The following is a 68,473-nucleotide window of genomic DNA, read 5'->3' as shown; positions in this document are numbered from 1 at the left end:
TTGGGTGCGGATGTGTGAACTGGGAGGCTCTGAAGCAGCCTTTTGGTAGGAACTGCGGGTGGCTGGGGAGGGGAAGGCAGGAGGAGCAAGCTATATTCAAGTTATTTCTTTACAGACTGTAATTAGGGAGTGAATCAAGAGCTGTGAAGGAAAACAAAAGAACCTAAACCAACTGGGAAAAAAAGTAAAAGGGGCAAAAAAAACCCAACTAAAAAGATGGTAATGGTTAAGGCAATAGAAAACTAACCTGCTCAGCTGTTTCCAGTCTGCCTGCTGTTGATAGATAGATTTTGTTGGGCTTGGAAGGCTAAAGTCAGACACACACAAAACTGGTGATGCATAAGCAATGTCAGTCTGCAGGAGAGTGTGAAGAGCCAGTGGCTGTTTAGGGAGTAAATTACTCAGGTGCTGTTGCCACCCAGGAAAACTAAAGCTTCTTTGGCTAAGAGGTGAAGATGTTTCCTGTGCATACATGCTGGTACCAATCTTTCCCTATTCTAAAATCCTGGTTTCCTTGGTTATTCAGCTTATTTCATGGCCCTGAAGAGTTGCAGTGGCTATTTGCAAATACCTGACTGGGGGGGGGGTGGGGGTGGGGGTGTGAGTGTTTGAGGTTTGTTTTTGGTTTTGGGGTTGACTTTTGTTGCGTTGAGGAAGAAAATGAGAGTGAGGTCAACAGCACAGCTATCCTTGACCTTTGACAACCTGGTTCTCCCTTACAGTTTTGTGGGGCACTTAGGAAGATCACTGTCTGTTCCCTCAAGATACATGGCATTCAGAAGCAAATCAGTCCAGTCAGGATGAAAGCAGGGAAGAGATTGCTGTTGCATTAGGGTTTCACTTGTTTCAGACTTATTTTTGCCAGTGGCAATAAGTTCTGGGGTCTACTGCTTGGGTTTTCCTTTTCTTGTTTGGCTTCTTGCTGCAGATCCATGCAGGGAGCATCTGCCCAGTTCACTGCTCACTAGCAGCCAGCTGCTGTGTCCAGCAGTGGGTCCAGAGCCCATCCACATCCCAATAACCCCCTTTCAGCAGCAACAGAGATCCTCAGTGAAATAAACTGTATTTGGCCTTGCTGTGCTGGGAAGAGGAACACTCTGTCAGTCCTGCTGCCTTCTGCAGCTAACCCACTGCTCTCTAAACCATAGGAGGTTTGGTTTTTTACCCCTGGAATATACTCCATTACATATTTCTGTGTCAAGAAATGGTACTGCCTGACCAGTTAAGTGCTCCTCTCTCATTCTCCATAGGGGTCTACCCAGACATTGATCTGCCAGGTACTGAAGGTGTGGTGTTTAGATATTACCATGGTAGGGCACTTCAATATCTAGAAAGATCCCTGATAAATGACACACTCTGCAGATAAACCTCTGCCAAATTCTATTCAAATGGCAAAGAGATAATGTGAATGTGACTCTAATGAAGGAAGGCTAGAGTTGCCATAATGCATGCAGGTGCAATTGCTCCAAATCTCTCTTAAAATCCATTTTCCTGCCAGTGCTCATTCTTCCTTTAAACAGAAGTTAATACTCTGCTGACATTACCGAACTTCATCACGCTCATTATCTCAGGCTAGCATTTAGATCAGGTTTTTGGAGGTGAAAGACCAGTTCATTAACTCTATTGTGTCACTCAATGACTTCCTGTAGAGAGATCATAAGTCAGATGGTGGGTGTCACTGCTGGAAGATAAAAGACAGCTATAAAGTAGGAAGACAACTGGTGTAATTCACAAAAATGAGGGGGGGAAAAATTTTACTCTATAGCCCTTAATTTCTATTCAGAGATCAGGCTTTAAGTATGTTATTTAGACAACAGTGCATATGAGGGTTTGGGTTTTTTATGAGTTTCAGCTATGGAATGGAAGAGGTTATTGGTTGCTTATTTCTTTGGGATTTAAAGAGAAACAATAATATAGGTAACAAATAACACAGCACTTGCTGTCAAAATGATTTTAAAATGCGTGTTTTAAACCCAGATGTGTTAAAATGCCCACAAAGACTAATTTGTCTCCATTTATGGAGGGGGGGGGGAAGTGTTTTGGCAAAGTAATCATTTTCCAAATCATAATGTTATGAAACTTTGAATTTTAGTTAAGGGGGGGGGGGGTGGAATTAATAGAACCAAGCCAAGAAAGACCCCAAAGAGCAAACAGCTGCTAGGACTTAAAGCCCACCAATTTGATACAAACAAAATCCCCACACTGTTCCCTCAGAGCAGAGAGCATGCTTATTTTTGGAATACTTTCTGGGATGAAAGAGTTTGGAGACTTTTTAATGGAAAGTAGGTTCCTACTGCTACTGATTATCCACGGAACGTGAAGCTTCTCGGTCTGCACATGGGAAATAAATGCACAACCCCCACTTCTCCTGCTTGCAATTGAGTTTTTCCTGAAAAGAAAAATAAAATCAAATATGAGCCTTTGCAAGTGTAGTTAACAACTACTTAACTGAAAGAAGCAGTGTCAAACTGAGATAACCCTTGCCAGAAAGCTCCACCGCTTCTGCTCAGCTTCTTTCTCCCTATTATTCCACAAAACCATGGGAGGGAGTTTGCCTGACTTTTTCCTCCTTAAGCTGCAAAACTCACCGTGGGAGGGGGGGAACCTTCTTGTAACATCAAATATTTGCAGGGGTTCTCTGTGCTTCAAAGCACAAACAACAAGTTTCCATGTTTTAGGAGAGGCTAGGCAGCAGCTTTGCAGGAGAGTCATGGGCTTCCTGGAGGACTCAGTGGGAGTGTGGGCACCAGCAGCAGCCACCTCTCACCAGTGGCTGCTCCACCTGGTTGTTACTGGGTGGTACTGGATGAGACTCTTGCTAAAGATTAAGAAAAGAATCCTTGTTGGACAATGTCAATTGTAAAACAACTAAACACAGTATGATATCTTTTCACTGCTTAGTACCTTTCAGCAAACTCCCTTCTTTAGCTGACAGCACAGAGACTTCCAGCCGGCGCCACTGTCCCACAGCTGTGAGCAGACCTGAAAGCAGCAGCTGCTTATCAGTCACAGCATGAAAAGCAACTGCACCACTCTTTAATACTTGCAAGGTCTCAAACTGCCCCTGGAACTGGAACTGGAAGTTCAGGCTGGAGGTCAGGAGGAAGTTTTACACAGAGAGAGTGATTGCCCATTGGAATGGGCTGCCTGGGGAGGTGGTGGAATCGCCATCACTAGAGGTGTTCAGGGGGAGACTTGACAGGGTGCTTGGTTGCATGGGTTAGTTGATTAGGTGGTGTTGGATGATAGGTTGGACATGATGATCTTGAAGGTCTCTTCCAACCTGGTTTATTCTATTCTATTCTATTCTATTCTATTCTATTCTATTCTATTCTAAAAAATCATGACTTGGGAAGCTTAAGATCTTGTTCAGTTTCAGATCTATTCAAACACCCTTAGCCCAATAAACCCTGGGTTTCCCTCTTGATTCCTTGATATTCATTAATGATGAAAAGCAGTGCAGTTTCCAAGCTACAGATGAAAGAAGAAACAAGTTTTTCTCTCTCCTAACTAGTCTGGAAACAGCTACCTTCCCTTCCTCACCCTGCCTCCACTTCAGCTAACTCTCTTTAATGCTACCTTAAGTGAGAAGACCCTTCTCAGCTCATTTAAAGATGAAAGGCACAACTGAAAGGAGACCAAGAAGAAAGGAGTGCTACAATGGTACCAATTTCTCTATTTATTGGCAAATTTGGTTACTCTTATTGTGTTATCTGGCAGCATCCTTTGCTCTGTTGTTTCACCTGAACTGAGGCACCCTTCACATCACCCATTTTAATTCTCCTGTCCCCATTCCCTGCACCCTGCAATCATAGGCTGGGCTCACTTGCAACATTTTCTGCTGTTAACAGACTGGTTGAATATTTTTTTTTGCATCAAGCAGCAGCTTTGTAATTGGAGCCCTCAGAGTCACTTAATATAAAGATCACTGCGAATCATAAACCATTTTGTTCTTGACCTTTCCTACCAAAACATTAGCTTCTGAGTCAGCCTTTGAAGCTACAGAAGCCCTACATATTGTCTTGTTGATTTCTGACTTCAAGCAATTCTTCTCTTCCATTTCCTCCTATTTTTAGCATCTGAAAGCTGAAATTTTACAATGTGCTATTGCTCTTTTGCTGTGGTGTTTTTTTTTTTTTCCCTTCTTTTCCAGGAACAAATGTCAGCACATCAAGAGCTCACTGCTTTTAGTGTGTGTCACTTGAGATCACTGGAGGCAAAAAAAAAACCCAACACTTGGTAAGTCTCCATATTGAATCATAAACCGTGGGTGCTACTATGAATACTTCTCACAAAAGTTCAGGGCTCAATCACTTGAGCATCACTTTGCCAATGAGCAAAAATCCATATAAACTCTCAGCACTGAAGAAAGAGTGGGGCTAAAAACATTGTGCCAAAGGGGAAGGGGGATGCAATTGTAATATTGCTCTTGCATGCAGCTTTTAGCATGTCTTTACCTGAAGGGAGGTTGTGGCCAGGTGGGGGTTGGTCTCTTCTCCCAAGCAACCAACAACAGCATGAGAGGACACAGTCTCAAGCTGCACCAGGGGAGGCTTAGGCTGGATGTTAGGAAGAAATTCTTCCCAGAAAGAGAGATTGGCCATTGGGATGTGTTGCCCAGGGAGGTGGTGGAGTCACCATCACTGGAGGCATTTAGGAAGAGACTGGATGAGGCACTTAGTGCCATGGTTTAGTTGATCAGATGGTGTTGGGTGATAGGTTGGACTTGATGATTTCAAAGGTCTTTTCCAACCTGGTTAATTCTATTCTATTCTATTCTATTCTATTCTATTCTATTCTATTCTATTCTATTCTATTCTATTCTATTCTATTCTGTTCTGTATGTAGCTTTTAGCATGCAGACTCATGACCATATAGCTATGGATGTGGGCAGGGTCAGTCTCCTCACAGAATAGACAGCTTCAGCTCTTAAATAGCCTTCAACATCAGGCAGATATTAAAGAGTTAGAAGGACTCTTTATCTTTCCATTATAAGCAATGATTTGCAGTCCTGCCACCTAGACAGAAGCATTCAGAGGCACTCATTGAATGTAACGAGCATCTAGGAGAGGTAAGAAAAAAAATCATTCACTGTGTTTGGCAGGCACAGCCAGTAAAGATTTTCCAGAAGTTTGTGCAGTTTGCCATTCATTGAGTTTGTGCCTAATGCAATCAAGACATGGAATATATGAAGCGTTTAAAACAAGGCTGCTAAATTGCCACCTAGTGGTCTTGTAACGAAGAAAACGTCCCTGGCATTATCTGGGTAGGAAAATACCAGTCTGCTTTTTGTATTTCTGTCAGGATCTTGGTACCAGTGGTGACTGACCCCTTGACCACAACGTGGTCAGAGGGGAGAGGCAGTAGAGCACCATTCCCAAGCCCGTGCAGGACAGGACGTTGAGAATGCTGATGCGCAGGGGAGTGTGTGCAGGACTGAGACATCAAAAGGGAATCTCTAAGTCAATCAGCCAGCCTGTGCACAGGGTTCACTGTGCTGCCAGGTGGGAACCTTAATCTATTTTCTCTAACACTTGTTTATTTTTCCTTTTTAGCAAAAGAAAAAAGTCAATCTTTTTATATAAAAGGAAAGAAAAGGTTTTCCAGACTGTTGTGGCTGTTTACTTCTGAGTAAAAAGTTAGGCTCAACCAGCTCCAGTGTAGGAAGCACTTTGCTTTGATGGGGTATTCTCCCACCTCCCAGTCCCACCCCACCTGAGCCATATGCTCATCAGCATGAGCTGGTTACACAGAGCCAAGCAGATGGAAAACAACAAAAGGACACAAGTGGAACGATAAGTTTTGCTGTTCTGCTTTTGTGATTAGTCACACAGGTCTGACCAGAAGCTACCACAAGGGGATAAAAATAATTCTCAGTATGACAAGCAAAGCCTTTAGGGATTAATGCATCCTCAATTATCTTACCAATAACCATCTTGGGGTGCACTGGACTGTGTTTTAACAAACCTGATGCTCACAGGAGGTGGAGGCAGAAGAGGACTCATATTGGGAAGCAGTCCTGGAGCGGGGGCTGAGGGCTACGTCTCTGGGAGGATGCATCAGTTGTTTCAGGGATAAGTCAGTCTGTGGCAGCAAAATCCAAATGATTCATCTTCCTCCTCCATCCTGTCACCTGCTGAGATCTAGTGCAGAGTAGCTAAAGAAGACACATCAGCCCTGGGAGATAGACTGAGAACCCACATCACACCTTCACTGAGGTTCTGGGTAGTTTAAGGTGTCACATGAGTATGGCATTGGTCTAAGGATGATGCATAACCTAAAAGCTTAATCCTGGCCAAAACACATCCCCCTGCAGATCCTTGACACTTCTCATTGTCCCCTACCCTCTTGTGATACACTGAAAATTCTGTGAGCAAAGATCATCACTTCCCAAAGAATATGAAGTGAGACAGGCAGGAAAACTATTGACAAGGAGAAACCAAACAGCAGTGGGGTAAGGGATAGAGCTTGGGCAGCAATATAGACACTAAATTGGTGACAAGAATATTGTCTTCCTACACTTCAGGTTTTGTGACAAGGTTTCACGCTGTACTTTGTTCTTTTTCAGGATTGATTCAGTTAAATCTGCACCTTCTTTCTTCTTGCTTTATATACTTGGTTCCCTGGAGGTGTTCAAGAGGAGATTGGACGTAGGACTTGGTGCCATGGTCTAGAAGTCATGAGGCCTTGGGTGACAGGTTGGACTTGATGATCCTTGAGGTCTTTTCCAGCCTTGTTGATTCTATGATTCTATGGTTTGCACATTGCTTTGCTTTAAACAAATACTTGTTTCACTAGTGCTTGCCCTCACTCCATTAACTCAACCATGTTTTATCTCACTGCAGAATGAATAACTCTCTCTAAACTGATTTACTTCATTTTATTTTTTCTGCAAGACCACAGCTTCCCTATTTTTCAGACTGTATGAAAGCACACCAATAGAGAAAGCTGTAACCACAGACCACAAACTGATGTGCCACTAATCCCAAGTACCTAGTGCTAGATAAAGGCATGCAATGGAAAGTCAGTTTACTCCTTAATGTGCTCGAGCAGATTTGATCTTAAGGGCTATGCAATAAAGGGTGAAAGGTAATCAATACTATACTGTCTGAAAACCTGTGGCTTTAACTGCACAGCTCTGTCAATAAAATTATCCAGAGACAGAATATCCTATAAATGCAACCAGCCTTTTCAAAAATTAAATGACCTATTCCAAACCCCAGAAGCTGGTAAGCCACAAAATAGCATCTAGATGGTGATTACTCATTTGAGCTGTGATGTGTGGCATGAGTTTCCATTTCCCCTAGCCTTTCCTGAGCTGCTCTCCTCAGGGTTTATTAGGATTGGCTTTGACTAAGGGATTTACCATAAAGTCAGTCTGTCAGTGTTCTGCTATCCCAGCACCCTCCTGGTTTTTTTCAGATTGCCATGCCAAATAGCATCCATATAACTCTGGAAGACATGCCTCCTATTTCTGGGGCCTGCAGTAAATACTGAATGCCTCAAATACACATCTGCTGACAACTTCTGCTGCTGTTTCCAGCAGCAAGTCCTAGAACCTGCTGTCTTCATCCCCACAAGCAGCCAGAGTTAATGGCTTGATAACATGTTAGATAATGGATCATTAAGTACTTTTACTTGTTGCTTATACATACTTTTACAAAGCCAGCAAATGCTTCCAGTAGAAAGCAAGCACAGCCCAGTGTTCCTGTCCTAGCCTCCAACAAGAGAAAGAACTATTCAGTTATCACATGTAGAGAATATGTGGCAGCTTGAGAGTGCTGAGAACATAATTGCATTGGCTCTGAAATGGTATAAAGCTATACTGGGTCAGCCTGGTCTTCATCTTATAGGGCTATGAAGTTTTTACTCAGAGCAGTCAGAATGAACTTGTGCCCCTCAAAATAGCAAACTGGGTGTCATGCCTGAAGATGTGCTGCATAGGGTAAGTTATCCACACTAGCTGTTCTGGCAGACAGCTGCTTTAGGACTTTGAAAACTGAAGCAGAGTCAGCCAATTCAGAATGGACCACAGCTTTCTTGTCCAGTTAGCACATCTCAGGTTAACTGTCCAAGCAGGGCTTTCAGGGGAATTTGTCTGAGATCTTTAAGACATGAACAAGGTACTCACAATAACAGGACAGCTGTGAGCTAAAACAAGATTAGGTTTTGAATGTTTTTCAGCCAAAGGGGGGCAGAAGTTGAAGCCAATGGAGCTTGGGGTTAATTCTCAATTAAAATGGTGTGGATGAAACATGCTTGACCCTTTACAGGCAAGAGCTACTTTTATTTCTTCATTTATTTTCACTTTGTCTGCATGACCTGCAGGAATAAAAACAGCTGCAGATACTGAAGTCAATTCCCTTCTGCCTTCCTTTATATGGAGCTGGTATTTACAATGAGCCTCCAGTCAGCTCTGTCATGTTAAAATGAACTTTCTGAATTATTGTTGTTCGCCTGATTTCACAATCAGCCCTCTGCAACCCACAACACTGTCACTAACAATCCAACCAAGGGCAAACATTTCTTTAATGTCTAGAGCAGTTTGTGTTGGAGAATATCAACACCTCTCAGCAGCAGCAGTATTTAAATACAGCTGGAATGGAACAGAACAAAACAGAACGTCTGAATTTTGTATGCATTCATCTCTCTCCTGCTGGAGTCCTGTGAGTTATAAATGTTGTGGCTTTTTTACCTTTTCTATGTCTTGCTAACACTGTGTTTCCTGTCTTGGCTGTAAAGGTTAACAAGTTTTAAGAGTGATGGTCTTTGACACAGGAAAATGACTTCTGTTAGAAAGCTAGTAGACTTACAAAGCTATAGATAAACATTGATTATAAACTTAGATATATTGATAATCTTTCTTGACCTATTAGGTGTATCTCTGTTGTCCTTTTGATGTGGATAGAGCATATAAGCCATTGTCTTTTGGAACATCATGGGAATGAAAAGGCCAGAGGCAGCACCTTTACTTGCAGCTTGGAAGTCCATTCCCAGTTACCTCTTTACTTTTACTTACTGTTTTTCAGAGAAAAATAGCATCAGGTAAATGGGATTGAAGGGCAGGAAAGGTTGCCTGTGCCATTTTTACATTCATCATCTTTTCACCCCCTCTCCCACAGAAGCTCAAATGCTTCACACAAAAAAATCCAACAACCCACTAGCTAGCTAATGCTTCTTCCATAAATATATCCTTTGGGGTAAAATATTTCCACTGTCTGTTTCCAATATGGGGGGGGTGGGGTGGGTGGTAAGATTCACAGCATTTCTTTAAGAATTAGGTATGCAAAGCATTAATAAGGTTTAAGAAATAATGACCAAAATATTTTATCTCTGGCAGCAATAGAAGTGTTCAGCTGCTGAGCTCAGTTCAGGTTGAGATGAGCTGTGAAGAATGGGTTAGAGAAAGGTTTTGCTCTGTTACTGTGTTTATCTAACATGCTTATCTAGCCCTCTTTGTGCAGCAATGACACACAGGTATAAATTCTGAACAGGACTAGAAAGAAGTTGCATGTCTTCTAGTAGTTCAGCTCAGACTAAAATCTGACTTTAGCATTGCTTCAGCACTGGCAGGAGTCTGTTACCTGTTCCAAGGGCTGGGCTTTGTACCTCTGAAGCAGGCACGGCAAAACAGCTCTGTCACTGATCTGTAAATCAGAGGGGAAGGAAGGAATCACTCTTTCCCAATTGCTACTGGTACCTTAACTTGACATACAAGACGTGCACCAGCAGAGGGCATTACGTGCCCCAGTAAAATGCAGATTGACATTTTGAGAGGAAGGGGAAATTCTTCCAGCCTTAGGCTGTTGGACATTTTCTATATCTAATGAAAAGCTTAAATGCAAACTGAAATATCCCAGGTACAGGGTCTATCAGATAACTGTGAACTGCTCATTCAGTCCAGTAGCTCCTTTACCAAGAAACCCAGGAAATTAGTTCTTACTTGTAAGTGAAAGGGAAAACTATGCAATTAGAACTGAAAACCTATTTTTTCCTTCTAAAGAGAGTGTGTTTATTTTTAACTTATTCATTGCACAGTTTGCTTTAATTTCTCTACTCTTTAGCTAACACACTGCAGCTTTTCTCTACTTAGGGAGTTTGTGGATTTTGCCTTTTTTAGCATCAAGAAATGCTGAATTCCATCAGTTGAGGAGCCAGCCTTTAGGATATCATTAGTTACAGCACTATGGCATAACTGGAGGTGCATTTGTCATTTTAAAGTTATATTAGAAAAATAAACCTTTACTGCTTTCAATTCACAAGTCTTCAAGCTTGTATAAGGAACATGAACTGCCTCACCCCCCTCCCCCCCTTCCATTTCAAAGACCTTAACACATGGACAGCCCCTAAATTTATATCTATAAATCAAGCAAAATTAATGCAGTCACTGGAAGACAATGACTGTGAAAAACACAAAGCAAACAGCATTTGTCATAGTTCTGGGCAGCTTTTCATCACAGTTGGTTTAATGTTTGCATTGAATTGTTTCAGCCTGCAGGTTTAGCTGTACTTGTAACGACCCCTTGGTTTCACATGTGAACACAACCACACCATGGAATAAAAAACCCTGTCCATCTCAAGATCTCAAAAGAAGCTCTCCCACAAACATTTTCCCAGCAAGTAACATCTTACTACTTCGTAAAACTGTTGTATTAATGTCCTTTGGGTAGAAGGAGGATCTTCAGGGAAAGCAAGACCACAGGAGAGATACTAATACATTGATGAACAATGCTGTGTTACTAGAGAATCCAATATGCTATTCCTTTGTGTAGCATACTAGCATTTTTCTAGGCATTTATATATATTTCTTAATATGTATATGTAATATATATATATAAAGAGTACAGAAATTTTCAGTTTCACCTAGCAAACAAAGTCTGCAAATATCTGTATTGGAATGGAATGGAATGGAATGGAATGGAATGGAATGGAATGGAATGGAATGGAATAGAATAGAATAGAATAGAATAGAATAGAATAGAATAGAATAGAATAGAATAGAATAGAATAGAATAGACCAGGTTGGAAAAGACCTTCGAGATCATCAAGTCCAACCTATTATCCAACACCAGCTAATCAATTAACCATGGCACCAAGCACCCTATCAAGTCTCCTCTTGAACACCTCCAATGATGGTGACTCCACCACCTCCCTGGGCATCCCATTCCAATGGCCAATCTCTCTTTCTGTGTAGAACTTCTTCCTAACCTCCATCCTAAACCTCCCCTGGCACAGCTTGAGACTGTGTCCTCTTGTTCTGGTGCTGGTTGCCTGGGAGAAGAGACCAACCCCCACCTGTCTACAACCTCCCTTCAGGTAATTGTAGAGAGCAAGAAGGTCTCCCCTGAGCCTCCTCTTCTCCAGGCTAAGCAACCCCAGCTCCCTCAGTCTCTCCTCATAGGGCTTGTTCCTGAAATGCATTATTCCTGGAATGCAGTAAATCCTAAAGTTTACCAAATAAAGCATGGAAAGGAATACATTTCCTTCTAGGAATATTCCAAATTCTCATTGGAGCTTTGGACAAAACATATAAGAAAATTAAAACCAAAGAGTATTTAAAATGTAGTTAAGTCATCAAATTGTAAGAATGAAGAGCAATTTCTTTTTTCTTGCACCATGATGCAAAGCATATAGCAGCCAGTGATCCTTTTAGTACACAAAGAATTCCAGCTCTTCAAGTCTGCAGACAAGTAAGGTAGTTTAGAACTTAAAATGCAAACATAACATCATAATGTGTTTGTTTACAAGGCAGGGGTGTGCAGTGACTTATATCTATTGCTTGGATATCCCAATCCATTGGGTAATTTAAGGTGATTTATGTGATATCATTACTGGGTAGGATGCCCTCACTTACCTGTTCATCCAGTGTGGTTTTGCTACCTTACTTGAATACTGCCATATCAAGTGAATAGCTTCTAATCATTTACATATTTAGAAGTACAAAGTTTAATGTAATTCCAGTCCTAAAATGAACATACTATTTTCTTCTGCTTCAGTGGACCAGAGTAAAAATTTCTTCCCAATAAAAGAATTAAACCCCAGCAACAAGTATAAAAATGACACCCTCACACTTCGTGTGTGTTTTCCTTCTGGTTGTTTCAGAACCCAGCAAAACACTTCCTTGGTCATAGCAGAGAAAAGTCCTTTTCCAGCAAAGCCTAAAATTATCTGAACTTTCAGCATCACTTGAGCTGGTCTACAAAGAGGAAGGACTGTGCAAGAAAGCAGCTATCATTAGAAACTGTAGGGAAGTATTAATTTAAACTCTATGGTTAAGGTCTAGGCTTAAGCCTGTATCTAGGGCTAAACCACAGCAGTTGCTCTATCACCTAATGACCTCTCCCCAGGGGAGAAAGGGGAACCAAGAAAAGAGAAGACAAACAGGCTGGAATGAAAATGGATTTAAAGAAACAGACAAAATAATACCAATGTCAATATAGTTATACTCAGGCAAGCAAAGGCACAGCAGTCACAAAATCCAGGAAGGTTGTCCTCCAGAGCAGGAAAAGGAAGAGGAGCAAGATGAGGCAAAGGCTCCCCTCAGCTTAGTAAACTTCCCCATTTATACTGAGTGAAATGCTCATGGTCTGGGATATACCTGGAGCCAACTCCAGTCAGCTCTCCTGGCTGACTCAGAATCACTGATGGCCTGCAGCCCACGGCTGGCCTGGGATTCTGTCCCAGCACAACCAGGACAGCTACTAGGGACAGTATTTAAGATGTAGAACTCTCTAATGCAAACAAACAAGTGCTTTGAGTTCAAGCAAAGTGATGTTTACTGACTTCTCTCCACAAAGCCTGCAGGTCTGTGAACTGGCACTCAGGTCACAGCTCATCTCTGGATGTGGGCTCTGCAGTCCCATGTGCTGCTGCTGTGACAGCTTCTGCAGGTGCTCTGAAATTTGAGCAAGTCAAGGAGATTGCTCTCAGGGAAAAAAAATGAAATACATCTTGTGCTTCATGTTGGAAAGAAGAGGTGGCAGAAAGCCTGGAAAGTACCTTACATCTCCTACTGCTTTGACACTTCTTTTTTTAAATGTCAGCTGCATATCACAAACACCATGTAACCCAGTTGGCATGCCAAAGAGGTTCATTTGCCTGACACCAGCCAATGCTTCTTCAGGGGCAACTTCTGCAGAAATTATAAAGACTAAGTATATATGTGGCAAATTTTCATCCATATCTAAAGCAGCAATAAACTTGCTGAAAAGTTGTGGTTTCTAGCCAAAAGAGTGGATTTCAACAAATGTTTTGAACAGTTGTTGTTACTACATCATTATCAGGTCTATGTGGCTGGAAAGCTGCCCAGCAGAAAAGGACCTGGGGGTGCTGCTTGACAGACGGCTGAACATGAGCCAGCAGTGTGCTCAGGTGGCCAAGAAAGCCAACAGCAACTTGGCCTGGATCAGGAATGATGTGGCCAGCAGGAGCTGGGAAGTGATCACGCCTCTATATTCAGCCCTGGCAAGGCTGCACCTCAAATACTGGATTCAGTTTTGGGGCCCTCACTGCAAGCAGGACATTGAGGTGCATCCAGAGAAGGGCAATGAAGCTGGTGAAGGGTTTGGAGAACAGGTCTTTTGAGGAGCAGATGAAGGAACTGAGGTTATTTAATCTGGAGAAGGCTGAAGGGAGATCTTGCTCTCTACAACTCCTTGAAAGAAGGTTGTAGTGAACTGGGGGTCCATCTCTTTTCCCAAGCAACTAGTGATAGGATGAGAGGAAAACACTTCAAGCTGCTCCAGGGGAGGTTTACATTGGATATAAGGAAAAAATTCTTTACTGGATGAGTGGTCAGGCATTGGAACAGGCTGCCCAGGGAGGTGGAGTCACCATCCCTGGAGGTGTTCAAACACTGTGTAGACCTAGCACTTTTGGGATGTGGATTAGTGGCCACAGTGGTGATGGGTTGACAGTTGGACTTGATGATCTTAGAAGTCTTTTCCAACAATAGATAGAAGTGAGTTGATAAAAGCCATCTCATATTACATCAAAGCCCAGACAAAGGGGAAATCTAGCCTAGCCCACATGAGGTAAAATATGCTGTCATTACTCCTGGTACCAAGACCAGGTCAATAGCAGAAGCTGACAGGAGTATGAGAAGCAGTGAGAGAATAGGAGTCACTAACATGGCCAAGGGAGAGATGCCTCTGCATCAACTTGTAAACAAGAACTTTAATCATGTTTAGTACTTTGTTAGCATTTGAACAATTCAGATTGAAGTATGAAAGATGGTTTCAGCTCCCTTCTCTTTCATGCAGGTCATGGACAGCTTTAAGCAAAACGCTTCTCATCTGAATAATGAGGATAAGAAGAACATGATTTCTCTATCTCAAAGGGCTGATTATGACAATAAATTACATGCTCAGATGGTATAGTAAAGCAGCCCAGTAAATTAAGAAGAAAAAAAATCAAAACAATCACATTTGTATTATTTTTTCTAGATATCTACAATTCAAAAGTCTCTTTTTGGCATTCATAAGCTGTCTGTATGTGAGCAAGGAATTTCTAGATGGTTAATCCCAGAACACTTATCAGGAAATATCTCAGCTAGTTGACAGCAGAACAGATAAAGGGAGGATTATTAAATTATTAAATGACCTACACCACAGATCCTCCTATGCAGTTGTGCAGCTGGAGGAGAAGTGACTGCTAGGATGCTTAGTTTGGTCTCTTCAAAATGTCTACAGTGAGGCTCTGGTTTGAAAAGTGATTATGTAAAAATAGCACTTCCTACTCAGCAGATCTGTTCTTGTGTGCTTTAGTGGGGAGAGAGAGAAAAAAGGAACAAACCACTGCATGTCTTCACTGCTGAGCTACCATGTCTCTGGGGGAAGAAACTGCATTATACTCCAGTTTATGCAACTTCATCAAAATCACCAATTTAAAGCTACAGTGCACCTAAGCAAACCCCATCATTTCTAAATTCTGCCCTTTGAAATCAGACTTGCACAACCTCATTACCTTCAGCTGAGTGGAAATGAATGAATGAAAGGAAAGGAAATAAACCCTTCAGACTGAAAAATCATGATTGGATTTCCTCCAGCTTCCTATCATCAAACTAATCAAGCCATTTCTCCCCCAGGTGGAAAATGAAAAGAAAGAGAGAGGTGGTGATGATTCTGTTTTAAAAATATTTGGCAGGTAGCCTCAGAGCATGAAGCCCCTCTAAGTTTCAAGAGGTGATACGAGGACTAGAGAAGGATAATCGGATGGTTAACAGCTGCTAGCACAGGGATGTAAGCAATGCAGAAACCAGATTCATGCAGTTTGGTCAATGTGTTGCCAGAGTTGTCAGACTCCTGAGTGATGATGGAGTGGGCTTCACCACCATCAGCTGCTTCCAAAGGATCAATACATCACAACAAATGTTCCTCTTTCAGCCTTTCAAAAGAAGTCTTTTTTATCAGTGTGATTTCCACCCCCCCCCCCCCCCCCCCCCCAAGAGGAGCAGATGAGGAGGCTCTTGTAAAAAGGAACCAAAAAAAAGAGTACAATTCTTAACACTGGAAAATGCATACTTAGTATCTGACTAGAGATTTGAAAGGATACTTTGATCATTCTTGCCAATTACATACCTGTTAGAGGCGAGTATATTTACATATTTAATATTCAGCTAATCTCCCCAAACTCCTTTGATCAAACAGACATGCCATTTATCCTCAAACACTGTGCCAAAAATCTCATCTCTAGATAGCCTAATGTGTGAAGTGATGAATTTGTTTTCAAGTCTCTTACAGCATGCTTTCCATTTTTCACTTCAGATTAAAACACCTACCCTTCTAACAAGTGTATTGCCTCTCCTGAACACTATCTTTAAATGTAACAGAAATCCTACCCAAATGGTTCCCTTAGGGTTTTTGCCTTTTGACATTTTCTACTTATAGAATAACTTCAGAGAAGGAAAATCAATGGCATTATGCTTGCAGACAAAATCCTCTTCCAAATGAACAGAAATGTCTCCACATTTGTCCTTCCCATTTGTGACATATTCCAGTGTGCCTTATAGATACAGATCCTGGATGACCTTCACCAAGCCCCTGGAGCAGCAGGCTTAGAAGCTTGACTAGCCCTAGAACTCCATGTTCTGAGCTAGGGCTTCTGCACTCATTGAAAATGTACATGGCTAAAATGAAATCACCTTCAGCATGAAGGCTTTTTTAAGGGTTGTCTTACCAAATCTCTTATTGTTTTTGTTCCTTCAGTCAGAAAACTCATTTTCTTTACAAAACCACGGTTTTTATTTTTCCCTCTACCTGGGACAAATTTATAGAAACAGATTTACTGAGAGGGATTCTGGCACTTTCTTGGCAACTTGCAGTGATGCCTGGTGAAAGCAGCTAAATTTTGCTGTAGAAGAAATTTGCAAAGAAAAAACAAAAAATCCTGAAAACATCCAAATGTCATCCCCTGAAGACAAATCAAAACAGAAATGTCAGGGCTGTAATTTTTGACTCACTTGAGGCACCCCATTTAGTATACTGCCTATAGAGTTTAATGTTGAAGTGTGTTATTTTTTTCTGAATAAAAAAAACCACCCCAAACACTGACTTGAAGTGTTGATGCTGATTTATTTGTTGTTTTAAGCTGTCTAAGCTGCATATCTACCATGTAATTTTGCCAGGAGACTGTTTTGCTTCTAGCAGTTTCACCTCAAAGTCCCCCAAAATCTGCTATGATCTATCAACAAAGGGTATCCTTGTTTTGCCCAACTGCCCACAATCAGACACAGGCAAAGTAAAAGGAGGGTCCAAAGAAAGGCTAAGAGCTCTGTCCCTGCATGTCACGAATTACAGATCACTCTCCTTCACCTTGTGAAAAATGTAAGGCTTGTGTACAGCATCTACCAGAGGACATCTGATCTGTGATTCTCTTTACTTGTAGAGTAGGGTTAATGGTTGGACTTGGTGATCCTGAGGGTCTTTTCCAACCTGAATGTTTCTCTGATTCTGTGACATCACCAACATTTGAGGCCTCCTCCAGCAGCAGGAAACTTGTTCTTAGAGGAACCAGGCGGTACCACAAGCTGGCATTCCTCATATATAATGGCATCTTTGGTTTTATCCATGGCCCCAGTCACGAAAAGAAAGTCCACAAGAAACTGGCAGCCAACAAAGCAGGACAATGGAGACTTTAAATTGTGTATACCTGACAAAACTCATCTTCAACACAGGGCTTTTTATAACCCCTCTCTCGGTAGTTCATCTGCTAGGTGAAGTTTAGAAGGCTCTCATTTATATTCTTCATGGGTATAACCTGCTAAAAGGTGCTTCAGATGACAACTTAATAACAGCTGATCTTGTGAAAACAGAAGAGAACAAGATGACAAGGAATTAGAGTACTATTCTTGGTTTCCTTATTTTTTATCCCTTCTTCTAATTCTGAGAAATTTGTTTAACCTTGATGTGCTTCATTGTACTCTCTATAAAATAAGGATAATGATACATGACTATTCTACAGAGATCTGGGGAAATAATTATCTTTAAATTGAAAAGCTATGGGAATGAAAAGTATCATTACTTCACTGTTATTTAATTGTATTAAAAATTATCCTTCAGCTTCCATTAAAGTCTTTGGTATTAAATATAACAAGAGTGGGCAGAAGTAATGAATGCCATAGGCCTTTATTTTCTCCATGGGTAAATGTGTTTACATGAATTGATTGGCAGATCCAAGTCCTTTTAGAGAACCAGAGACTATCTTCTGTTTGAAGGAGGAAGAATCCTTATCAAATGCATATCATTCATTTAGTTTAGGTTCTTCCCAGCCATTTTGAGGTGTTTCAGGTCTGGGAGCTTTCAGGTTTTGCTAACATTACAATGCTGCTCTACTAATTACACTGTGAAGAAAAATAAGCTAAAAATAAGCTAAAGAAATCAAGCTCTCTGCTGTTAACATCCCAGAAAGGAGAACAGTAGGGTGCTGAATAAGCACAAGTATCTCTGCAGATTTTCAATAAGCTTTCCTCAGTACAGTCCTGACATAAATAAGTTATTTCAGAGAAGTTCTTGTTAAATGTGAGTATTATGACAGATCCAAGGTCCCACTGGAAATTAGTGACAATTAGGTGTGCTGCAAAATAACTCCCTCCTTCCTTTGTGCTAACAAATGACTCTTTCTGTCAGCAGCTCTTGCAAAATCAGAAGAGTAAACAGAGAGAGCATCAAAATCATAAGGTCAGAAGCTATTTGATGCATTAAAGGGGAGCACAGCCAAGCTACAGCCAAGCTACACAGGTGAGACGCAGTAATAAAACCATATAATGACATTCTCTGTTCCCAAAGACTTTACACTCTATTATTAGGCAGAGGTAATAATGAAGATATTTTGGGGTTTACTGACCTCTGCAGTAACACCACTTAGGGATGTTACTGACTCTTTGTGACCACTGGGGGAAAAAAACCAACTGAAAACTGTGTGCAAGGATAATGCTGAATACTTACAGGGTGCTCACATAATAAGCATGGAGGAAAAAGTTTACCAGAAGTTATTCTTCTCTTCATTAATATTTACTAAGTTTTTATGCCTTCAGATAAAATGTAGGTATTGAGTAACTTTAGTTGAAATTTTGCAGAGGTTATGGCAGGTCAGATGTACATCCCTGCGTGGTGGAAGGTTGATATATCTCACTAAGAAGGCAATTAGCATTGTCTGAATGCTGGGTCTTTCCCTCTCAGTGAAATGAAGAGCATATTTCATCCTCTAACTGTAAATGTCTTCAGAGATTACAGTTCCCTGCAGCTCTGTGTCAAAACCCAAGTGCTTATTACAGTCTGGACTCTGTATCTGATTGTGCTTTTGATTTCCAAGCTCTGATTGCCATGAATGGTGTTGCTTTCCTGCAACAGCTAAACCAGCTCAAAGAGGCATGCAAACAGTGCAGCAACATACTTTGCTTCTGTTGCAGAAAACTGATTAGCCTTTGATAAAAGAAATTAATTCTAATGTGTTAAGGAAGTCAGTGAATGAACTAAAATGAAGGTTCTACAGGACTTCTCTTGCATTTAATTGCCAGAATAAAGAGCAACTGCTATCTTCTGAAATGATCCTTCCTGGCTGCAGAGTGGAAAGTCAGAATAAAGCAAGGTAATACATTGAGTTTATTAATGTTAGTGATAGTAAAGATAGCACCAAATGAAAGGCCATCCAAAAAAAGCCTGAGAGTCACTTGGCTAGATACACTTAAAACAGCAGCATACCCACATGACACAAGGAGCTGAAGCCACTCTCACTGTCAAGGTCTACAAGGCCCAAAATTTCTAAGCTTCTACACTCTCCTCTTCACAGCTGAGGTTCAGGAAATTACTGCAATTCCTTTTTCTTTTGTGCTCCTAAATATTCCTCTAAAGGTTCTGGCAAATTTGAAATACAGAAGAATATCATAAAGTATACAAAGAACTATGCTTCATGTCAATAAAATAGGGGAGAACATTCAGGCCATTTGCTTTCTTTTATTACATACCTAATGGCATGGTGTACAGCCACAGAGAAGGGATTCTAGAAAAGCACTCCAATTAATTGGTTGAGAACAGATCTGTTCCAGAGATGTTTTACCTCTCCCTTAACAATCCAGTTTCATCTACCTTCCTAAACAATGTTCCCTTCAGACAGTTCTAAAATGTCACTGCCCCATCCAGCTGCATATATATCAAAGATTCCATAATAGTCAATTGCTTCATCCCAAAAGCAAAACCAACCAACCAACGGAAGGTGTCAAACCTCTGCCCAATCTGGAAAATTGTTTTTCTTTGGAGAGCATCAGGAGTTTGGAGGAGGCTAAAAGATTATATTCTGACAGAAGACCTTTGAGAAAGCAATCTGCATGCTGAATAGTAAGCACAAATCTCTTGGTAAGTTTGTTGGCTCTAATGCATTCTCTCTTACTTAAAATAAATACTTCAAATGTTGAGCATTGTATCTCATGAAGTAATGTCTTATAAAGCCAAACAGCACATTAATGCTAATTTCTATGAAACTAATTATTATTTCCTTGTCAGTTTGGTAGCCTGTTAGTAGAGGATGGTTTGACAGAGCCCAAAAAGACTAAATGAATGTCTTCAACAACTCAATCCTACTAAGAGACAGAGATTCTCTTAGGGGGAAAAAAATATCCCATAAATTTAACCTTCTCACTTTGCCATAAATATTAAATGTGTTGGAAATGAAACCAGAGGCATTTGGATTTTTGACAGATTTACAACATGCAGATCTTTCCTACTTAAAGAGGAAAGGAGCATGTAAGAAATAGATACCTAATAGGATGTCACTCTAAGTAAATGGCTGGTCTTAAAAGCCTCTGAAATTACTGCACAAGCCAGCTGCCTTCAGTAAGAGGACTAATGATTTATTATCAGTCCATAGACAGAAAAGAGAAGTCACCATCACTGGAGGTGTTCAGGAGGAGACTTGATAGGGTGCTTGGTTGCATGGTTTAGTTGGTTGGGTGGTGTTGGATGATAGATTGGACACGATGATCTTGAAGGTCTCTTCCAACCTGGTCTGGTCTGGTCTGGTCTGGTCTGGTCTGGTCTGGTCTGGTCTGGTCTGGTCTCTTCTCTTCTCTTCTCTTCTCTTCTCTTCTCTTCTCTTCTCTTCTCTTCTCTTCTCTTCTCTTCTCTTCTCTTCTCTTCTCTTCTCTTCCCTTCCCTTCCCTTCCCTTCCCTTCCCTTCCCTTCCCTTCCCTTCCCTTCCCTTCCCTTCCCTTCCCTTCCCTTCCCTTCCCTTCCCTTCCCTTCCCTTCCCTTCCCTTCCCTTCCCTTCCCTTCCCTTCCCTTCCCTTCCCTTCCCTTCCCTTCCCTTCCCTTCCCTGTTATATGTTAATTCACAGAAATTGCATTTCCTATTGTTCCATGTTTGTTTAACAGAATCAAGGAAAATTACAGGCAAATTCTCAACATTAACTAATTCCACAGTAAAATTTTGGCTACCATTTAAGCTACAAAATACAGTAACTTCCTTTCAATATGACCTATTCAAGGGAAGCTCACAGACTTTAGATTCAAACTATCGATCATGGCAGCACAGAATTTTTCTCAGGTCAAAGGATTGTGTTCGTTCCAAAAAAAACCCCAACATTATGTATTTAGCAAAAATATCCTATTAAGGAAAGGATGACATAAAGAGTCTGTTGTTGACTCACTGTCAGCTACAGCTAGAGACAAATCAACATATTTCCATGGAGAGTGTCTCGTGCTTGCAGTTTACCATCAATGAGTAGGACAGAGGTGATAATATATGACACTTTCTGCTGACACATTCATTTGGTATCCTAATATAATTCTGAGACGAGTTACAAATGGTAAAAAAGCAGAAACACTGTAGGAAGACATCTCTTTTCCCATCATGAGTCATGGGAAAAATAGAAACAATAAATAAATAGAAGGAATTGAAGGAGGTATCCAGAACTTTCAGAACCTTTTGAAAGTGAATAATGGCTTAATATTCCCTCCTATTTGTAAAATGTCATACAGGTTTTTAGGTGACTTCCTATACATGAAATCTGAAAGACAGACACTTGTCTTGGTAGCAAATTTTAGATTATTTGGTTTTACCATTTGATTGCAGGACTTTATTTTACAGTATAGCTTAACTATGAGAGGATTGATGCTGTATGTGCAACCGCTTGGGTTTGGCACTCTTTAGGGACTGATCCAGGTGTCTTCTGGGGGAAGCTGAAGACCACTCACTATAAATCTTTGGGAATGGCATGATGGCTGCTGGGGCACAACACTGAAAGCCATCAAAAACCACTTAAGATTACTATGTGAGAGTGTCAAAATGGAATTTCTTGCTCTTCCACTCCCATTTCTCTCATGTAAAGGGGCAGCAGTCTCAGCAGTATGTCCATCTGTAGGACTATGTGAATCCCTCAGTGCAACTAACAAAAAGTGAGGATTAGCATAGAAGAAACTTTCCCTCTTACAGTATCTCCACCTCAGCTGTTTCCATCTACCACCATTGTGTGCCACAGGTATTAATTCTTCCCCCCAACAGAGTAATACTCACTCCTGGCCTCTTACCAACTACATTTTTACTCAGAAAGCCTGTTCTACTGGTACACAAACTTTGGCTAAAGCTCAAAACTTTATGCCTCTCAGCTGCTTTTAACTAAACTCTCAACCACTCCAGATTAAATTATCATTGCAAATGTCACCAAGTTACCTACATTTTTATTGTAACATCCACTCTAGATCTTTGGGTCCATAAACTTCACACCTTTTCCCTGATGATCATTTGGTGAATATGAACTTACTGCTCCACAAATGCAGGTATCATCCCTTTTCTGATACTGATCTCTGCTGTTTCTCATTCCTTTCCTTAATGGAAAACTTATTAGCCAAGCTGCTGCAAGTCCTGACACCCGTGTGCTTTTATTCCTCCGTCACACCAGAAGCAGCTTCACTGACTCGCTGAACTGCATGGCATTCCTCCACCCCCTTTTGAAACCAAACATGAGACGCTGCCTTAGAAACCTCACCAGAGGCCAGGGCTCAGAATGAGCCAGTATCTTTTGTCCACCTCATGCTCCAGCATCCTGCACCGGGCCCCTAGGCTGTCTCCACTTCCACTTAGTCCTGCCTCTTCCCTTTCACAGTGCTTCCTCTTTTCCCAGATTCCTCTGAGCTGTCCCTGGGATGTCTCTTCCTCCCTGTACTCTTCAAACGATCCCATCTTTCAGAGTATCAGCAACATCAAAGCCTTAAACCCCTTCTCTCGGAGGGGGGCAGTTCCACTGGCTGACTTCTCTTGTGAGTGGCCCTATAGAAGGGGCATTGCGAAGGGGCATTGCAAACGTGCCAGCCTCTCCCTTGCCTCTGTTTAAAGACAAAGGCGGAAACCGCCACAAAAGCAGGAGGCCCGGTGAAAGCTGAACAGGTATTGGTGAGCGCTGGGCACCTTGAGCCTGTTTTATAAACAGGCCCCGAGATCCTGCGTGTCCTCCGGCTGCGGCTCCACCCACGCCAGTCCTCCACTGAGAGACTCTGAGCCTGTTTCCCATCCTCAGCGGCTCACGGCAGACAAATGAACCGCGTACCACGGAGGGCAAGGCCACACAGGTGTCCCGGCCCGGCCCCAGGCAGCAGAGCCCGACCTGGTGACGGAGGCCAAGGCTCCCCACGTCCGCAGGCGACTGGTGACGAGCGCCGCGAACGCTGGCCTCCTATTGGCTCTCGTTCTGGCGAAGCGCGCCAATAGCGACTCGCCTTACCCCCGCTCGCAGGCGCCCCGTGGCGCGGAGGGGGCCCGGCCGCCCGCGGAGGCGGGTCACGTGACCCTGTGTTTACATCCTCTCAGCTGTTGGACCCCGCCTCCCCCTGCCGTCTCACACCAACGGAGCCGGCCGCGACCTGCGGACCCCTGTGCCGTGCGGCCCGCGGTAGCGCAGCGCTGCCTCCCGCTCCCTTTGCCGTCGCCTCTGCTTGCACTCCCACCCGGCCCACGGCAGCTCTCTCCCGCCTGTATTTACCCCAGGCGGGGATCTCGCCGCTGTTGCCCCGCGCAGGATCCGGGGCCCGCTGCAGAACGGGTGAGTGTCCCGCAGTGAGGGGGGGGAAAGGAGGGAGTCGGGGGTAGAGGGCAGGCAGAGCTGCACGCCTCGGCTGCGCTGTGTGGTGTGGAGGCCGCCGTGGGACAGCCAGGACAGTGAGTTGCGGTGAGGTTGGGGGTGAGTGCGGCCCGCTGGCCCCTCGCCCTCCCCTCGTTTCTCCGGGCGCTCCGGCTCCCATTGTCCGTTGCCCCGCACGCAGGCGCGGGGAGAGGTGGGGGGAGGAGGGGGAAGGTTGTTTTCGTGCAGCCGGGACGGGCAAGGGCTTGCTGCCGCCCGCCTCTGCGGGGTGGGGAGGGACGGGACGGGGAGCGAGCGCGTACGCCCTCGGCAGCCCAGTCCTCCTGCTCCTCCTCTGCTCGATCCCCCTCCGCCACCCCCCCGCGTCCCTTCGCCGCCTGCGTAACGAATAATCCCTGGCCCAAAAAGGGCTGGGAGGAGAGGTGGCTGCTCTAACGGCCGCGGGCCGGGGGCAGGTGTGTGGGGAATTGGTGGAGGTGACGACGCGAACCAGAGAGAAGGTTCCAGCCTTGAGGAGGGATAGAGGCAAGGTGAGGGCAGCGCTCGTCCCCCGCTGCGGCTCTGCGCCCTGCCTCCTCCCCGTGACGACTGGGGATTTTTGCCGTTGAGGAAATGCGGTGAGAGCGGGAGCTAGCATGGTATTGTTTTGATTGTCCGTGGGTGGTTTGGGTATTGCTTTTGTTTTTTTGTTTGTTTTCCCTCTCCCGAACCTTTATAACCCCAGGGTGTTGTTGGGGCTGATTCTTCCAGGTCGAGAGATTTTTTTGGAGGAGGAGAAAGGGATTGTGAGCCAATGTTTTGTTTTGTTTCAAGAAAAAACTGTGAGCTAAGGAAGGGTAAGGAGAGGAAGTGGTGTGGTATCAGCGACAGGAAAACAATTCGTTTACATAAGTGTTTGAAATGCCTGATAACTTAGCTTTTCGCCTCGAAAGCCAAGGCAGGTGGGCGGCAGTAGGAGTGAGCGTTCCAGGTGCAGCGGGGAGGGGAGGAACCAGCCGCCTCTGCCCCCGGCACTGCCCTCCACGCACATTTTGTTTCTGTTTACATTGCGGTCTCTGTTTTGGCTGCGAGCAGCGTAAGGGGAGGAGCAGGAACTCTCTCCGGGGCAGCTACCTCCTCCTCTCTGTTTTTTTTTTTTTGTTGTTATCTGTACGGGGGAGGCGTCCTGGGGTCACGTCTGCCTGTAGCTGAGCTGCGGTCACCGGTTAATGTGATTCCTCTTCGTCCCCGAATCTCAGGTCGCCTACTCTGCATCTGCAGGTCTTGTGCCTCCCTCGCCGTCTCCCTCCCCCCCCCCCCCCGGCAGTTGTCCGCAGCTCGCAGTGAAGTTGGAGGAAGGGGAAGGGAGGGCCAAGGGGAAAGGAATCTTGGCATTTATTTGATACGCAGTCAGCAGTCTGGGCCTGCTTTGTTGCAGCTCTGTCCCCTTTGACAGCAGAAGGGGAAACACTTAAACCTCCTATGGTGGACGGGCGAGGGGCATTCATTTTTCTTGATGACGAAGGAAAACATCCTTAGGGTCTGCATGAGAGGGGAGATGGAAGTACTGAACTGCTGCAATGTGTGGAGAGTGCTCATGTCCTTGCAGTACTTACCAGTGCGTGCCCATATAGCTGCTGTTCTCCTAGTGGGTATTTTTCACTCCTGTCAAGTAAAAGTCAAGCACAGCTGAACTGCAGACTTCAGCAAGGCAGTAAGGTTTCTTCTGGTAATGAGCAGTAAACTGAGAGAAAGAGACACAGGTAAGGCTAGTCAGTGAATTAATGGAGATGCCAAATCCCTCTTGACTGTATGCCCTCTGTATTACAGAGAGTGCTTTTAAGATGCAAAAAATTGTAATGCTTCAAGTTAGCAAATGACATGGTTGTGTTGTGAGAATGCCACTGTAACCATAATTGCAAATGAATCATACATGTGATACCTTATTTCCCCCCTCCCCCCCCCCCCCCCCCAAGAACTCTTACCTTAGAGCAATCTCTGGAAGGAGGTCAGGCATGGATAAATGAGCTGTCTCCTGCCTGATTTGTTGGGAAAGTTCTGAAAATATTTTGGATGTGCAGGTAGACAAATACATGAAAGAGTTATTGGTGTTTCAACATTCTCTGAGTGAATAAATACATGATAGGAATGTAAGAAGTACATGAGTGAGGTCAGAGAGCCACAATAAGGGCTTTGGGGGTGGACACTTAGCCAGATGTTCTTGACAACAGTCAGTGTCCCTCAGAAATGCAAGGATAAACAATTGCATGTTGTTGGGAGGTCTACAGTGAGGAAAATGGCCTGAAATCACAGAAAGAAGCATGCAGTAATGGACAGCCCTGGACAGTCAAATGTTATCCCTTGGTCTGTGCAGGATTAGGTTCCTTCCCTGCATAATCACAAATCTTCACTGCAGAATTCTTGTGAAAATCTGTCTGCTTCTCCTAGTTGGCTTGCTTTCTGCATTTTCTTCAGTCTCACACTTCATGTGATGGCTTGCTTTAGATATTTGACCAGCCAGTTTCAATTCTGCACTATTCTATTTATAAATCTATGAAGTCTTGCCATTTTTATAGTCCCATCTTGGCAGATTGGTGATATTTATTGCTTAGTCTTGTGTTTGCCCATCAGTGGCTGCCCCAAGCTCTTTTTGAAGAGGCTGCTGCCTAATAGGAGACTAAGAATAGGACCTGACTACCAAACATATTGTAGTTTTCCATGCCTCTACTGGACCATACCAGAGCAGTCACTTGGCTGTGTTCCCCTAAACTTGAAGTGTGATTGCTTTGAGATGCTAAGTGTGTGTTCTGAAGCTCAGGCATGTCTCTAAAGAGCAGGTTGCCTGTACCTTTTCTTTTTTAGGCAAACTTGCAAGAAGAAACCATAGCACAAAGATCAAATTTGAAGTTGCTGCTGCAAGATGTGGTTAGTACTACAGGTTTCTTTTCCCAAAGATGTTTCCAAAACTCTGTAGGCAAGATGGTTTTTCCCTGCAATATTCCAAAAAGGTTTGTGCCATAAGCTTTAACAGTTCTCCAAACCAAATACATTTAGACATTGTGAAATAGTTAGGCAGGATGGGAGTGTTCATTCAACTCTTCAGAGCATGGTGGGAAGCATCTGAGAATATAGCCATTGTTTCTGGATTGGAAGTCTCTTTAAGTGTTTCTGTTCAAATTTCCAGCTTCCTTCCCATTTTCAGCAGAGATCTGCTGGTTGGTACCCTGCTGATTGAAAGTGGTGCTTTGTAGCTGATCATTAGCTAGCTCTCTGTGTGAGAAAAGGGCCTTGAAGTCTACAGCTCTTGGCACCCTTGAATGCAAACTTCATTCAGTATTATCATTTATTTGTTTTACTTGTTTAGAATGTAGACTCCTCAAAGCACAAGTGGGAAGAATACGTGTGCCACCTTGTCTTGCAGATCAGGTGTGTCACTGGCCTAAAGGCACTCTAGGAATCTGCCAGCAGGGTGAGAAGTTGTTCTGCATGCTTCATCTTCTCCAACCAGCAGGTGTAGATTTTTTTAGAGAGAATTCTTCCAATGTCTTTGCCTTGCAGAACTGATAACTCTGTTCCACTTCTTTCTTGTATGGGTTCCTAGGGAGTAAAGTGCAGTAGTTTTGTGTTAAATATTATGGGTGTAATTGCATTACAACATCAGGAAATAACTACTGTGCCCCAGTTCCCTTGGAACTTATTTGTGTGCACTGGATATTAATGAGAGCCTTCAGGCCTTCTCAGTGCAAGCTCTTAAAGGAGTTACTGCTGCTGTGTTGTCAGAGACCATTGGGCAGGACTTCTGGACCTTGAAGAAGGGGTAGAACTTACAGCAGCTTAGAATGCTGAATATCATCTCTCTTTTTTTGCTTTGCTTTTTTCAGGACTGAAAGATTAGCTGGCTGCCATTCAGAACAGTAGTGTTAGTTCTCTGTCCTTTTTGTCCTAGTACATTATGCAGATTTCCTATTTCAGAGTAAGTGTTGCTCCTGCAATGATGACAGTGATGTTAAGTAATCCCAAGGAGCTTGAAATCCTGATAAATAATGTCTGCATTCTTTTCAAATGTGCTGGATCAGAAGCCTTGAAAGTAAGAAGTAAAAGTGAACTGAAAGTAAAGATATCTTTAAAAGTGTCAGCTTGTCCTAAGGAACTTGTTTTATAAAGCAAGAAGTATTGGAAGTTGTATCTAGAAAGCAGCTGCAGTGTCCATCACTTGTAGGTTGTGACTGCAATTGATATGTGACTTCTCAACTAAGTCTGTGAGTCTTTGAAATTGAAGCACCAAAATAAACATTCCACTTCATTGTGAGGAGAAAACAGTGGTCGTAGAGCAGTTTGGGGGGGAAAAAAAAAGTCAAAACCTCAAGCCCCACAGCCCTAAAATACTTTAGAGGTGACATCAGAAGTTGCCATGGTAACTCTCAGGCTACAGATTCTGATGTATTCTCATGTGGAGGAGTTGTAGAGTGAGGATGTGACCATGGTGGAGCATGAATAAACTGCTTCTCTGGTTAGAGGGCTGTGTTGTGGCAGAAAAAGACTCAGAGCCCTCTGCTTAGAAGATGCATTTAATGAAGGATAGTTTTGGAGTTCAGGCACTTCTCTATCGTGCTTTGGATGTAAAGATCTAATTTGTTGCAAGTGCAGAGTGTTGAGTTCTGCGAGTTGCACAGAGTTGGAGATTAATGATGCTGTGAATGTTGTTAAGGTAACCTGAAATACTGAGGTTTAGTATTTCTCTCAAGTACTGCGTTTCACTCCAGGCTTTCCCAAAGTAGTGTGCTCAGCATACAGTTGCAAACCAAAAGCTGAACTTGGATTAGCAGTGTTTCTAGAATGTAAAAGGCGAGTGGAATTAGTGTTCAGAAATTTGAGGAAGCAGTCCAGAAGGTGCCAACAAACATTTACAATAAAGTTTAAAAACCAATAGTCTTCAAGCAAGTGGTTTGGAATTCTGTTTGAAGGACATTTCTGTGAAGGTGTTACAGGCCATCTGAGTTGTCAGCGTGGAGCTGTTAATTATGAGATAGGTTTACTGAAGCCTACATTCCTCTGAGGTTAACAAAATAAGTATGGCAGGCAGGGTAAGCTGAAGCTGGGGTAGCTGAGCAGTTAGAGAAGGGACAGTCCTTGTCCATGCTTTACTGGAGATTGTACACATATAACATGTGTAGGGCCAAGCAGTTGTGGGGAAGTGTGGTCATTGTGAACAGGGTCCTGTCCTGAAGAGTCATTAGAACCTGGTGGGGGTGGACTGCACATTTGGTTCTGAGTCTCTCCAGGTTTCTTCTTTTGGTCTTTTTTCTTACGAGTCTTTAGCCAATAACGTGCTAACTTCTATCTGTTTGCTTTTCCGGGCCCTACTGTTGCTTTTCTTTCAAAGGACACATCCCTCAGATTTGTGTGTGGTTTGTATTCTGTGTGGAAGTCTTAAATCACACAACAGCAGCTCTTTGCAGGGAGGCAAGGACAGGATGTGGGCAGAACTTCTCTGTTGTGTTACTTAACGCTAATCATTGCCATATCGTAGGCCAGGTTCACATGAGTGCCTAAAATAGCACTGGAGGTCTGTGTTGGAGCACCTGAGTCACTCTGCAGGTATCAAAGACTTGCTGTAACTATTGCAAAAACTTTCCTTTGCATAATTTCTAAATAGATAATGCTTATTAAAACTCATGTCAGTAGTCAGCAGTAGTTCTGTTTTTTTTTTTCCCCTCTGAAAATTAGCTTGCTAGATGCATATTTCTAATGGCAAATGAAGCAATCTTCAACTCTTCAGGATGAATAGCAGCAACCTTGTGATGCTGGTTAGTGTTCAAGGAGACACCTAATCATCATTGAGGAGATTTTATTTATTTTCAATGGATGTCTGCAGATGTTTTAGTAGATTTAGCAGTAGGAGTTAGAGTTAAATTGCAGTTCTTACAGAATAGTAGTTTAAGATGAAAGGCAGCATGCTGTAATAGTTGGCAAAGAATACGTGCACTGCTGAATGTAACTCTTCAAAGTATGCCTATAGGTAGTATCCTTCAAGTAAAGCAGCATTTGTCATCAGTTCCTGTTGTCTTCAGGAGTGGGAGGGAACTAAATTTCAAAGAGAACATCTCAGAGATGTCTTACTTCCGTTTGGGGTTGGTTTTGGTAAAAGGACAAGTTGCTGCTTCTAAAAGGGATGGCTGCATCAATGTATGGCTTCCATAAGTGAAGTGAGAGTCATTGAAACTAGTGAATCTCTTTCACCGTCTGATAGGCTTGTGGTGTCTCTCCCAAATGAAAGGCTTGGTTCCTGTAAGTGGTTGTTTTAATATTGACAGAGGAATTAGGACCCTGTGGCTGGAAGAAAATGAGAAGTGGTTACTGTTCTGAGAATTTATATGTGTTATTTCTGTAGCAGATATTTTCAGTGGCTATACAAGAATTACTATGTGGTTTTCTTGACAAGCAGTTGAAAGAAAAAGCCAGTGCAGTTAGGACCACTGTTCTGTCTAATGAAGCTAAAAAGAATACCAGAATTGAAGTCACTGTCCTGGTAATCATATTTTCAACACAGTTCTTTCACTTGACAGAGGTGTGGCTAAAATGTATGAAAGTTAGCATTGCTGCGAGATTGAACTCTGAAGTTCATGAAAGGAGATGCTTAATTTCAGCAAAGCAAAAGGTTAGGGTTCCTGCAGTAGTAATAGCTTCAAGTAATTAGGCATGCTGTGAGGGTTTTCTGCTAGGACATCAGTTTGCCATTACAGGGTTTGAATTCCATCTGAAAAATGTTGCTGAGTTCTTGTTTATGCTTGTTAGTGTTGGGTTCTGGCAGGTAAGGCATTGCTGGCTCTTCTTTTGGGGCATGTGGCCTTGCTGTTTATTTGCAAAACTCTCCCCTGTACTCTTCTAAGAATGAACTGTGGGTTTGTTTCCATTCAGTATAATCACCTGCTCTCCAGTTTCTTATGCTTTGCTGTGGTCCCTAAATGTGACATTATTTTAAGTGAGGAGGTCAGCAAAACTGAATTGCTGAGTTTCTTTATGACTTCTGCTGAGCTGACAGTTAAAGCATTATAAAATCCCATAGGCCTTTGTCTCTGCTTATTTACTTCAGCTAATTATGCATTCGTTGTGACTAAGACTCTACTGCTGAGTTTCCTGAGATTCTGTGGTGTTTTCTGAAGTTCTTGATTTGTCAGGAAAAGTCTGTGTAGGATTTGGCTCCTCCATTCTGGGAAGCTCTGGACGAACTGGAGCTGTTCATATCTGTGGCAGGTTGTGTGACTGTAGCAGCCTCTTGTGTCACATCTGTAAACTACACTCCCCCCAGGTGAAAAATGCCTTCCACGACTGAGGAAAGTTGGATGGGACGGGTACATTTGGGCTGTGCAAATGCACAGCTGCTACATAAGCAGTGATAAAAGCTTCTCATATGCCATTTCTTGAAATATTTGTATGAATAGTCTCTGAAGCTTTCCCAAATGCTCCAGATCCTCTCCAGACCACATCTGCTTAGTACTGTAAGTAAACCATAACTTCAGAGCCATATTTGTGGTAGTGCTTGACTCGTACGTGGAGACAGAGAAGCAATAGTGGCAGAAAGATTTTAAACTTTAAAATGTGCTTGTGTATTTTGCTTTTGGCTTCTAAGGAAGGCTTATGAGGGGTTTTGTTCTAGTCTTTCTAGTTCCTAGTTCAGGCAGGCATGGCCCCAGGTCCAGACAGTAGTGAGGCTGAGCACGTAGTCTGAGTAGCTCACAAACGTGTATTCATACATACATAAATACGTAGCTGGCCACCACAGCATGGAAAACACAGCACTGATGCAAGCACAAATGGCCAATGGCCTTACCCTATTGTCTTTTCTTGATGGTCAAGCTGAGTGTCTGCTGGCAAACATGTGCATGTATACAGTATGGATCCTTCCCGTTACTGGATTTCAGACACTTGGTCTACCCTGAAACTGGCTCTTGGGTCCTCTTATCCACCATTGCCTCTTGTATACAGACATTTGGGCTCAGCTGCCAGTCCCAGGCACCACAGATTCTCTAGCAGCTCACTTCAACTTTGCTTGTTCTCTGGCAGCCAGCTCCTTCAGTTGCCTCACTTGGGCAGTCTGCCTTGTCCCTGGTTTCCAGGCCATGCTGCCAGTTTGCTCACTGGTCTGGCTCAGTCCTCCCTGTCATCCTGACCCACAAAAAGGTCATCTCATTTGCTGGCACCACAGACTCAGGGACCTCTGTGACCTGTGGTCTGCCTCTACTTGTCACGTAGACCCACAGGCATGCTGAACAGGGTTCCAGGGAAAGGTACAAAGAAGAAATTACTGGGCAGATAGGACAGACAGTGGTGATTTGGGGTAGAGCACAGCTAGACACACAGAATGACCTGCAGCCTGTTCACAGGTGACCTGTTCCCTTTGACACTGTAGCCCTGGTTTTTCCATGCTTGTTCCTTTCCAAAACATATTGATTTCTTCTTCCCTTTCCTCCTTTGGTTCCTCCAAATCCCATAGCAGTACTTGAGCAATCCACAAATGCTTTTCCCCTGCTTCTCTTGGTAAATCTGGTAGCCTTGTAAGCAATCACAACTCTCAGTATGAAAAGTGCTCGGGAGAGGATCAGTGGTGGGGGGCCAGAACTGGCAGTTCTCCTGTGATAGCCTTGGGGAGGAGCTAGATTAGGGTATTTCAGTGGGCTCCCCCACCCACAAGCGTGCCCCTGCTCCCTTGCTGTGTGCAGAATAGATTTTTATTGCATAACCTTTGATAGGTGCTGGCAAATAACCTGTTAATCATTTGCAAGCCCAGTTGACAATTCATGGTAGGAGTTAGTGGCTGGCCACGGAGGTGTGAAGTAAAGTGATAGGGTTAAAAAAAGAAATACTTTGAAATGTTACCTCAAAGGAGGGTAATTTAATAGCAACAGGAACAGGGAGAATGCTGGAATGATTGCATGAGACTTTTGGTAACAGGCATTAGGAACAGTAGTAATGCTGTAACCTTTTAAATTATAAAACAAGGAGTTGGTCTTTTATTTCTGGGTTACTTGCACTTAGTTAGTAACCATTTAAAATAGATTTAGTTGATGCTTGATTTGTACAGTCAGAAAGTTTTGATGAAGGATTACTTTGGTAAGAGCCATGAAGGGGGGACAGTCAGTCTCTGTTTCATATGAAGTAAGCAGTGTGCAGTGAGAAGTGGAGTCCCTCAGGGATCAGTCCTGGGACCCATCTTGTTGAACATCTTTGTGGGTGCCATGGGCCGTGGCACTGAGTGCACCCTCAGCAAGTTTGCTGATGACACCAAGCTGTGTGGTGCAGCAGACAGGCTGGAGGAAAGGGAGGCCATCCAGAGGGACCTGGACAGGCTGGAGAGGTGGGCACAAGCCAACCTCATGAGGTTCAACAAGACCGAGGGCAGGGTCCTGCATCTGGGTCAAGGCAGTCCCAGGCACAAATCCAGGCTGGGCAGTGACTGGCTGGAAAGCAGCCCTGAGGAGAGAGACTTGGGGGTGCTGGTGGACAAAAAGCTCAACAGGAGCTCTCAGTGTGCACTTGCAGCCTGCAAAGCCAATCAGATCCTGGGCTGCATCAGGAGAAGTGTGGCCAGCAGGTCCAGAGAGGTGATTCTCCCCCTCTGCTCAGCTCTGGTGACACCCCACCTGGAGTACTGAATCCAGTTCTGGAGCCCCTATTACAAGAGGGATATGGAGGGGCTGGAAGGTGTCCAGAGAAGGGCCAGGAGGATGAGCAGAGGGCTGGAGCACCTCTCCTATGAGGACAGACTGAAGGAGTTGGGGCTGTTCAGTCTGCAGAAGAGAAGGCTCCAAGGTGACCTCATTGTGGCCTTCCAGTATTTGAAGGGGCCCTACAGGAAGGCTGGGGAGGGACTGCTCAGGATCTCAGGTAGTGATAGGACTAGGGGGAATGGAATGAAGCTGAAGGTGGGGAGATTCAGGCTAGATGTGAGGAGGAGGTTCTTCACCATGAGAGTGGTGAAGCCCTGGGATGGGTTGTCCAGGGAGGTGGTTGAGGCCCCAGCCCTGGAGGTGTTTAAGAGCAGGCTGGATGAGGCTCTGGGCAGGCTGATCTAGTGTGGGGTGTCCCTGCCCATGGCAGGGGGGTTGGAACTAGATGATCCTTGTGGTCCCTTCCAACCCTGAATGATACTATGATACTATGATCTTAAGAAATGAGGATTTATTGACAGGGTCGCATCATTTTAAGGCACACTGTTTATGGAGAATGCAGCAAATCATGCCATGGGCCTCTAACTCTGAGGCACTTGGAGATATGTGGGATTTGGGGATTAAAAAGAATAAAGTCAGGTGCAAGTAGGTAACCATCCTTTGCTTTGTCAAGATGAAAATAACTATTAGTGTGCATGTGGTTTAGGAAACAAGTGACACTGGGAGAAAACTGCTGAATCCAGTGTCATGCTTCTGGAAGACTGCATTTGTGAAAGTTTCACATCACAATTTAGAGCAAGATAAGGAGGAAGCAGGAGTAGGCTTTACTCACTCCTCCCTGTTGAGCGTTACAGCCCCAAGTAATAAAGTAACTTCTCAAAGCACGCTGACGGACTGCGCTGTACTATTTTGAGCCTATATTAAACAGGATCAGAACTTGAATGTTTTTACTTCTGGTTACTCAGTGTCTCAGAAGAGGACAAATAATAAAAGTTGAGATTCTCAGGCTGTGAAAGTAAACATTTTGATAAGACAGGACTAAAAGTTGCCTGTGCTGTGATCGTTGCCTGCAATTTTAATGCTTTGGGAAACATTCGTAAAGATCAGAAAGCCAAACGGTTTCAGTGTGCTTGGAGCTTGACAAAATGGATACATTGGGATTTTATTTGGGCCTGGGTTTTTTGTTGTGTTTGTTTTCTTGCAGAGACTGCAGTAAATGCATAGCTTTAAGATGAGGTTTCAAGTGTCAGGAATGTAACTATCTTCTATTTTCGTACTTGACCTCATTTCTATTTTCTTTTGCTAGAGGCAACAGGCGTATGTTGTTCTGTTGCTGTTGGAAGGGAGTTATTTAACTTGAAATGTTTATATGCAATAAGCTTTTGAACTTTAGCACTGGCTGAAACAGTGACTATTTTGTCACGGGCCCCATTTTGTGCACTCAAAATTATATGAGCTTTGACTTGATCTGTTTAAGGGCTAATAACTCCAGAAATTACATTTGTGGTGAAAGGTGAGGAAAGTGCATTTTGGCTCCTGGACTAAACCTGCTTTGTATTTTGTTATAAAAGAGGATTCTCCCTCTTCTCTCTCCCCTCCCCCCCCACCCAGCTGTTACTGGCTGCGCTGTGAAGGTGATACTGAAAATAAAGAACCATCACGTTTTACTGTGGCTTGTTGCATTCTGGTCACCACAGACTTAAGCATCTCCTTTCATGAGGAGCAACAGGTTTTGTTTTAAACAAGTTGAGTATTTATTAGAATAAACCAAACCAGGTTGGAAGAGACCTTCAAGATCGTGTCCAACCCATCAACCAATCCAACCCACCCAAACAGCTAACCCATGGCACCAAGCACCCCATCAAGTCTCCTTCTGAACACCTTCAATGACGGCGACTCCACCACCTCCCCAGGCAACCCATTCCATAGCGCAATCACTCTTTCTGTATAGAACTTCTTCCTAACATCCAACCTGAACCTCCCCTGGTGCAGCCTGAGACTGTGTCCTCTTGTTCTGGTACTGGGTGCCTGGGAGAAGAGACCATCATCCGCCTGTCTACAACCTCCCTTCAGGTAGTTGTAGAGAGTGATGAGGTCACCCCTGAGTCTCCTCTTCTCCAGGCTGAGCAACCCCAGCTCCCTCAGCCTCTCCTCATTTGGCATGTCCTTTCTGCCCAGGTGACCTAAGCAGCTTATGGTTAGGGTAATGTTCAAATTTGCAGAAATATTTATGTTACTTCTATGCCTTTCACCTTTTTTAGACTAAACAGAATTAGTTATTCCAAAAGTTTTTTTGTTGCTTGGTTTCTCACCCTCTCTCTACAGCTCTTGAGCATTTGACTGTTGTGGCTTATGTAAACCTGCTTGAATTGAGTATCCTCTGTCAAATACCCTTGCCCAAAGCTGTGTGTTGTGGCAATGAGTTTTGCAGCCTGGTCACTGTAGCTCACTAATTCCTGTGATAGGTGTGCACAGACAGCAGTTTCTCTTCTGAAAGCAGGGGCATGATCCAGACTCAGTGAGTATCAAACATCTGCATGTTAAGCATCGCTGACACATCTCTGTCTTACGAAGCCCTGGATATTTTAGTCTTGCCAGTGAACCAGCTGCTGTTACGTGGCACCTCCTGTTTCTGTGGGTCTGTTAGGTCTGAAAGGTCTGAAAGATGAGAAGCTTCTCATCTTTCTCCTTCCTCACAGCCTGTCTGTGATAAACCAGTAGTCTTTGACTAGTCTATGCGGGACAGACTTAAAATAGTTGTAGTCTGGGCAGAGGCAGAGCTGCAGGCATACTTCTCGGGAGCCAAGACCTTTAAAAAGCGTGCTGAAGAGAACTGCCAGGTTCTTCCAGGATCAAATACCGTTACCAGGAGCTGTCTCATTCTACCACTCAAGCTGTGTCATGCACAGTCATAGATATCAATTCTTGTCCTTGCCAATCAGGTATTCAGACTTTTTTTTAGCAGTTAGCAGTGCTCTCTGAAATTACTGAAACAAGTTAGAATTACTCTGGGTTTTTTTCAGACAGTGTCACTGGACTGACACAGCCAATTTTTCTACTTCTTTTTTTGGTCTAATGATACCAGAGAACAACATCTTGCTGCTTTGGAAAATTACTTTTCAAAGCATTTGAGAGCATCTGAAGTCTTATCAGCACATCTCTTCATCTGCTGAAGAATATGAGGAGGAGCTGGTTCTGAGCACTGAGCAGCAACTGATTATTAATACTGCCCATCAGTAATTGGCAAAGTCTTTATGTCTGATGCCAAGTAACAGCTTTAATGCAGGTAATGTCAGGTGCTTCAAATCTCATGAGACTTCAGCAAAGATGAGCTAATCAGACTATTGCAGAGCTGATTATCATTATCATCAGCATCTCATCCATGGAGGCTTTTTCACTTTATAATACAAGTTTTAGAACAGATATTGGATACATTAAAACTTCCTGTGAAATTGGCTAGTAGCAAATCCTTCTAAGAGAAAGGAGTATTTCTGTGCTGGGTCCCAATTTAAAGCTTTTCATAACATGAATGACTAGATTCAGAATGTTTGTAGGTATGAAAATCCCCACAATGTTTTGTTTGAGGTGGGGAGAACATTGTTTTATGCAGATGACCAACATATTCTTTGCTAGTGATTAATGAGTCAGTAAAGTAGGGCAGTGAGACAGCTTTCCTGTTTCTCAGCAGGGAGTTTTTGCAGGATATAATTAAGAAAGGTCAGTTCGTGGGCCAGAGGGTATTCTAGGATGTCAACACTGAAGCTGGGTCTGTTGTGGTGACCATAGTGACAACTATTGCAGAATCATGAGCACAACCCTAAATAGAGACCACACAGCTGAGGGCTTGCTCTCTGAAGAGTACAGGGCTGCCTTAGTACTCAGTGGGTACAGATCTACACCTTCACATTTCAGAAACTATCCTGTACTGTAGTTTTCCCCCCAAAATGGCAAACTACACTGCTAGCTATCTTGGGTAGACACGGTGGACTCTTCTGCTCTGAAGCAGGCGTTCAAAACTTGTGGTGTCACAGGTGGGAGACTTTGCTGGGAGAAGAAACTGCTTCTGCAGCCTGGTAGGCTCACCTTTGCAAACGTTTTTTGGTTGCCCAGAGCTTAAGCAGCAAGAACAACTGAGTCAGGATGTGATGTTAAGCTTTGGATTAAAAGCTCCATCCAGGAAGTGTGTGGGATTCTTTGCTTCATAATGAAAGGTAATGAATTTAAATTTCTTTTATCAGCACACCTGAAAAGTAGGTCTGGCATCTGGAACTGGGGTATAGAAAATGTTCCTTTCTGCATCTGATCCTTGCCATTGTGTGAAGAGAGTAGACAGAACTTCAGATGAGTAAAACAAATGCAGTACAGTAGAAAACAGACCAGAAGAGGAATGTATCCTAGCCCAAGGAAGGAAAAAGAAAAATGGTTTTGTGCCTGAGTGGACAACCACAAAATTGTCTAAAAAACCCAACCCAACCAACCAACAAACCATTGTCTCCCCCCCAAAAAACCCACAACCAACCAAAACCAAACCAACCAACTAAAACAACCCACCCAAAAAACAACCTACAACCCACCAAGAAATTAACAAAAAATTCAAAGAGTTGTATAGACATTCATGAAGTTTTATCCCCAAATTCCCCCCTTGTATAACTACCAAGGTTCAGTCTGATCATGCAGTCTGTGCTGATGTTGTCACTGCTGATATGCTTATGGAGTGCCGTGGGCTTCGGTGCGTCTTCCCAGCGAGCGCAGTACCACGTGCTGTTTGGTATGTTCAGGTGACTTGCAGGTGGGGGTAGGAGGAGAGCAAGCACACACCTGGAATTTTGTATAAACAGCTGTTGAAGGCCTAAACAGGAGGATCAAGGTTAAAGCTTACATCAGACTTGACAAACATTTCTGCCCAAGTAGGTCAATGCAATTCAGGTTAAGTCAGTAGTTGTAGCTGTTTACATTCGTTTGGCTTAACGTTAATCTTCTCCCAGGCACCCAGTACCAGAACAAGAGGACACAGTCTCAAGCTGCGCCAGGGGAGGTTCAGGTTGGATGTTAGGAAGAAGTTCTATACAGAAAGAGTGATTGCGCTATGGAACGGGTTGCCCGGGGAGGTGGTGGAGTCGCCGTCATTGAAGGTGTTCAGAAGGAGACTTGACGGGGTGCTTGGTGCCATGGGTTAGCTGTTTGGGTGGGTTGGATTGGTTGATGGGTTGGACACGATGATCTTGAAGGTCTCTTCCAACCTGGTTTGGTTTATTCTAATAATAAAGGTTTATTCTAATCCTGTGGTCTGTTCCTTGTTCCATTGCTGTATTGCAAAGAACCTTGAAGTATGCTGTGTGGACTGCATTGCATTGGGAAGCTGACTGTACTTGTTTTTGTACTTGTTCCTATTTGACTGGAGCAGCTTAAACAGTAGGCTAGGAGTAAGTTTGTTTGAGTTAAGTCTAAGGTACATGCTTCCAAAACATGCAGTCTTTCCCATAGAGTTTTCTTTGATGTATCAAGTAGTTTCTACTATATTCTGAAAACAACAGTTTTCCTATCTGGATTATTTAGAATGACAAAACAAATAGCTGTGGCAGAGAAGGCAGTTAAAATAGCAGCTAATTTTCCCAAGCACTTGGACTTTTTCTTGCTTTTAGTAGCAGTTCAGCAGCAAGGCTTAGGAATAAAAGTTTTAAAACTCTTTGTAAAGCTTTGTTCTGAAACTCCTCTGTGTCCTGCAGTTCATTCTGATTTTCATCACTGCAGTTCTCTAGCATACAAGTCAACATTTTGGGTGTACCCAACCTTTGCTTAGTGAAGCTAATGTTACTATTTCTTTTCCCTTCAGATTGAATAAACAGAATGATTGACTGCTAAGGGTGCAGCTGAAATCTTAACGCTCAGCTCTGCAGTTTGGAGCTAAATTTCCTCTTGTGCAGCACTTAAAATACTTGGGAGGAAAGGGGAAGCTAAACTAAAAATGGAGTCCTTTTGTTGTAGGAGTTGCTGGACAGGGCAAGGACAGGCAAAACATGATCTCGAGTTCATTACAGCTGTAGAAGTGGCACAAATTGACTCTGTTCAGAAGTAGATCTAACACTTGGTTATTTGGGGGTAATTTCAAACCACCACATCTGGGAAACTTTAAACCTCTGTTGATCAGAGTGGTGTTGGTGACTTCTGCCATGAAGAAATCAGAACTTAATTGTACTGAGGTGTTTCAGGCCCTTGTGTACCTGGGTGGTTAATTTCCTTCTGTGGCCAGTCACAGAGATACATGAAAGCTTACTCCTTTGCCTGTATCAGTGTATAGCTCTCTGGTTTATTGTTGTCCCTTCACACTCCTGGGTAAGGGGGAAGGTTCTTCATGCAATTGTGTGCTATCTACGAAGGTCATGTACTACAGCCTTGTTTCAGAGTAGTGTGATGTGCTCCAAGCTGATACCTTAATGAAAATATCAGTGGCTGATCCCCACTGTTTTTCATCCTTTGAAATAAGAGTCAAGTCAGTGGGATCAAATGGCTTCTGTTTTTAAGGAGCCATCTATGTCAAGTCAGGATAGTCAGTATTGCAAGCTACTAAATTTGTAAGATGCTTCCCATTGTATGAATACAGCAAAGGCAAAGCTTTGTCAAAGTAACTTGGATACCTTGTTAGCATGGTATTCAGTCTGATTTCAAGGGCGTGTGCAAGTCCTTAGTGACCAAAAGAATTAATGTGAAGTGCAGATGCACTTGTAAAAAATCTGGGATGTGCAAAACTTGTGTCCCTGTGAGAACTGGCAGAACAGCTTGGCAAACCTTACATCTGGTCACTAACTTCTCAGTGAAGAGTTAAAATACACTCAAATTGTCAGCACTTCTTAGATTCCCATAACTGAGGAGCACCTGTTCAATTAATAGGATAGTACTAAAAACCAAATCCCACTATTTATGATAAGGGATTTCAGTAAAATCTGTACAAGCTAGGTCAGAAACAAGTCAGGAGTGCTGTGATAGTTGTGTGGATTTTCAGAGAAGCTGGGGAGGGTGTTGACATTTTTGGTGTCAGTGTAAGAAACTCCAAGGTAAAATGTTCCCACTTGTAAAAATCATGTCACAGTATCACTAAGGTTGGAAGAGACCTCAAAGATCATCGAGTTGTGGGTAAGTGTGGAGTGAGAAACAGTTGTCTTTAATTGTAGCTGATTTTAATCAGCAAGTGGACTTAAACATTTGTAAGACTATATTGAAATTTTATCTCCTAAGTTACAATTCATGTTGCTGTGCAAGATGCCTAAGGCAAGCAGCATTAACTGTGTTTTGTTGCCTTTAGGCACTCTTCCCCTTCCTTTGGAAGTTTCTATGCATGCTGGTGTAAAAGGCATCAGAATACTGCTCCTGCTCTCTGAACTGCTTGTGTTTTAATTGGGGTATCTGTGAGCTTTGCAGCTGTGTAGAAAGTTTTACCATAGCCTGGCCTGCTGTCTTGGTCCTGGGTTAGCTATCACAGGAAACTTTGACTAACTCACCTTTTTTTTTTCTGCAGCTGTGCTAAAATAGCTTATGAGGTAGTTTCTTTTGTGTGTTTAAAATAGTAAAAAATGTATCTGCCTTCACACATCCTTTGCCTCTGCTAGGAGCAAGTAATTTTACTTAAGGGAAAAGCTTCCAAACATGAAAGTGTTGGAGGAAAGTAAAATAGCAATACTTCTCTACAGCAGAAGGCTTTTCATGGGGAAAAAAAAAAAAAATCTATTTCTTTAACTTCCTGCAGTGCTTTGTTTGTTGTTTTTAAAGAAAAATACTTTCCACTTGAGTATATTTTTGCTTACTTAGAGCTGTAGAGTCCAGAGTTGAACACCACAGCTGATTAATGAGAGCAAACCAAAAGCAAGACACTTAAAAAGCAATCTCACTGCCTGCCTGAGTGTCACCTTTTCCAGTCAGGAGCAGTGTACCCAGAATAACACACAACCTTTTAACCACACTTAGGTAGGTACACAGGCTGCTGCATAAGCCTCCTGTTCTTGAGAGGAGGCTGTTTTCTCCCCTGCTTCCTACTGTATCATGCTGTGCACCAAACCTTTTCTGTTCTTGCCTTTTGGGATTTCTTCCTGATAACAATTCCTGAAGGTGAAACACTTTGTGGGCATCACCAAGAGAAAATCTTGTGACAATACACCGACTTCAGCTGTCAGATAGGTAAGACCAAAGATAGGAAATAGCAAAATTCCAGAATAGAATGGAAGGGACCTTCAAGATCATCGCCATGGGAGTGGTGAAACCCTGGAATGGGTTGTCCAGGGAGGTGGTTGAGGCCCCATCCCTGGAGGTGTTTAAGACCAGGCTGGATGAGGCTCTGGCCAGGCTGATCTAGTGTGGGCTGTCCCTGCCCATGGCAGGGGGGTTGGAACTAGATGATCCTTGTGGTCCCTTCCAACCCTGACTGATACTATGATAATCACGGCCAACCTATCAACCAATCACAGAACCACAGAAACAGTCAGGTTGGAAAAGACCTTCAGGATCCAACCCATATTTCTTCTTGTTGTAGTCTAGTGAGTGCATTGAAGTTAGCAAATACTCCACATAAAACTTCTTTCCTGTAGATAACTAGTGAAGACATTTTTTGATAGGAACAGTAAGGCTTGGAAAATAAACTTTTTTTCCACCTGAGCTGTGCCGTTTGCTCATTTGCCTGCTCAGCAGTGGAGTGTAGCTAGCTGGTGAAGCTCTCCATCTGCTGGTGTGAGGCAGTGAATGCACTCTGCAGGCAGGGCTGGCAGTGACGCGTCTGTTTCTCTGGTGTAGCAGCTGCATTAGTCCTCGAACAGCTCAGTTCTTACACTTGCAGTTTCAGTTCCAGTTATTTCCAAACATCTCAAGAGAATCATTAATTTTTTAGGATGACAAGCTGGCAAAGCTATTGCTGTAGTCCCTGTATGTCTTTTAACTTGTTAACTGTCATCTGATTCAGTGGCTCACTGAACTTGTAGTTGTGATGCTAGAGCAGATATGTGAGCAGGGATGGAATATTTGTACAGATTATTTTCACTTCAGTAAAAAAATTCCTGATGTGAGTACTGCTTTTGATAGAGAGTTGTTAAATGTAGATAAAGATTCATTAGTGTTCTACAAAGGTTTATTTCAAGTATTTCACCATAAAAACAGTGTCATGTGGTGATCCCCACAGTGTAAACTTGAGAGCTGGCTTCATTCTGATGTGTTAAATGACCTTGGGCACCTGGGATTGTGTTTGTGAATCCCTGACTCAGGAATTTGCACAAATAGGCATGTGCAGAGCAGGAATTTGCTGAATTGCATTGGAGCATTCTCCACACAAGATGACATTGTGGTTTTAAAAAGAGTGCTGGGTGAGATATGCTTGTTTGAAGGGGAAGAGGGAACTTTGCAAAAGGTGATACTCAGCAATGCTGCTGAAGAGTTGGGGGGGAGGGTGTCTTGGTTTGGGAATGTTCTGTGGTTTGGGTGGGTCTTGTTTGGGTTTGTTTCATTCCTTAGGTTGTCTAAAACTTGCAGCAAAACTCAGGATGGTAACTCATGCAACATCAACATTTTTAACATCTGGATCTGAGGGGTTTAGTGACCATGTAATAGCTGCAGATAAAATACAGCTCTCAAGGAATTGCTTTGAAGTGAATTTGCTGTGTGGAATTCATGGAATTGGTAGTCACAAGAGCCAGCAAGGTGTTGAAACTTCCAGATACTCAGGGAATTGGCAGTGCTCTGGTGATTATGGCAGGCATCAGGAGTAGCCGAGATGCTCAGAGGGGTTTCCTGGTCTGAATCCAGAATAGAGAAGTGTGTAGTTGTCTGCACTATTATTCTGTTTCAACTCAAAAGTGACCATCTGAGAAGCATCACCTGAACATCCCCACTCACCTGGCTTTGTCTGTCACTGCCGAATGACTTCAGTGTATACCCAGTTCCTTTCAGATATGATGTGTTCCAACTGCTGTTGGAAATTCAGTTCTATGGATGGGACCAGAGCTACTCCAAAGGCAGTTGCTGTCCCCACCAGATATTTGTAGTGTAGATAATAGGTTCTTAGCACTGTAGTAGGTTGTTAGCACTGTAGTGTTTTCTGAGTCTGTGAACTCTTAGGCTGCGGTGCTTGCTAATACAGAAAGCCCAACTTGCCATACCAAAGCTAAGCAGAGTAACATTGCATTCAAAACTGAAGAGCAAAACTTTGGTTATTAGGAGTCAGAACAGCTAGTGTTTATTTCTTCAGACAGTGATCCAATGCTAACCACATTTCATCACCCTCTAATAGTTGTTGATCTGTTTCTGTTTTAAAACTCAAGTTGTGTAAACATATCTGTTTTCCAGGCTTCAGTTGTGATGTGCTTCTGCAAGAAGAACTGAGAGTCCACTGCGTAGTTACACTTTGGGAATACTCTCCTCCTGATGCATTTTGAGAACTGACTGATTTGCCATAGAAGTTCAGCATGGGAGGAGCCGTGAGTGCTGGAGAAGACAACGATGACTTAATTGATAACTTGAAAGAAGCTCAATACATTCGCACTGAGAGTGTGGAGCAAGCCTTCAGAGCCATTGATCGTGGCGATTATTACCTGGAAGGATACAGGGACAATGCTTATAAAGACTTGGCCTGGAAGCATGGCAACATACACTTGTCAGCACCTTGCATTTATTCTGAAGTCATGGAAGCACTGAAGCTTCAACCTGGATTGTCTTTCCTAAATCTGGGTAGTGGAACCGGCTACTTGAGTACAATGGTGGGATTAATATTAGGTAACTGGAATGTTGTTGTTTCAATACAGTGTTTCTGTAGATTTTTACAGCATTACACTAGCCCTGTAAAACTTCTTTAAAAATGACAGTGCTATAGTTAAGACTGGTGTTTTGAGATGTATTGTTAAGATGCTGTGTGTTGTCTATGAGCTGTTCACAATTACTGTTCTTCAGGGATGTTTTCATGGAGTGTTTTCATAGAATCAATAAGGTTGGAAAAGACCTCAAAGATCATCAAGTCCAACCTGTCACCCAAGACCTCATGACTACTAAACCGTGGCTTCAAGTGACACATCCAATCCCTTTTTTGAACACCTCCAGGGATGGTGACTCCACCACCTCCCTGGGCAGCACATTCCAATGGCTAACAACTCTGTGAAGAACTTTTTCCTCACCTCAAGCCTAAACCTCCCTGGCACAGTTTGAGACTATCCTCTAAACTGTGACTGTGTTTTGAGGCATTTGTTCCTGCTTGCCTTCCTATACTGTAGGTGATCCTGCTTTTTGCAAGGGGGTTGGACTCAAATGATCTGTGGAGGTCCTTTGCAGACTCTTAATGTTCTGTGATTCTCTGAAAATTCTCATTTGAAACTTAGGGGCAAGAGGAACAAAGGCTTTAATCCTGCCCCCATTCCTGATGTTTAGAATACAGAGCATGTCTACCAACAAGTAACTTACATTTTTAACAGATTAATTTAAATCCATGAAATGCCATTTGTTTCACTATGCAGTTAATTACTATGTGGAGTTTTCAGTTGCAGAAACTGTGCTGACAGGTGATGCACAGATTTTGCACATGTTTATATACACAACTGAGGTGTGAAGAGTTGGGTTGTCTTCTTTCTTCTTTAGTTACTTCTGTTATAGAATCATAGAAACAGTCAGGGGTGGAAGGGACCACAAAGATCATCTAGTTCCAACCCCCCTGCCATGGGCAGGGACACCCCACACTAGATCAGGCTGGTCAGAGCCTCATCCAGCCTGGTCTTAAACACCTCCAGGGATGGGGCCTCAACCACCTCCCTGGACAACCCATTCCAGGGCTTCACCACTCTCACATCCAGTCTGATCCTACTCTTACCTACTCTTCTTTATCAAAGAGTGGAAATTGTGACTAACAATCATAAACATGACCTGTTGGCATTTCTGGCAGTGCCTTTTGTTCCAGTTAATACCAATAAATTCAGCAAACTTCACTCCTGTAGAAAGGGGAGTTCTTTTCCCAGGTTAAAAATAATTCTGAAAAGCTACTCTATTGATATGGCTTTGCCCTTTTCAAGAGCGTTTCTGTTTGGGAGTAGATTATTTTTACTCAGCTTATAATACTTCAAATTGAATTTTCTATTTCAGTGCTAAAACAATTAGTAAACATTGCTTCATTTTTTTTCCCTGAAGTGATTGCTTAGGATAGTGAGTAATGGTATTAATTTGTTTTTCTGCCTTGTAGAAACCTTTTTAATTTCATTATTCTTTTCAACTATGATGTTTAAAAGGCTTCTATTGCACTTGTATTCATCTAACCTCTTTTGAGTGACTGTCGGTTGGCTGTTGAATGCTTCTGGGTTGGACCTCTTGTTATCAGTCAGAATTGGTATCCTTCAGAGTATCATTTGCAGAGTAGAAGAAATAAAACGGGAAAAGGCTTGTCTTCTACAGAAGGTGAGATTGGCTGACATCCCCCAAGGAGCACAGTGACACTGGAGACGTTCTCACAGAGCCAGCTGAGGTGCTGATACTTCTCTAGCAGTGCTGAGGAGCCTGGAGCAGCAAGTGACTGCTCAACTACTTACAGAAGTATCCTACTATCAGTCAGGGTTGGAAGGGACCACAAGGATCATCTAGTTCCAACCCCCCTGCCATGGGCAGGGACAGCCCACACTAGATCAGCCTGGCCAGAGCCTCATCCAGCCTGGTCTTAAACACCTCCAGGGCTGGGGCCTCGACCACCTCCCTGGACAACCCATTCCAGGGCTTCACCACTCTCATGGTGAAGAACCTCCTCCTCACATCCAGCCTGAATCTCCCCACCTCCAGCTTCATTCCATTCCCCCTAGTCCTATCACTACCTGAGATCCTGAGAAGCCCCTCCCCAGCCTTCCATGTTTCTGTGGTGCTACACCTAGTCTCCAAAGGCTTCTTCCTGTTGTAATGGGGTTTGAGTGCTAGAGTAAGCATGGGCAAGGTGTAAGTACAGTTTGTGTGCCCTTGTTTTCTTATTCTGCTCCCTTTGGTAAAATTACTAGTTACATATAATCATGTTTCCTTATTTTAGTATTTGTTTTAAATCAGGAAACAGCTGCTTTAACAAAGAGAAGTAAACAGGCAATTTTCTGACAAACCCTATCTTATTTTGAAAGCTTTTTTTAACCTGACTTTGGTATGCACTGCAATTAGTAACAGAGCCATGTGGTTTTTGACAGGAATTGGGTATCTTTCAGCTTGACAACACAGTGAGTAGTATTTCTGCCATGTTGACAGTGTCAGAGTGACTACATTAAATTAGCAAATAATGTCAAACTGGTAAAGGCTTAGTATATATGGCAACTGACTAAAAAAACACCCAACTAACACCACTACACAGAGATTAAATTTAACTGTTACTGATGCTGTTAAAATGTAAGTGTAGCTCAGACGAGATGGTGGAATTGCTGAGAGAGGCCAGTTGACTTTGAAGAGCAGAAGTTAATTTCAAGTTTTTAGACTGGCTGACTCTGCTTAAATGTACAGCTGTGACTTTCCTGATTGGGGGGGGGGGGGGGAAGAGAGCATACTTAGGATATTTCTGTTCACATTGCAGATACAATTGTGTATCATCATGGGGGAGGTATCTGGCATTCCTAGATACCATTTCAAGCTGTTGGAGCAACTGGCATTCACAGGGGGTTTGGAAAAGTTCTTTCTTTTGCAAAACAGAGTATTGAATGTGTATGTGAAGCTTGGGACAGATGATGGGGCATCTTCAATTTACCTCAATTTATGAGGTTAAAGCAGTAGCAATTAGTATTCAATTAAAGAAAACAAACTTGGGATGCTGCAGCACCCTGCAGAACTGCACCTATGCTGGTTAGAAACACGATAGCCTATTATTGTGCAAGGGAACCTTAAAGGGCTAGGAGAGGGCTACCTATCCTAATGCTTTTCTTAATGTGATAGATAATAACTTTGCAGTAGGTGTAAGTGTCAGTGGGAGCCAGATGTTTTCACAAGTTCTAAAAGCATTTCTTCAATAATCTAACTACCCCTTGTCTGCCATCAGAGGTCTCACAAGCGCTGCCAGTGTTAAATCAGTGAGTTGGTTTTATTTCACCTAATGGAAAATGTTCTGAACTGTGCTAACAACTGCAGGAGTTAACCACCTTAGTGGCGTATACTTTATTTTTTCTTGAATTGGAATGCAACATTTCTTAGTAACCTTAGGTTAATCAGTGTCCTAGAAAAGACAGATTGAATTATGTTTCATTGGACTAACTTCTTTGAGCTAAATATTTAGGAAAGCTTTAGATTGCAGTAGCAGATACACATTTTGTCTGATCTTATTGATGTTTACTTTCACTTCTTTCCCTTCCCACTCCCTTTTCCTATTCTATGCTCCAATGACTAAAGTCCCTGGGCTATGAGTGCATGTTAAATATAGAATCCCCACAGCAAATGTGACTATCTGATTCAGATTCCTTCCTGATGTGGATAATCCTCATAATACTGTCTCATGATTATTTTTTCTTTTTCCCCCTTGGTCCTGAAAAAATAGCATTAACTTTTGGCACATAAATTGACTTGGAAACACACTTGAATTTGATAGCAGGAAAGCTGTGCTGCAGTTGTGATGGGATTGTGAGGAGTGAACATGTGGTCAGTTTCAGTGCTGTAGATGGAAATTAATTATTATATAAGTGAATCAGGATCTGGCTTCTGATGTCAGAATCTGCACAGCAGAAGAGCAGATGTGGCTGAGGGATAGAGTACCTGATCTCTGAGGTAGCAAAAAGCTGAACATTTTGCCATAAAACTTCAAAATTTAAATAACAAAACTTAGCCTCAATTATAATTTGAATTGATTATAGTCCAACACATACAGCAGTCAAAGAAAGTGCTCAAACTGGCAGACATGTGTTCAGATGAATTTGCTTCATGAGCATGCATAAAAATATTAATTCTATGAAATTGTTCTGTCAGAGCTCTCTCCTAGTTCTTTCATGGATCCTTTGGCCTTTTATGTTCCTCTTAATTTGTAAAGCAGGTGCAAAAATGTCTTTGCTTAGCAGTGTTTGGAGATTTCCATGTTTTAAGTGATGCTAGTAGTTTAATGAAAGGCATAATTCTGTTCCATGTAGTTGTGCTTAAGGGAAAAAGTAAACCACAAAAAAACCCACCCTGCTTTTTTTATTCACAGGACCTTTTGGGATTAACCATGGAATAGAGCTCCATTCAGATGTGGTAGAATATGCCAAGGAAAAATTGGAGAGCTTCATAAAATATAGTGATAGCTTTGATAAGTAAGTACCTGATTTGTCTAGTTCACCTTGCAGCAATGTGTTTATTTTCAACCTAAGTCATTGCTTACAGGCCTAGGGAAGGGAGAAGAACGGTGTCAAACAACCAAAACACAAAACCTCCCATGTTGTGACATTAGCTCATAAGGTAAGTTAAGGCTTAAGAAACTTCCACACTCCTGGAGTGCTATTTCTGCTGTGTGATACTTAAGGAAATTGAATTCCCTGTGTTGTGGCAGTGTGTATACACACACGTGCACACCTCTATGTGCACATACTTGCATATATACCTATGGACTTAGTGATGTGATATGCAGTTGTCTGTGCATGTAGAGAGTAATTTGTATCCATTGTCAGTTTTTATTACAGAATTGTACCTAGTCTTTCTGTAAACTGTCAACTTCTTTCCAATCTGCCACTGTTCTAGACGTGAATGAATTTTATCTGGTTGCTTTCGTGTTTATTAACTGAAGAGATGGACTTGAGTGCTCATCTGTGCTCATACACCACTCACTTTTACTGCTGTGCCTCTGGGTATGGGGTGTTGAACATCACTGATTCTATCTGTTCACCAAGTTTTTATGGGGGCCCATAAGAATCTGAATCTTGGGCCTCGGCATCTGAAAGGGAAAGAAAGCAGTGTTGTAGCTAGGGCAGTTCCCTGTAAAGACTTTCTTCTTTATAGGCAATGCAGGAAAGCTGAGATTGTAGGAGTACCCTAAGAATTGTATGTCCTATGCCTGTTTTCCAGTGGGCAGCACAGAGGAATTCTTTCTATCCCTTTTCATTTGCAGCAATGTGCTTTATGAGCTGCAGTGCTCTGGATTATGTTGGCTGTAGCTTAGTCTCCTGTTTTCCATACCCCACTTCAGAAGGCTCTTAATTACTGTTGAAATTTAAAGTGTCTTTTCTTTCAAATCTGGTAGACATAGGGAGAAACTGAGCAAATGGTTAGCAAGGAAATTCCTATTATTGCTTAAACATAATCTTGTTAGGATACTTATGTAAGTGAGTATCAGAACACTGGGACACCAAAACATGCAAGAACTGGGGGGAAAAAAAACAATAACACATAACCCAAAACAAAGTTGCTAAACTTTGCATCAGTGAGTTTGTGTTGAATGTTTATTGTGTTTGAAGGAATAAGTGATCATACATAGTAAATAATCTAAATATTCTTGAAGTGTATTTTCCCCAAGTTCAGTGAAGATCAGCTGTGGGGACAGAGTAACAGATGCTGTGTGCTGTTTGCAATGTTAAACTGGTCTTCAGTCATGCAGTGTTACTCCAACGAGAAGGCAGTGGGGTCAGAATGTGATCTGGATTTTATCCCTGATCTGTACATTATGCCTTGTCATGTGCCTTTTAACAGTCCACCTTTTCCTCATGACAGTGAAATACTAAGCAGCCCCTACAGAAATATCCTCCTCACCAAACTAACAAAAATTATCCCTCTGTCAAAGTGCTTTTTGATACAGATCTACTTGGTAGGAGCTGCACTGCAGCTGACATGATCCTGGGTGGATTTTGTGTTTTGTGGGGGGGATTTGTAATTGTCTTTGGCTAACTGCATGTTTTGTAAATGATCTGTATTTTGTGGTAGTCAATGAAGATGATGTGTGGAGTTTTCTGCAGTGGGGTACTTCTATATTTGTTTTTAAATATAAGCAGGTTTATACAACAGGTCTTGAATTTTAATCTGTCTCTCAAATAATGTGCTCTGGGGCAGTAAGTCTGGGTTGGATTATTTTTTTTCAGCAACCTCCATGCATCTTCATTTGTAAGTGAAAGAAATTTACCCCAAGTTGTGTAGATCTTGGCATCTGAACTTCACCGCTGATTTGGTGGGCTTAGCATTTGGATGAAAGCCCACCCAAGATAAAGCTGTGTGGTGTCTGTCTAGTGTTGAACACTGTTGTTTGTCTAGCAGGTGCCCTCACTGTCTGAAAATAGATTCTATGTGGCAGGCTGGTATGAATGAAGTTAATTGTCTGAGTGGATGGGGGTGTGTGATGGGGAAATACTTTCCAGCAGCCTCTAACAAGGTGCACAGGGGGCAAAAGGAGCACAGAGACCACAACCTCTTTCCTTTGCAGTAACTGAGTTACGCATGTAGGGAATCCTGGAAAACTTGGCACTGCCGCTTCCCTGCGTTCTCTCTTCAGTGCAAAATGTTCTTGAGTCTGCTCTGAATATTCTAAACAATCTCTTTTGGAAACAAAACCCAGGGTTTCAACCTGATGGGTAGGTACTTGAAGAGCTTCATCCTAACGAAATACTTGATAACTTCATGATACTCCTTTGCTTGGAGCAACAGACCATTGGCTTTGCTTCTGACTTGTGTGTGGAGCTGGGTGATGATGGTTTAGGTGGGTTGTTGTCTGTTTTGCAAGATGGACTATTGCTTTGCTCCCATTTTTACTGGGCAGTGATCCAGTGCTGCGTGGTGCAATAGCACATTTGTTTTTTCTTGATTCCTGGTAAGAATGTGATTGAAATGTAATAAAGAACTCTCTGTTCCATGATTGAGATAGGTGCTTAGCTAAAATCTGAAAGGAGTGTAAAAATAGCACGTTCAGAAGGAGTTGGGACACTCTCTGCCTAAAGGGAGGATTGTCTACCTCTGGTGCTTCATGAACTGTTCATCAAAGAAGTTTTTCAGGAAGACAAATAATTCTAGTACTCATTGTATCTGTATCCATATCCCACCAATCTATAACAGTAGATTTCCTCAAAATGGAGGTGGAGATGTTCATTCTGAGAGGTAAAATGCTGCCTTGGTTTCACTTGACAACGTGTGTTTGCCAGTGGAGTCAAAGGAGAAGATCCCTCTGGAAACATCTGAAAGTGTCGTCTTGCTTGCGGTGCAAGGATTTTAGGTACAGACTAAAGTTCTCTTGAGTCTGAAATATGCATAAGGCTCTCTTTCATTCTTAAAACCTTCAGGGAATGCATGCCAATTAAGGGGAAAAAAAGTCATTCCTTAAGAGGGCTCTATCTAAAACACATATGTGCAGTACCAGGCCCCGCTTCACCTGTTTATTGAAGGGGAATGTGTTGTCTTTTCTGCTCCCAGTCAACTTCTAGACCTAGAATATCCAGCTTGGAGAGAGAGCCACAGGGCAAGGCTAGGTTGCCCATCTTCTAGCACTCTATCAAAAACCAAACCTGGGTAAGCTGGTGAAGTCCCTGCTGTGAAAGAAAATCACCAACCCTTCTCAAGATCAAAAGAAACCACTTCAATGGTAAGTGACAAGAACCCTAGTACTACTTCTGGGATAACTGTTACGGGGGAAACATCTTCCTGCACTCCTGTAGTAGATTGTGTTGGCATTGAAAAAATAGCAGGCTTAATCTTCCAGCAGAATACTGATTTATTCATCTTCATGGAAAATTGGAGCTTCTGCTAGGACCCTGAAGGCTCACTTGCTTTTTAGTAGAGCAGGTTGGAAACTGGAAATGTTGTGTGTACACACAAACGAACTAAAGCTCCTTCTTGCCTGCACGAGTTAGTGCAGGTTAACAGCTGGTTAGTAATTGTAGTCAGGATCTAAGCAAGAAAAGCAAACTGTTTCTAAAACTCACTGATGGCTTTCTCACTTCAAATCTTACTGATAACTTTGTCCTAGTTTCCAGTAGTGTAAAAGATAGAGGGGGTTTGGTGGTACATTAGTTTTTGTTGAAGTTTGGTCTAACCAGAAGAAGGTTATGTAAAAAATGTAGAGATAATAAAAAGCAGCCCTGCTTTTAAGCCTACACTTTGTATGCCAGAAGGCTCCAAAAATGCCAACTGGCTCTTACTAAGGAAGGAAGGAACTAAACCTGCATTTTTCAGGTGTTGGATAGTTTAAGAAACACATCTATCCTTGCCCTCTCCAAACCACACCTAGAATACCTTTAATAAGTAAATGCCGTGGTGGGCACTGCAGTTCTCTGGAAATACCTCATTCCTTCAAACTTTGATGTGTAGAACATTTGTTCCATGAAAGCTTTATGCAAACCTTCAGTAGAAAATATGACAGTTCTAACCTATAAACCATTTTTACTTAAAAAAACAGCAGTGTTCTGCAGTTGTAAACAGCTAAGTTCATTTGCAGACTTCTATCTGTGGATGTATTGGAGCACTGACAAGCAACTGCAGTGACAAAATGTTTCTCTTGCCTCCCCATTCTTCTTTTTTGCTTTTTAAATACACTGTGGCATTGAAGGGGAAAAAAAATACTCTTTCAATATAATTTCTCATTTTACCACAAAAGTTTAGACATGCTACATGAAGCCTACATTTTGCAAACCAGTGCTGAAGGGATTAGTTGTGAGGATTTTTAACAACCAGTCTTTGAATTTTTCCTCAGACATTGAGAGTAGTGGGTTTCAGTCCACTTCAATGGAGCAATATCAGAAATTAGAAACATGCTAACTGAGGGTCTACAGTAAAAGCAGCAAGGCAATTTTGTCTGCAGAAAAAAGGGACAGCTAGCAACAAAATGGAGAAACAGATTTGTTACTCACTGCCCCTACAGATTTGCCTGAAAAAACTGTTCATGATGAAATTACTGAATAGAAAGGTTACCAGCATCACTTTCAGCTATTACACTAATGCTGATTAAAATTGCTGTTACTGTAATTGGAACCAAGGGATTTAAAGTTGTCACACAAATACTAGATTGGTGGATATGGATACAAGAGCACCAAGCTTTAATCTTGGTCCTTTGCTATGACTTTTCTTTGAACTGGATGTTCATTAGTAATTCATTTTGTTGGTACCTATGGGGAATCTTTACTTAAAAGAAGCTGGGCAGTAACACCCTACTACTTGATAATTTCCTTTTGCTGCAGCAAAGACCAAAATGCTCTTTAGGTTATACAGGAATGGTTTTATATTTAGCTGGAAGTAAAGTACTGTGGTGATGTTGTGGATGAACTCGAAATGCCTCTCCTTGAGGGATAAATGGTGGAAGTCCAAAAGGTGGAAGGGCACAATCAGGTCAGCAGATGTTTTCTGTACTTGAAAGTGCTTGATTGTCTTGGGCTAAATGTGATCTTTCCTTGCTTAAATTTATCCTATGGCAAGTGCTCATTCAAAGGAATCTTCTCTTACTGTGTTACCTCCAGTGGGAAGTCTTCTGCTCTTTTGGCTATTGGTTCTCTTGTAATCAAGATACCAGATTCAACTGAAGAGCCTCATCTGATTAAAATGTCTCCAGATTGTTCCAGCACTTTATTTTTGCCATTTGTTTTAGAATCTGTTGTATGAAAGAACATGTTATGTGCACGCATGCTATGTATATAACGCTCCTGAAGGCCAGCCTGGCCATTTGGTAGAGGTGAGCAAAAGTACAGAACACTTGGCATTTCTTAGTTCCATTTCCAGCTGTGAGGAAAACTTACTCTGTCCCAGCACAAAGTGTAACAGGAAGTTGCTGCTGTGTCTTCATTTTCACTTTCTGCCCTTCTGGTTGCAAGCTATGGAGCTAAATGTGACATTCTCTTCAGCTTGTACTGTATTTGTAAAGAGCACTGCGGATTTTCAACCACAGGACACACATGGGGTATTTTGCGTCTGGGTTTTAGTTTTGTCTTGTTTTGATTCCTTGGTGAGTTTGGTGGTCTTGCTTGTTTTAAGAGGATGTAACCAGTTGCTTCATGAACTTCAGGGTGGTCTGTGGTAGAGGAATCAGTTTAGGAGTGTCTAGTAATAAGCATCAGCTTTTAGAGGAGTGTTCTGAGAAGACCAGAAAAAGTGTTTGAAGTTAGGCAGACAGAGACTGTCTTCAGGTTTCTGAAGTTCAACAGTCACTGTTCCAAGATTTAAAGCTGCATTGCAGAAAAGTACCCTACTTTCTCTCCCTCCCCCACCCTGTTCTTTTGAGGCCCACAAAGATTTTTAGGTTTTTTTTTTTTCTTGCACTTTCAAATTAAATTGCTGTGGTGATGCTTGACAAGCTGTAGACAACCCTGAAATTAAAACCATATCACAAACCTTCACTGAATGATTGATCTTCACTGAATGTAGACGAATACCTGATAGTAGTCTAAGTGCTCATGAAATAAGATTGCACCTTCAGTACCTTGGGTTGCATTTCCTCCCCCCACCCTAGTGTTTAACCTTTCCTAATACATACCTCTAGATCTTTCTGTGTTAATCTGAAGTTATTTCAACCACAATTCAGGCTGGGCTGTCTGCTCAGTTGTGTGCAGTAAGGCAATTGCTCCCCACTCCTCCTTCCTTTCCTTTCTTTTTGATCTATCAGAGTTGGTTTTAACTTCTTTTTCCCTTGATCTGGAAGATGGAAGAGTGTTGTGGACTGTTGGCCACATACAGCACATGAGAGAGCTGTGCAGTAGCTGGTAAAGGATTCTGGCATGGGTTTGTGACTAGTCATTGCATTATTCTCAAGATCAAGCAACCTATCTTGGGGTTGGGGGAAACATCAAGCAAAACCTGCAGTTGGATAGAATTCTGATGGCAGTGCTGTTGATAGCAGGGTTAACCAAGCCTTGGAAGCAGGGAAGGCTGCCAAGCTTCCCTGTAACTGAAGAAATAACGATTTGCATGTTGTCAGGTGGTGGTACTGAGATTTGCTACTGCTAGTCAAGTGAAAAGAAAATGGGGAAAAAAAAAATCTCTTTTCCAATGACAGATGAAAAGTTCACAAAACAGCTACAGGTATTTGAAGAAGGTTTAAACAAAAGTACTCCTTCTGGCTGAAGTTTGAGATGCATTAGTACCAGATGAAGTTGATGAAATATTTCCTTCAACAACGAGGTGTTAGGTTTTAATTATTATTATTCTTTCCCCAAAGCAAACCATAAATCCTTTCTCTAAGCTACTTTAACTTCTCTTCTCAGTTTTCAAGTGCTTTAAAAAAAGAGCACTTCAAAAGTGTTTTGAAACATGTAATGTTACTTGCTGGGTGAGTTACTATTTTGTTTGTACAATAAGGTAAATTGCATGTACTGTGGTGTTAACAGCTGAAGCAGAGGCTTGCAAAATGTCAAACAACATCCTTGTAACAGTTGCACCTTTGGTAACAAAGCTCTCTCCTGTACATCTTTCCTTTGGTATTTTATGCACTGACAAAGAGTACTTACAGTCCTTGCAACTGCTGTTATACACAGGTCCACCTAAAAGTTGTAACTTCCATTTGCTGATGAAAATTAGATGCTTCTGTGGTAATTAATCTTCCCCCCTCCCCCTTTGTGTGCAGTCAAAAAATGACACATTTTTCCTGGTGTTTTTTTTTGTTTAAAGGTGAATTGGGCTGAAGGTAGAGTGAAATAAGTCTTTTAAAAGGCTAATCTTTAAAAGAATATATAAGAAATGAACTGTTCAATATTAAACAGCCTGGAGATTGCATATAGTTGGTTAATGTACTTTCACTGTATGGCTTATGAGGATTCTTCAGATGTGCTTGCTTGCAGTTATGAAGTCTGGTGATGCTTTGAACCTTTTCTGGTTTGCATAATACATAATGACAACTGCTAAAGTTTTTCTCCTGTCCCTGATGCAGCAGAAAAAGCCAAACATTATTTTTCATGGTAGTATTGAGTTAATGCAGACTTCTAAATTGTGTGCTAATCTTTCTTCATTTCATAAGGGGAAAGATGTGAAAAATGATTGTTTTGCTGTCTTTATCTGGCCTGGCTTGTCTTAAAAATCCTGATTTGAAATGTGTCCCCTTCTTGTTTGTTTTGTTTTGTTTTCTTCCCCTTAGATTTGAGTTCTGTGAACCTGCCTTTGTGGTTGGTAATTGTTTGGAAATAGCCTCAGACAGTCACCAGTATGACCGGATTTACTGTGGAGCTGGAGTCCAGAAAGACCATGAAAACTACATGAAAATTTTATTGAAAGTTGGAGGCATTTTAGTAATGCCTATAGAAGATCAGGTGACTTAGTGACCATTTCCCCTTTTTATCTCTGAGTATGAGAAATTGATTAAGGAATGCTTTTAAATGTATGTTTGACTAAGTTAATGTTCAACTAATGATGCTTTGATGTAGTGTGTTGTTACAGTTAAGCAGATACTAGTTGCCTTTATGAAGTCTTGAACATTTTTCCCTTTAACTTGGAGGAGAGCATCAATATAACAGAATCATAGAATGGCTTAGGTTGGAAGGGACCTCAGAGATCATCTACACCAACCTCCCTGCCGTGAGCAGGGATGCCTCTCAATTAGGCTTGGCTGCTCAAGGCCTCATCCAATCTGGCTTTGAAGACCCCCCAGGAAGGAGGCATCCACAACCTCCCTGGGCAGACTATTCCACTCTCACCACCCTTGCACTGAAAAACTTCTTTCTAAGATCCAGTCTAAACCTACTCTCCCTCAACATAAAACCATTCCCCCTTGTCCTATTGCTAGACACCCTTATGAAAAGTCCCTGTCCAGCCTTCATGTAAAATCCTGCTGTGCCAAAACTCTCTCCAGTGAACCTAGAGTTCCATTCATAGTATTTTCAGTGTAATACACCAGTTCCAGAACTGCTTTTAAATCTCCCTGCCACACAGACATTTATTTTCAGTCTTTACTCCAAACCAAAGAAGCTACCCTCTAAACCAAGAGAATTTATTTCAGAGAAATATAACATAGCTGTGATTAGTAGAACATTGTAAGGGGAGGAAAAAAGGAAGGGGGGGGAAAGAAACCCAAACTTCCATCAGTTTTCAGTGTTGCTTTTCCATGTTAGATTAAAGGTTTTCCAGACAGGTATATTTTAATAATGCTTCACACTTCTATCACTTTTTGTTCTTAGATCTCAAAAGGCTTTACAAAGGTAAGTATTATTCTCCCTGTTTTACTGATAGGGAAATTGAGAATGAGCCAGTTTGTGATTTAAGTTGATATCCTCCTAAACACACAATCACTATAATGCTTGTTGAGGAACAATTTATCTTCCCTCCCCAAATTACCACATTAGCTTTTTGAGAAAGCAGACACTGATGCAAACATAGCTTATGTGGTTCAGTCCCATAAGTAGTTTTGTCAAGTATTTGTTAGGCTAAAATACTGTCAGTAAAATGGGTGGAAACCACCTTGAAGTCACAATCTGAAAGAAAAGCTAAAATTGTGAAGATTTCTTCTTCACAGCATCAATAAGGTTGGAAAAGACCTCAGAGATCATCAAGTCCAACCTAAATATACGAATGGTTAGGAGACTAGAAGTGTATAAAGGATAAAGAGCAGCTGAAGGGTTTGAGTTAATCTAGCATGCAGAGAAGCAGCTAAGGGAACTTTTAATTCCTTACTGGGTTATCTAAAGAGGTGGAGAGTTTACCTAGTAGATAGGAGTCCAATTTTGGCAGGTGCACAGCAAACTGAAAGAAGTGTTACAAGTGGCAGCGAGGGACCATTCTGCCTGCTTGTATGAAAGGCCTTCTTTTCATGAGAGTGTTCAGGCAGGAGGTAGGACTCCAGAGGCTGCTTCCAACCTAAAATATTCTGTGATCTTTTGGAAAAACCAGAAAAAGCAAAACTTACCCTGGGCCTTAATTTTCCCAACTGCATCTCTTCCCATTGCCAAAGTCTTGTTCAGTACCCCAGTGAACAAGTGATGTTTCAAGGCATGTGAAAGTTTTCTGTTCATAAAACAGTTTGAAGCAAATGAAACTAGCAGTGTTTGAACACCAGCCTGAACCATACTGAGTGTGACAAAGCTAACTGCTGATTTCCTTGGGTTTTGTTTTTATGCAGCTGACACAAATCTTGAGAACAGGACAGAACACCTGGGAGAGTAAAAACATCCTTGCAGTTTCATTCGCTCCACTGGTGCAGCCAAACCGGAAGGATAACGGCAAACACGACACTGTGGGACTGCGTGAGTGTCACTTCTGCTCGCTCCCTCTGGCTTGAGGTTGTTCTGCTGCCTGCTGGTGGTGTCCTGAAAGTGTGGAGAGCCTCCTGTACAGACATCATGTCACAGGACAGGAACACATATCTCACTGATAGGGGAGGGTGGGTGTTTGGCTAGGGCAGGATCTTCAGGCTTTGACTTCCTTTATACAGTATGAATTGTTGGTTTTCACCAATTACAGCTTAGCTGGGGTGGGACTGGGAGGAGCTCTGCTCTATCTTTAAACCTTCTACATGATGTTTACTCCAAAATGAATTAGAATCTAATCAATCATAACTAGCAAACAAATAAAGCAAAGGGTTGTTTCATATTATCTAGCAGGATAAGAATGCTGAGAGCTTAGTACTTTTACTTTTGTTTTTTTCAGGATCCAGTGTTTAAAAATTGTATTCCATTCTTTTCTGAAGGAAACCTTTTCATTTCCTGCTGCTTTTATGTAGTCACTTTTACACTGTTCTGTATATGGCACAAGTGCCTGCCAATCCCTTACTTCAACTTTGTATACCTTGTGTTTGCATTTACCATGAGAACTTAGAGCCTGCAATCATGGCTTGTTTAGCCTGATCCTATGAATGTGCTCTGGATAGTTACATAGGGATTTGTTCTTCAGTTTTGTGTTGGTTTTAGCACTGGTTAGGCCACACCTTGAGTACTGTGCCCAGTTCTGGGTGCCACGGTTTAGGAAAGATGTTGAGTTGCTAGAACATGTTCGGAGAAGGGCAACAAAGCTGGGGAGGGGTTTGGAGCACAGCCCTGTGAGGAGAGGCTGAGGGAGCTGGCGTTGCTTAGCCTGGAGAAGGGGAGACTCAGAGGAGAACTTATTGCTCTCTACAACTATCTGAAGGGAGGTTGTAGCCAGGTGGGGGTTGGTCTCTTCTCCCAGGAAATGAGCACCAGAACAAGAGGACACAGTCTCAAGCTGCACCAGGGGAGGTTTAGGCTGGATGTTAGGAAGAAGTTCTTTCCAGAAAGAGAGATTTGCCATTGGATTGTGCTGCCCAGGGAGGTGGTGGAGTCACCATCTCTGGAGGTGTTTAGGAAGAGACTGGCTGGGGTTCTTGGTGCCATGGTTTAGTTGATTAGATGGTGTTGGATGATAGGTTGGACTCAATCTTGAAGATCTTTTCCAACCTGGTTAATTCTGTCCTATTCTAATAAAATGGGACTTGGTGGGGTGGTTTTGTGTGGGGGGGGAGGGTGTTGGTGGTTGTGGTTTGGTTTTGCTTTGTTTTTTTCCTGTTTCTGTTGGCACTAGCTGAAATCAGTTTTGTCAATCCTAAACATCCTTTCTGTCTTGAATATGAGTAAAGAGCAAAAATCTAAGCAATAGATTTTAGTTGAATTACACTGAGTATTTTTTTAAGTTGAATATGCAGTATTGTAAGTTTTAATTCCCTGATCAAAAATAGAATAGAATAAACCAGGTTGGAAGAGGCCTTCAAGATCATCGTGTCCAACCCTGAGTTGTTTCTTCCTTGCTGTAGTCCCCATTAATTTTATGCTAATTTTTATAGGAAAAAAAAAAGATAAGCAGGGAAGTTCAACAGGCTTCAGTGCTGCTTGTTGTGTTTTTTTGGTTTTGTTTTCCTTGGAGTTAGTCAGCTGTAGCTCACCCAGGGCAGGCACCCACCAGCCCTGCAGTATTTTGTCATTGCTTGCCTGTCTGTTGCTGGAAATATAGGTGACTTTTTGCTTTGTTACTTCAGGGCTTCAGTAAATTTGATTCCTTTTCTGCTGCAAAGATGTGGGTGACTTGCCTGGTTAGTCAGCTGTGAAGTTGACAGGCCCCCCCTCATGTGTTGGATTCAGTAGGAAGTAGGGAAAGGCATAGTGAGTACAAGAGGGAGGCAGAAAAGAGGCATTTGCCTAAACAAACGTGACACAGGGGTAGAAATTGTTTACCAGCTGCAGAATCCTCAAACAGTGCCATCAGTAGGTGTCAAGACTTGCCAGATGCTAGAAAGTGACAATATTTTTTGTCCCCTTTCTTAATCCCTTCATGCTTTCTACTTTTCTTGCACATCTGTCCAAAGACTTGACTTAATTCCTTAATTCCTGTGTCAAGTTGACTCTGCCCTTGCTCCATCTGCACTAAAATGTCAGTTAATTTGAACATCACTCTTCCTGCCTTGCAGAGGAGTTTTTTGCTGTTTGTTTTTTTTTTCTGGCGGGAAATTTCACTTGGTGTAACCTACTTTTCTTTTCCTTTTCAGCTCCATGTGCTGTGAGGAACCTCCAGGACCTAGCTCGAATATATATCAGGCGCACCCTTAGAAACTTCATAAATGAGGAGATGAAAGCCAAGGGCATTGCTCAGAAGGCTCCTCCCAAGCGCAAGCGCAGGCGATGTCGCAGGCGCAGGATTAACACCTACGTCTTTGTTGGTAATCAGCTCATTCCTCAGCCTCTAGATAGCGAAGAAGACGAAAGAATGGAAGATGACAACAAAGAGGAGGAGGAGAAAGATCACAGTGAGGCCTTGAAGCCCGAAGAGCCTCCTCGAAATCTCTTGAGAGAGAAAATTATGAGTCTACCGTTACCCGAGTCTTTAAAAGCATACTTGACCTATTACAGAGAGAAATAACTTGGTTAAAGTAGAAATAATGCCTACTGCTAGTCCCTTTATTCTTGAAAAATGTAGCATTTATTCAGAAGTAGGTGGACACATAATTATTAGTCTTTCATCAAGACTGAAGTACAGCGATAAATGGTAACTTGTCTCTATCTTGTCTTTGCTACAAGGAAGACTTGCATTCGACAGTAGAATCCCTTTTTAAAGATCTATTTTTCTTTAAACTTTGAAAAATGCTGTTTTAACTCTGATAGAAGTTCTATATATATATATATATATATATTCCATTATACAACACTAATCAATATTTTGCATGGTAAGTCTTTTTTTGATTCCCTAACAGATTTGTATTGATAAAAGGACGAGTGACATTTTATATATGCTAAATAATTGTTCAAAACATGTGCATCTGACTTGATGAGCAATTTGTCTGTATTTATTACTCTTATTGTTATTATTAGGGGAACATTTTAAAACATGCAGACACTTACCCTCTAATGTCAGAATCAGACACCCCCACCCCCTGCTTTTAAAGTTTATTTTACTATGGCTTTGTTGCAATCATTATTACTCCGTTGGTATAGATGTATTCCAACAACACAAGTGCAATAAATGTACACAGACACTGAATGAGCTGGCTTTAATGAAATATGGAAATGCAAGTTCTGAAATGTCAGATGACCCTGCTACTTCTGCATTTACCTTTTGCCAAAAGATCTTGAGAAAAGTCACAGCTTCTCTCCGAGCCTTAAGGAAACATCCTATTGAGTAAGGAGCAAAGCAATGCTTACTTCAGCTCTGCTTGTATTTCACTCCATTCTACACTTCCAGTATTTCTTAACCAGAGGCACTCCCCTCCTTTGTGGGAAGTTTAGGACAGTACCTTTTATTTCTGCAGCTCACAGACTTAAAACTGTTTGGTAATACAAGATTGTAATTTAGATTTCAGTCATCTATATTTACTGCTTTTAAGTAGAGGTAGAATTTCAACAGAGTTTAGTTTGTATTGCTTATTGGGGTAGCTATAATAGTAGAATACTTAGAACTTGTTCAGCAAATGCACTTTAGTAAGTGAATTTTATACTTAACATGCATCTCCAAGAAAGGTAGACTTGTGCTAGCCTATACTTTGTTTCTGAGCATGGCTCTTAGCACAAAGGTATTTATAAAATCATAATGCATCTTTTGGAAACCTAAGAGTAGCAGTGCAGCTGTGGGGACCCACAACAGTGCTGATTTGAGATCCTTTTTACAGTTTCTCCTCTCCTGGTTGTGACGTTACTTGCAGCTCTCATTTCTGACTTTGGTTTGCTTTTTACCATCTCCATTTCTTCCTTCTGCTGTAACAAAACCGTGAGGGAAACCACTGTTTGTTAGAACTTGGCATGGTATGCATTAAAAGCCACAATCATTTGAAACCTTATGCCTGTTGGACCCAGTGAAAAAACACTCCTCTCTGAAATGCCCTGCACGATAGAGTTGATAATACTGCTAACAACCTTTTGTGTAACAACAAATAAAGCAGAATAAGCACATTGTCCTAAGCCAGGAAATGTTCCAACTCCAAGTACTTACAACCAGCCAATATTCATGGGGTCTAACACTCCCAAATCTAGAAGCATTTAGTTGCATCTGAGAGGGAAGGGGAGTAGAGCACTGACTGTGTGGTGCATTTCATGCTGTAGTCCCTGTTGTTAAGGTACATCATAGCAATGCCCAAGTGGAACTTCCTGAAGGCCTGCTGTACCAGCATGTGGAGTTACTTTGTGCAGTATATTTGAGAGTATAAGTCAACAAAACTCTTTGAAGGAAATAACTATTCTCACTTTATTTTTAAAAGCAGGAAACAACTCATAGGAGGTAGTTTTCCAAAACTAATGATACTAATAAAGTAAATTGTGATGCTTCAGCTGTAAGAATTGAACATAATCTTCTTCTAAATGGATTCTTTTAGGTGGAGTTTGAATAATCTGAAGCTTTGAGATGGGGTTTTTTTTTTTGGTCTCTTTACTTGGAATCTACATCCATATGCTCAAGAGTATGAGATTACTAAATACTACTCAAATACTTTTAAGGACTTCATACAGGATGCTTTTGGAGAGTAAATTTCTGCATTCTTTCACCTGTATCCATGGGAAAATGGGCAGTGGGTGGCCTGTCATGATTCTTCAGTATGTAAGATTGTTGGTTGGTTGTTTTATTAATTATATTTTTGGGGGAGTCACTGAAAGAGAATGTTTCTTTGTTTTATATGTGGATTTATTTTACACTCCTGGATTTATATTTACATAAATAAAAAAGGTAGAAATGGAAAAGGAAATAAACCTTTTTTTTTTTTTTGCCATCTGGGTTGCTGATGGGGACAGTGTTGCAATAAACTGGTTTTCTTTTCTGTGGTTGCTGCTGGCTTTGAATTCCACTGTTTCTGTGCAAGTGTTTTCGGTTACTTGGCAATTTAGAACCAGTTTGTTCCCAGGCAGGTCAGTAACTTCTTAATAAAGGTTATTCTTGAATTTCAGAACTAGAGTAACAGACCTTCTTGAGAGATGTTTGCATTTTTGCAGAGGCTGGAAGGTGAGGTGGGATGGTGCAGGAAAGCTGGTTTGGCTCCAGCGCTATTTTGAAGTACTTCTAGGGAGAGTTAAGTCTCTTCTGGAGAGCCCAGAAGCTATCATAGAATCACAGAATGTTAGGGGTTGGAAGGGACCTTGAAAAGTCATCTGGTCCAACCCTCCCCTGCCACAGCTCAACCAGCTCAAGTGAACACACAATATTCCAGATGCAGTCTCACCAGCAGGGAGTAGAGGAGGGATGACCTGCTAACCACACAGCTTCTGATACACCTTCTTGGCTACAAGGACACAGTGCCAGCTCCTGGACATCCCTCTATCCAGCAGGACCTCTACCTCCCTTTCTCCTGTACTGCTCTCAAACAGGTTGGTCTCCAATGTATCCTGGTCCATGGGGTTGTTCTTTCCCAGGTGCAAGACTCTACATTTGTCCTTGTATTTCATTAAATTCCTCACCACCCAACTCTCCAGCCTGTGCAGGTTTCATTGAATGGCAGCACAGCCTGAGGGGGTGTCAGCCACTCCTCCTACCTTGGTGTCATCAACAAACTTGCTGGCAATGCCCTCTGTCAGCCAGGTTGTTGATGAATATATGGAATTGTACTGGTCCCAGTACAGAGGTACTCCACTTGAGTTACATACTCCAGAACAGTTTCCCATGGTGGGTTGGGTTGGGTTGGTTTTCTAACTACTGAGATAGTTTTCACCAACAGAACCACAAGGTTAAATTAAATAAGGAAAACTGTGTTAAGATCAGCAAGAATGGAGAGCATCTAGTGAGTCACTTCCTCCTGAAAATCCTTCTGGACACAGCCTGCCTTTGTTACAAATGAGGGGGGAATCCAAGGTGTAGGGGAGCAGTACTGTAACTGAGGCCATTGTAAGGAGGGATGTGAGGAATGGGAACTTCCATTTAACCTATCACTTTGTCATTCTGTGATTCCAGCTGTTTATTTCATCTTTGACTGGGAGGAGGTCTTGAGAACAGAGCAATCACTTCTGAGCACCTGGAGCTATTAATCCCATGTTATTCAGGAAAATCTGAGAAGCTGCTTCCCAGAAACTTGGGAAACAGTTTTCAGTGGGATGAGCTTTAACATCTCAGCTGAGCAGGTGTTGGGGGTGGGGTTTTTTTTTGAGGTAGTGATGGTGTTTGTTTTATTTTAAATCCCTTCGTTTTTTTTCTTCAAGTGCATCTTTACCTCTCACAAAACAAATAGGGGATGTAATCCAAAACAAATAGGGAATGTAATCTACTGTGCTGTGTTCTGATTAAAGCTGGTTTAACTCATTAAATATGAATCCATATCTCCTCTAGAGTGTCTCCTTCATATAATTGAGTAAAAACTTAAAGGCTTCTACCTGTGTGTGATGTGCTAATCCTTTCTAAAAGATAAAGGAGTTGTGTGCTGTACTCCTTAGAGGTGTGTATACAGAACTCCACCTTAATGAGCTGCTTATTATTTAGCTGACAGTTGAATCGTGTATGGGGTCCTTTGCATAAACTTCTTTTGAGAAGGTCATTGCAGTGTGATTGGCACAACAAGGGTTTAAAGTTGTGTGTTTCTTGATTTCCTTCAGTAAAATTCCCCTCAGTAAAATGTGGATGGTTGGCTTGATGAGTGCTTGGCTGGCTGCCTTCTGTAGCTTTACAGCCTGTGTGTCAGCTTGGTGAATTACTCTGTTCAAGCTGGCTTGTTTAGTCACAGCCTTGCATCCTGTTTATGGTCAATATGGAACAATGATAAATCAGCATTATAGTCTGGGGGGGGGGGGGAGGTTAAACGATGGTAATATTTTCTTTCTAGACTCTTCTGCCATCCTGTGTATTCTGTGATGCTTTAAAGAGGAGTCACAGGAGGACTAGGAAGGAGTTTTGATTCTTCTTTCAATATCTTTAATTTCTGCCCCTTTCCTAGTCTGTACAGTCTATAGTCTTTGTATGTTAGGTTGAAAGGAGATTTTGCTTGGTGTTTTAACCACTTTAAATGACCTGGCTTTAATCTTTCTAAAGTAATTTTGTGTCCTGGCCTCCACTTCGTTGTTCTGTTAAATGGGACCCTTTGCATTTGTACTGTAAAGAGCAGGAGCAAAGTTCTAATGCACAGATTTGCTCCACCTGTAGCAAATTCAATAATGAATGTAATCAGCAATCTGTTGCCAGCAGTGACCTTTTTAGATCAACATCCTGAAACAACTAAGCTAAACCAAACAAACTTCTTGTCTTCACAGCTCAAGGGGTCAGTTTCTCATGAAATTAAGTAGTACATCACTAAAAAAAGAAAAGCTTTCTAACCTTGCTAAGGACTTGTATCCAAAACACTGTGCATAATAAATTACACCAAAAGAGGGCAGGATTGCCTCACAGGAAGCCTGAAAGCTCTCTTTTGCCAGGCTGCTAGAGAAGACAATTGAATAAAATATCTACAGTGATGTTTTTGCAATGAAATATTTGAGTGACCTGCTTAAATATGTATCTGGAAGATGTAGAATCGTTCTCTGAGTCTTTTTATGATTATGTGGTGGGGTTTTTTCCTCCTAATTTATGAAATTTCTGGGTGAGGGGTATGGTTTAACAGTTTGAGGGTTGGGGTTTTTTTTCTGAGGCATGGTTTAATGTAATCTGAGACACCTGCAGAGCTGTTGATGTGGATAAAGCCTTCCATTCACAGAAACTGAAGGTCCCACACTGTTAGAAAGGTCTGGAAGTGCTTGGCTAGCTGTGTAATTGGGCATTTGGCATCTTCAGTGGCCAGTTTTGGGTTTCATACTAATGCTTACCTGAGAGACAGTATGTAGGAACTGGATGTTTGGCCATGAGGAGAGCATGGCTGTGCAGAAAACTGCCATGCATGACACCATCCATACCTGTTTGTGGCTCAGACCTGTGTAATGCAGTGGGCAGCTGCCTCTGTGCCTGCTGGACAGTGCTGCTGCTCCTCTCAGAGGGAGAGTTGTGTGTTGCAGAGGCACTGGCTGGAAGGGAGGCTGTGCCTGTGAAGCAGATGCACATTAAATGTTAGGAAGCGTGTGGCACTAAAGCCTGGTCCCAATGGGACAACATATCTCAGAGATGTAACCCAAGGAGGAGCACCTTGGAGCACTGCTTGCTGCTCTGCTGCCAAGAGAACCAACAAGAGTTTTATCCTTTCCAGGTCCTCTAGCTATGCCACAAATGGATCCCAGTCCTACCTTCAGTGTTTGCAGCAAAAGCCAAGCTGCTGTCCAAGCCTCTGGATTATGTAAACTGGCAGTTTGGCAGTCCTGAGAGTTTATAGTCTCTGGCAGTGCCTGATTTACTTCTGAAAATTGGGGAAAATATGAAATGTTGGCCAAAAAAGCAAGAGCCATATTTAAGGCATGAGACAAACAGATCAGTCATACTTGTTTCCACGGCACAATCCCAGCTTTGCTGATGCCAGTGCTGAGATGAGCGCTGGCTGCAACCTCACTGAGATGCAGTTTGAACTTCTATTGAAAAACAAAACATGTTTCTAAACTGTTGTGATAGCAGAGGGAGGATAGGAATGCTGGAGTGGTCAGAGGCCAAAATGAGGCTTTACATGGATGCAAAGGTTGGCAGGCTTCTTAAGCTCAAATAGCACAAGGTGCATAAAGTGCTACTAAAGCAGCTTTCAGACCAGAGCTTGTATGTGCTGAGCTGTGGGCAAGGGGTAACAAGAGCCATCTCCTTACAAAAACCCTGAGTGCATCATTCCACAGCTCCTCTTTCCAACTCTGAGACACTCCCTAAAATAGGCATTGTGTGAATATGTTGTAGAAAGCTGTTACAGAATCATCATTCTAAGCACCTGTGCTTGGTGACCTCTCCCATATCTGGAAACTGGGATTTTAGGTTTTCTTGAACCCTTTCCAAATCTTCAGTAATGATATGCATCTCCATCATCTTAAGTCACTTCAAGAAACCTGGTTTAAAAATTAATCAGGACTGATTTTTCCCCCTTAAGCACAAAAAATGTGTCTCAATTACTTTATATTTTTGTGGATGAGGGAGGTAAGTGAGGTTTTGGTGAGTGCTAGTGATGTGGTGCTAACAAGATTCATAGTAAGAATTCTGATGTAGTAATTTTCCTGTTAATACTTCCTTTCTAGTGCTGTCAAAATCATGAGGGTAATGTCCTTTCCTCTGCAGTGGTGATAGCTATTGTGGTGAGACATTTAGTTCTGTCACAGTAACCTTGTTTGGTTTTTGGTCCTCTCCACTACTGATCTTTTCCCCTTGTATCTAACCTGTGCACTCCAGTGGTCACTAATTGCAAGCCACTGCTGGGGTAAGGTATGCTTGGAGGGGAATGTCACACCTAGGATCTCAGCACAGATGAAATGTTCATTGTTAACAGCATGATAATGGAGTCATGAGATCTCTTTCAGACAAATAGAAATAAAATCAAAGGATTTGTCCATCATGCAGGCAAAGGTCCACAAAAGGTTGAAGTGTCCCACTGCCACCTGAAACACCCAAAATCAAAGTTTCTATGTCCTTAGTTTCTCAGTGGCTACCTCAAATCCCCACCTGCCTGCTATGGGGTTTAATAATAACTTAGTTGTCACCTAAGCCCCCGGAAGGATCCCAGAGCATGTATTCCTCAGTTCATTTCATCCTGAAAGCTGAAAACACTCCTGCTGAATTAGGCTTTGGATCTGAGAGACGTTGACTGCTGCTGTTGCAAAGAGCAGAAGATCCTGATGCAGGTGCTCTCCCAATACCAGGAAGATGAAGGTTTTTCAATCTACATTCTCCTGTGACAGGTAAGGGATCTAATGTCCATGTTGGGAGAAGTTAATGGAATTGAACAAGAGCCACCTTTTCCTGTTGTATAGGCTTCAATACTTGTGGTTGGTTGAAATTGTTCCCATGTCATCATACTGACTCCTGTGAATCCCATGCTGTTCCCCACAAGCTGTCTCACCAGTACCAGGATATCAGGCCTCACTTTATTTAACCTTTCTGGGGCAAACCAGAACCAAACCAACAAACCACTGTGGTCTTAGTGGACATAAACACAGAGCAG

The 68,473-nt window shown here is 42.3% G+C and overlaps 1 protein-coding gene across 3 annotated transcripts; it reads left to right on the top strand.

Moving 5' to 3' along the window:
• Nucleotides 1–23,302: 23,302 nt before the first annotated feature.
• Nucleotides 23,303–63,262, top strand: PCMTD1 (protein-L-isoaspartate (D-aspartate) O-methyltransferase domain containing 1). 3 transcript variants are annotated; one of them, XM_068166723.1, is made up of 6 exons: nt 23,303–23,527; nt 43,534–43,959; nt 48,350–48,452; nt 56,165–56,336; nt 58,139–58,262; nt 60,512–63,262. In XM_068166723.1, the coding sequence occupies exons 2-6, from the start codon at nt 43,653–43,655 to the stop codon at nt 60,880–60,882; spliced, it is 1,077 nt and encodes a 358-aa protein (XP_068022824.1). In that variant the 5' UTR covers nt 23,303–23,527; nt 43,534–43,652; the 3' UTR covers nt 60,883–63,262. The 3 variants fall into 3 exon arrangements, with proteins under 3 accessions (XP_068022824.1, XP_068022826.1, XP_068022825.1); XM_068166725.1 differs by lacking the exon at nt 23,303–23,527 and adding an exon at nt 23,909–24,096; XM_068166724.1 differs by lacking the exon at nt 23,303–23,527 and adding an exon at nt 23,909–24,183.
• Nucleotides 63,263–68,473: the final 5,211 nt, after the last annotated feature.

Source organism: Melanerpes formicivorus, unplaced genomic scaffold, assembly GCF_026170545.1.
Source record: "Melanerpes formicivorus ecotype bairdi unplaced genomic scaffold, bMelFor1.0.p_v2 SCAF_105, whole genome shotgun sequence".
In the NCBI taxonomy this organism is placed as follows: Eukaryota; Metazoa; Chordata; class Aves; order Piciformes; family Picidae; genus Melanerpes; species Melanerpes formicivorus.
The sequence above is the reverse complement of the archived record's forward strand: the minus strand, read 5'-3'. Positions and strand labels throughout refer to the sequence as shown.

Bases quoted from the DNA above. Each gene is read 5' to 3' on its own strand.
- PCMTD1 (XM_068166723.1), top strand. From the start codon at position 43,653: ATGGGAGGAGCCGTGAGTGCTGGAGAAGACAACGATGACTTAATTGAT. The intron at 48,453-56,164 runs GTAAGTACCTGA...TCTTCCCCTTAG, and splicing joins TATAGTGATAGCTTTGATAA to ATTTGAGTTCTGTGAACCTG. The intron at 58,263-60,511 runs GTGAGTGTCACT...TTTCCTTTTCAG, and splicing joins ACACGACACTGTGGGACTGC to CTCCATGTGCTGTGAGGAAC.